Genomic DNA, 72,089 nt, shown 5'->3' with positions numbered 1-72,089 from the left:
GGTTTCAAAGTAGTAGAAGGGGATTTTGATACCCAGCTGTGATTGATTTCAGTAGGGTTTGGGCATCTGTCCATTAAACACTTTTCAAAGTTCCTGCCTGAAGTCAAATCTCCAGATGCGGAGTCACCACAAGAAACTGGGTGGAGGGAGAGGGGGTGGGGACAGACAGACGGGAGAAGGGAAATTTCTGAAATGCAAAATCATTTGCCTGCCTCGGGGAATATAAGAACATGGGGTGATACCTGCCTTGTTAGTCAGCGGGAATATCTGACACCAACCCGTTGGGCTAAAGCAGAGGTCAGCAGCAGTCATGCTCTGGCTACGTTGTCTTTGCGTTGTGGCCTGGTGCATCTTGTCAGGTGAGCAGCGAGGTGCAGCCTCTTGTAAGGTTGGGATTTTTCATGTCTCCCGGGGCTGATGACATCAGTGGGTCGATCCTTTTGTTCTTATGCCAATCTCTGGCAGGTTTACTTTGTAACAGCCCACTTCCAAGGTGTCTTGCACCTTCCTCTGAAAGGTCTGTCGGAGATTAGCTGGCTCACCGGTGTGATGGGATAGGATCATTCCTCTGTGTTTCTTTAACAGGTTCCAAGGCCGCGATCACTTTAACCCAGCCAAGTTCTGTCCGTGCAAAGCCAGGAAGTTCCATCACCCTGGACTGTGTCGTGTCTGGGTATAACATCAATGACCACCATCTCCACTGGGTCCGTCAGGCTCCTGGGAAACGTCTGGTCTGGGTTACAGGCTTCAGAACAGGTTACGCCACCATCACCGCTAATGAATTCAAAGGACGGGTAACGCCATCCACCAGCGGGTCCACTGCCAGGCTAAAGATAGACCGACTGACAGCTGCAGACACGGCCACCTACTACTGTGCACGAGAAACACAGTGCTGGCTTCCCAGCTTCCTCTCCTACAGTAACCTCTAAGGCAAGGGGCTCTTCTCACTGAGCACATCTCTCTCTGCAGGAAATTCAGCCCTCTGCCAAAGCCTGCACATTACAAGAGTCCCAATGCAGCCCTCAGAATAAGACCCTGGGGTTAAATAGGCCATGGGATGAGCCCCTTGCACAAGGGTGAACTTCACCCTCGAAAAATGAATCTTGTGGCCTTACCGGAACATACAGCCTCAGGAGGCACCGTGATCTATTGGCTAGAGCTCTGTGCTAGGGGTCAGGCTAGCTGAGTTCTGACCCATTGCTCTGTGGCGTGGCCTGAGGTAATTCCCATCTACCTACCCGCCCCTTCCCTTTCCCACCCTCAGGGCCTCTTGTCGGTTTTAAATGATAAGCTCTTCTGAGCCAGGCCTGTGGCTCGCTGCGCTTATGGGCCATGCCGGTTTTACCACAAGCAAAAATAGTAATTAGTAGATTCATGTATTTTAAGGCCCGATCATTAGAATCATCTACTCTAGTCACCTGCGTAACGCAGGCCAGAGAACGCAGCCCAGCTATTCCTGCGTCCAGCACCACAGCTTGCGGCTGAGCGACTGCACTGATGTTAGAGAGCGTGGACGGTGATGAATGGATTTTAAGGCCAAAAGGGACCATCGAGTCTGACCACCTGTAGAGCACAGGCCAAAGGACTTCACCCGTTGGCTGTCCTGTTCAATTATATGGTGGCACAGAGAGCTATATGCCTTTCCTGTATAGTCATTAATGAGCACACGGTAGCAGAGCATGTTCTCAGGGATGGACTTCTGAGATTTCAAGGGCTTTCGTCGCTGCAAACCACATGGCCTTTCCATTTCATCCCAAGTCACAGCTGAAATTCTGAACTCTCCCCATTGACTACCATCTTCATAACCAGCACGGTCCAGAAGAAGAGATTTTCACAAATATTATTCTATTTTTGTACTGTAACATTTTGGGAGGATGAATAAAAAGCCTTACGAAATAACACTTTAGTGGATTGCGTAGTGTTGGCTAAGCTTGAGGCCTTCATGCTATATCAAGTTTGGTTAAAGAGAAATTATTCTGATAAGAGGATTTGAAGTTAAAGGGTCAGATGCTATATTGGTGCAAAGCCATAGGCTTCCCTGTAACTACTCTAACATTTCAAATTAAGACAATGCTAGTGTAGGGTGAGATTTTGTTCCCATTACTCATGTCAAAGTCCTGTTTGAACAGGTCCATTGCAGCTAATGCTTCTTACACCTACATTGGTTTACTCTAGAATTTCTTCTGATTGACACCTGGATGAGGAGAGGAGAACTGCCTAACAAATTCCAATAGAAGTACTTCAGATTTATATGAGAATGAGTGACTGGAGAATTAGCCATGATGAGTCAATGGAGTTTCCAGTGAGACTCAGTCCCACTGACCCTCAGTGGAGTTACTCCTGCTTTACACTGAGGTGAATAAGGCCTGGTCTACACTGGGGGGGGAAGGGAAGAGGGGGAGGAGGAATCGATCTGAGTTACGCAACTTCAGCTACATGAATAATGTAGCTGAAATCCACGTACTTAGATCAACTTACCGTGGTGTCTCCACCGAGGTGAGTCCACTGCTGCTGCTCCCCCGTCGACTCCACCTGCACCCCTCGTGGAGCTGGAGTACAGGGGTCCACGGGAGAGCGCTCGGGGGTCGATTTATAGCGTCTAGACTAGATGCGATAAATCTATCCCCGCTGAGTCGATCGCTGCCCGCTGATCTGGTGTGTAGTGTAGACATACCCACAGAAAAGACAGGTTTCAGAGTAGCAGTCGTGTCAGTCTGTATTCGCAAAAAGAAAAGGAGTACTTGTGGCACCTTAGAGGCTAACCATTCATCCGATGAAGTGAGCTGTAGCTCACGAAAGCTTATGCTCAAATAAATTGGTTAGTCTCTAAGGTGCCACAAGTCCTCCTTTCCATAGAAAAGAATAACTCACCTTGACTCCAAAGTATTTAGGGCTCTATTTTTAAAGGGATTCAGGCAATTTTGAAAGCATTTGGAAATGCCACACTGCCTAACCCCTCGAGTTTTAGTTGCTCAGATGCTTCTGAAAATCCCACTAGGCATCTATATACCTTCTGGAAATCTGGATCTTACTCCTGATTTGCAACATGATGAGAGGAGAAGTCCAAGTTACCCCAGGGGACTTATTCCTGACTCACACCTAGCCTCTGTTTGCCAGAAGCTGAGAATGGGTGACAGGGGATGGATCACTTGATGATTACCTGTTCTGTTCTTTCCTTCTGGGGCACCTGGCATTGGCCACTGTCAGAAGACAGGATACTGGGCTAGCTGGACCTTTGGTCTGACCCAATGTGGCCATTCTTGTGAGTGAATGAGAAGAATTGGGCCTGTTACACTTTGTGTAGTCTTAATGGAGTTAAGTCACTGTTCAGTGTATATGAAATCCTTATAATTTACAACACTTTTATGGTGAAACTTTTTTGTTAATTAATTTGTTAATTTGTAAACTAAGACCAAAGTGAACCTTCTGTTTAGAAGCTTCCATGGCTTCCATCATAGTAGTATCTGGTCACTTCACGAGCCATAGCTGGCTGTGGTTTGCGGCTGGAATAGGGAGTTAAGTTAAGAATGAGTGAATTGTGCATGGTCTCTGCTGTTCTGTGTGAACAAGCCACCCTCTTATGCTACAGGGTTTAGAAGAAAATTACCCCGTTGATAGGTTTTTCCGTAACTGACTACTAGGGTCTGTCGTGCACTTTCCTTCCAATAATTTTGCATTGGCCAGTGCTGGCTAGATGGACGGGTCGGATTCATTAGAGTACTCCCTCTGTTCCAGTCACACCTTGAGTATGTGGTGGCGCTGGTAATAGAGATTTACAAAGGAGCCCAAGGGAGTTAGGCACCCAGCTCCCATTGAATTTCATAGGGAGTTGGGGACTTCCCTTCTTTAGGCAGCTTTGGAAACTCCCAGCCTGAAGACAGATCCCCAGTGTCCCACTCCACTGCTCGAACCACACACAAACGGGCGGGTGGAGGGGAGAGAGGACAGACCGATGGGAGAAGGGAAATTTCTGAAATGCAAAATCATTTGCCTACCATAAGCGCTTGGGGTGATACTGTCTTGTAGCTTTGGAGGAAATCACTGGCACCAACCCCCTGCGCTAAAGCAAAGGTCACCAGCAGTCATGCTGTTGTTTCATTGTCTTTGCATTATCTTGTGATGCATCTTCTCAGGTGAGTAGCGAGATACAGCCTCATGTAAGGTCTTGGGGTTTTTTCTTATATACCAGGAACTGATGACATCACTGAGCCATTGGGTTAAGCACCAAACCAATCTGTCAATGAGCAGGGTTAGGAAAAGCTTCTCATGTAGGCTGATTATTTTGTACCTGCCCATTGCAGAATGGCAGAGTCTTGCAGTGTCCTCTGAAATGTGTATTGCAAATAAGGTGAATTCCCTGGTCGGATGTGATATAACAATCTCTCTGTTCTGGTTCTTTGACAGGCTGCGTGGCCGCAGTCACTTTAACCCAGCCGAGTTCTGCCCAGGCAGAGCCAGGCAGTTCCCTCACCCTGGACTGTGTCGTCTCTGGGTATAATACCAATGCCCACCATTTGAGCTGGATCCGACAAGGCCCTGGGAAAAGCCTGGCCTGGCTAGCAGCCCTCCGGACAGGCTACGCCGTCTACGTGGAGGATGAGTTCAAAGGGGGGGGTCACCCCCTCCACCAGAGGCAGTGCCGGGTTCACAGGGAGCCGGGCCCGTGCTGAGAAGGGGCCCCGGCCTGCTCCGCTTGCCCTGAGCCCCACGACCCGGCTGGCTCCCCACCCCACCGCTTGCTCCTCTTGGCCTGCCCGCCGGCTGGCCGAGGGCTCCTCTACACCCCCTGGCCCCACCTCCTGCTCCTCTCTTCCCGCTGGCCAGACCCCAGGGCACCTCTGGCTCCAGGCCTGTGGGGCCCCCCTGTCTCCCCAGAGCTGAGCCTCCTGGCACTGGGGCAGAAGCCTGGCCAGTCTCAGGTGGAGGGGGAACAATGTGGAGGGCTTGGCTGGGCCCCTCCAGGCAAGCGCGTCTGAGGGACCCCGGCCAGGGCAGGTCCTGGCCTGGCTGATCCTGCCCTTCCCGAGGGGCCGGAGCGATTCCCGGCCCTGGGACCAGCCCTGGCTGCGCTGCTGGCTCAGCCCGGCAGACACAGTCGCCTCCCAGCAGGGCCGGTGAGTGCGGCCGGCAGGCAGGGCGTGGGGGACTGGGTCTCTGGGGAGCCTGGGGGGTGCTGAGCTGTGAGGGGGCGGGGAAGACATGTGTGTTTGGTCACTAGGGAGTGGGGGTTCTGTGGGGGGTGCTGAGCAGTTGTGGTGGGGTTGTGGGCAGGAGGGCGCTGGGCAGGGGTAGTGTTGTGAAGGGTGCTGGGCATTTATGGGTGGGTCTGGCGGGGTGCTGGGCACAGTGAGTTGGGGAGGTTGGGCTGGGGGGGGCTGTGTGGCGTGGCATGGGCCCGCCCCCGCGGGGAAGGGGCAAGCTGGTAGCACAGGGCCGGGCAGGTCACTGTGCGTCTGGCAACTTCCGGTTTGTGAATAGTGGCCTCGCACTGGGCTGGGTGGACTGGGGCCGCCCCTGCCATGCCATGCCCCATTGCCCCTGGCTGGCCCCTCGTTCCAGGGACCGACCTCCCTGCACCAGGCTCCACTGCCTCCATGGGAGCCCACAAATATGTTTGGCGCCGGGCTCACAAAAGGTTAATCCGGCCCTGACCAGAGGCGCTGCTGCCAGGCTAAAGATAAACAGTCTCACAGCTGCAGACACGGCTACATACCGCTGTTCCAGAAATACACACGATCGCTGCCTGGCTCCCTCTCCTACAATATCCCCATGGAACTGGCCTCCCATCTCTGTCCTGCATGAACTTTATCCTGGGCATAAGGACAGTAAAAGGCCCTCAGCTTCCATGGAGTCCCATCTCCGTCCTCAGAGCGTGAGTTCCTTGGGGAACAGGCCTTCCTCTGCTGCCTCTCCAAAGGGTTGGATTTTACCCTGAGAGATTTGGGGCTTTGGTCTCTGCAATTTTAACTTGTGTTCTTAAAATCAGATTGTGATCAGAAAGCAGCATGGTCTGCTGGTCAGGCCACTGCAGCGGGAATCAGGAAATTTTGATTCTGCTCCAGGCTTTGCCGCAATGTGAAGAGAATCAAGTGACTTCTCCTGTCTCTGATTCCTTTGTTGGGCTTGTTGGTTTAGACTGAAATCTCTTCAACGCAAGGCCTCGCTCCTGGTGTGTGTACGGGCAGCACCTGACACACTTGAACCCTGATCTTGGTTGGGACCGTTCATGTGGTACTAAAATGCCAATAACAATGACCCATGGATTTCAATGGCAGAAAGGACCACTAGGTGAGGCAATCCTTCCCAGGGGGTCCTGCATGCAGCTGAAATGTTGAACTGGAGCACTCGTGTTTTAAGGAAAATGGAGGACAGAGTCAGAGAGTTCTGAGGCCAGGAAAACCATTCTGAGACCATTGTGCCCCTCTGCGTGACACACAGCAGAGAACCCCACCCCAGTCAATTCTGTAACAAACCCATGACTTTGGTTGGAGCCACAGCGTATCATTTGAGCTACAGTATATCTATCTGATATTGGTGACAATGCTGGACAGGGAGGGAGGTGATCTGGATTCTAATCTTAATCTGCCACCAATTTGCAATGACCAAGAGGGAACACGAATTCCTTGGTGCAGTGGTCTCCAGAGGGCAGCAGAACTTGGGGAAGGAGACAGACACATCTATTGCATAGTGACCACGCAGAAGCAGCAGATGGTCAGGAAGTGAGAGCATGCGGTGCCCTGTACAATGACCGGGAGTTGGTTACGCAGGTAGGGGAATGAGATAGAAGTTACTATACCCGCAACCGGGCAAGTCACGGTAGCAGAGTTTTTGAAGGACAGAGATCTAGCAGCTCTTAGTTCCAGCTGCAGCTCTGGTCATCTGTGAAAACCACAAGGAGTGTCTCTTTCATTTTAAATTCCAGCTGAAAGTCTGTGGTTTCCCCACTGCCTGCTGCTTTCTTATCGAACAGCACCAGACAGGAAAAGATTTTAAGAGCTACTATCCCATTGCTGTATGGTGTACAATTTTAAGGGATGAGATTTGGCATGAAAGGCCCTACCAAAATAAAACTGTCTTGCAATTAATAGCTTTGACGTGTCTTGCTGAGCCTGAGGGGTTTTCATCCTATTTATGCCTGACTTTCAAGAAAACTGGTCCTATTTTTAAAGGTATTTTTAGATACCAAAAAAGTAGGTTAGGTGCCAAACCTTCTTATGCTATTTTGAAAATCCCAGTAGGCACCTACTTTGCATCATCGTGTTCCTAAAGACTGTTTAAAATCTAGCCCAATCCCTTTCCTAGAAAGAGGAAACTGGAAAGAGGCAGATTCTCCGGTGGTGTAATTCATCATAGCCATGCTGACTTCATTAGCACTGCACACAGAAACACGACCTCCTGATCCAGCTCTAAGTCTTTACATTGTTTTTTATGTTTCAAAAGAGGGCAATGCTAGCACGGGGTGAGATTCTGTTCCCATTCCTCATGTCCAGTAGTAATTTACTCTGTGAGTTGCTCCATTGTTCTGGATTCTCCTCTCGGTAACTGTGGCTGAAGACTGGAGACTCTCCTAATTTACACAGGAGTATGTGAAAGAAGAATCAGCCCCATGACACCAGCGGAGTTAGTCCGGCCAACACCATGGTGAATGAGATGAGATCCAGTCTTACTGAGGACAATGAACTTACTTCTGCTTTACGCCAGACTGATTAAGAAAATCCGTACCTTTGACTACAGTGAAATCACTTCTACTTTACACTGAGGTGCAGGGGTGGGACTCTGCCCCAGTGACTCCATTGTTACTATTCACAGAATAAGTGCCTACTCAGTGTTCAGAAGTCCTCATCCTTTAAAGTGAACCAGTGAAACGTTTGTATTTCTAGCCAAAGCTTGACCAACATCAAAAATAACCTTCAGTTTAGGACCTTCCATGGCTCCCACCTGGTAGGATCTGAGCCCCTCACAAACAAGAATGTATTTATCCCTATGACAGCCATGAATGGTAGGAAGCCATTGTTATTTGATGGGGAATGAAGTTAAAGGCTGATGTGCTTGCTCAAAACAGCGGAGACCTTGGACAACCCACTCAGCTTTGCTTTAACTGAATGCGGTTGGGAAGAAAATGCCCCTATGGCTAGGGTATCCCATTGACTCCAGCAGCAACCGATCTTACACCTTCTTCTCAAGCGTTTGGTATTGGCTTCTGTTGCAGAACTGAGCTGGATGGACAGGACTGATCCGTTGGAGCAATTCCTCTGTTCCCATCACACCCTGAGCATGTGGCAGCGCTGGTAATAGAAGCAGAGCTATTCAAGGGAGCCTAAGGGAATTAGGCACATGGCTCCCAATGAGGTTCAAAGGGAGTTGGGTAGCTAACTTCAGCCTGAACACAGATCTCCTGAGTCCCACTCCACTAGTCAATGGGTGGGTGGAGAGTAGGTGGGGAAAGACAGAGGGAGATGCAAAACTTCTGAAAGTGCAGAACCGCTTGGGCCTCCCTCCTTTCCCAAGCACCAAGAACGAGTAACGTACGGCCCTTCTGTACAATGGCTGCTGCATGGCATGAGACAGGGAGACGATAGGGTGTAATGCCTCACATGCTTTCAGGCCAGGGGTAGGACTGGCCAGCCCGAGGCTGTTCTCTACAATGGCCACTCGTGATTCATTAGCAGGCGCAGAGGAATGAGACAGAAACAGCAACATCCATGAATGAGCACATGATGGCAGCCGAGCTCTGTGTGTCTTTTAGTGGCTGTTCTCATTTTCCTCCGCAGCTGCGGTCATGTCTGAAAACCACACGGACTTTCGATTTCAGAGAAAGACACAGCTGAAGGCCTGTCTTCCCCCATTTCTTGCCTATTTCCTCACGGAGTGTCAGACGGGGAGAGATTTTTGCAGGCACTATGCTGTCTTTGTGCTGAAAACAATTTTGGGACTGGAGAGTTTGAATGAAAACCCCTCCAAAATAGAAGTTGAGGGCATTGCACAGCTTTGAAGAGTCTGGCTCAGCATGGGGACCCCTTTCCTCGCTTGTCACCAAGGTTAAAAGGGAAATTCTTGTTCCAGAGGAATCGAAGGGGAAAGCTAAGGGAGCAGATCCTCACTCGGAGTAAACGGGTGTAGTGCCGTTGACTTCAGTACAACTACATTTCTACTCCAGGCGGGTAGAAATTCTGGACTTAAATGTTCATGTTGATTTTACATTTCAAATGGTGACAGTGCTAACTTGGGGTGAGATTCTGTTTACCGTTACTCATATCAAATAGTACTTTACTCCATGAGTAGATCCATTGGTCCAGATTCTCTTCTCACTTACTCCTCGTGGCTGAGAGGAGAATCAGCTTCATTGATTCCAAAAGACACTCCTGATTTACACGAGAATGAGTGACAGGAGAATTAGCCTTGATGAGTCCAATAGAGCTCCTCTTGATTTACAGCAGGATGAAATGAGACTCTGATCCTTTGGCACCCGTGGAATTACTCCTAGTTCAAACTGGGCTGAATAAAATGAGACTCATTCAGACTGACTCCAGTGGAGTTATGGGCAATTGGGAGTGTGGTAAGTGGGAGAAGATTAAGCCACAATCACACAAGTGGAATTACTCCTGATTCACCCAAGTCAATGAGGAAAATCAGGCCAATTAACTCCCTTCTTAGTAGTCTCAAAATGTAAGTTACACTCAGTATATTAGAAGTCTTCATAATGAAAGGAAAAGCTTAGCTACAAAAAAGGTTTACATTAATTAATGACCAAAGCTTTCACTGGAAACAAGCCTGGTTTGACAGACCTCAAAGATAACCTGCTGTTTTGGAACATCCATGCTGTCCATCACTGCAGGATCTCAGCACCTCATAAACATTAATGAATTTATCTTCACAACTCCCATGGGTGGCAGTACATTATGGCTGTCTCCATTTCCTAGACGGAAAACTAAAACAGACTGAGTCAACAGTCCAAGGTCTCTGCTGTTCTGTGGAAACAAGCCTAACGCTAACTGACCGGGATTGGGAAGAAAATTCACCTACAGCGGGCTGTTCCTTGAGTTACAACTAGGGTCTAGCTTCAACCTTTCTTTGAATCTTTTTTATATTGCCCTAGAGGGACTGACCTAACGCCTTAGGGCAACTCCTCTGTTCCTGTCACACCCGAGTATGTGGCAATAGAGGCTGGAGGTTTCAAAGTAGTAGAAAGGGATTTTAGATACCCAGCTGTGATTGAATTTCAGTAGGGTTTGGGCATCTGTCCATTAAACACTTTTCAAAGTTCCTGCCTGAAGTCAAATCTCCAGATGCGGAGTCACCACAAGAAACTGGGTGGAGGGAGAGGGGGTGGGGACAGACAGACGGGAGAAGGGAAATTTCTGAAATGCAAAATCATTTGCCTGCCTCGGGGGATATAAGAACATGGGTGATACCTGCCTTGTTAGTCAGCAGGAATATCTGACACCAACCCGTTGGGCTAAAGCAGAGGTCAGCAGCAGTCATGCTCTGGCTATGTTGTCTTTGCGTTGTGGCCTGGTGCACCTTGTCAGGTGAGCAGCGAGGTGCAGCCTCTTGTAAGGTTGGGATTTTTCATGTCTCCCGGGGCTGATGACATCAGTGGGTCGATCCTTTTGTTCTTACGCCAATCTCTGGCAGGTTTACTTTGTAACAGCCCACTTCCAAGGTGTCTTGCACCTTCCTCTGAAAGGTCTGTCGGAGATTAGCTGGCTCACCGGTGTGATGGGATAGGATCATTCCTCTGTGTTTCTTTAACAGGTTCCGAGGCCACGATCACTTTAACCCAGCCAAGTTCTGTCCGTGCAAAGCCAGGAAGTTCCATCACCCTGGACTGTGTCGTGTCTGGGTATAACATCAATGACCACCATCTCCTCTGGGTCCGTCAGGCTCCTGGGAAACGTCTGGTCTGGGTTACAGGCTTCAGAACAGGTTACGCCACCATCACCGCTAATGAATTCAAAGGACGGGTAACGCCATCCACCAGCGGGTCCACTGCCAGGCTAAAGATAGACCGACTGACAGCTGCAGACACGGCCACCTACTACTGTGCACGAGAAACACAGTGCTGGCTTCCCAGCTTCCTCTCCTACAGTAACCTCTAGGGCAAGGGGCTCCTCTCACTGAGCACATCTCTCTCTTCAGGAAATTCAGCCCTCTGCCAAAGCCTGCACATTACAAGAGTCCCAATGCAGCCCTCAGAATAAGACCCTGGGGTTAAATAGGCCATGGGATGAGCCCCCTGCACAAGGGTGAACTTCACCCTTGAAAAATGAATCTTGTGGCCTTACCGGAACATACAGCCTCAGGAGGCACCGTGACCTATTGGCTAGAGCTCTGTGCTAGGGGTCAGGCTAGCTGAGTTCTGACCCATTGCTCTGTGGCGTGGCCTGAGGTAATTCCTGTCTACCTACCCGCCCCTTCCATTTCCCACCCTCAGGGCCTCTTGTCGGTTTTAAATGGTAAGCTCTTCTGAGCCAGGCCTGTGGCTCGCTGCGCTTATGGGCCATGCCGGTTTTACCACAAGCAAAAATATTAATTAGTACATTCATGTATTTTAAGGCCCGATCATTAGAATCATCTACTCTAGTCACCTGCGTAACGCAGGCCAGAGAACGCAGCCCAGCTATTCCTGCGTCCAGCACCACAGCTTGCGGCTGAGCGATTGCACTGATGTTAGAGAGCGTGGACGGTGATGAATGGATTTTAAGGCCAAAAGGGACCATCGAGTCTGACCACCTGTAGAGCACAGGCCAAAGGACTTCACCCGTGTGGCTGTCCTGTTCAATTATATGTTGGCACAGAGAGCTATTTGCCTTTCCTGTATAGTCATTAATGAGCACACGGTGGCAGAGCATGTTCTCAGGGATGGACTTCTGAGATTTCTAGGGCTCTCATCGCTGCAAACCACATGGCCTTTCCATTTCATCCCAAGTCACAGCTGAAATTCTGAACTCTCCCCATTGACTGCCATCTTCATAACCAGCACGGTCCAGAAGAAGAGATTTTCACAAATATTATTCTATTTTTGTACTGTAACATTTTGGGAGGATGAATAAAAAGACTTACGAAATAACACTTTAGTGAATTGCGTAGTTTTTGGCTCAGCATGAGGCCTTCCCGCTATACCGAGTTTCGGCTAAAGAGAAATTATTCTGATAAGAGTATTTGAAGTTAAAGGGTCAGATGGTAAATTGGTGTAATGCCATAGGCTTCCCTGGAACTACTCTAATATTTAGATCTACAAGTTCAAATAGCCTGTATTAATGTTTTGGTTTTACCTTTCAAATTAAAACAATGCTAGCGTAGGGTGAGATTATGTTCCCGTTACTCGTGTCAAAGTCGTGCTTTACTGCATGAGTAGGTCCATTGGCCCCCCTCACACTTATATTGCTTTACTCTAGAATTTCTCCTGCTTTACGCCTGGATGAGTGAGAGGAGAATCAGCCTAACTGATTCCAAAAGAACTATTCTAGATTTACACTAGAATGTGTGACTGGAGAATTAGCCCTGATGAGTCAATGGAGTTTCCACTGAGACTCAGTCCCATTGACCCTCAATGGAGTTACTCCTCCTTTACACTGAGGTGAATAAGAAAAGAATAACTCACCTTGATTCCAAAGTATTTGGGGCTCTATTTCTAAATGGATTCAGGCAATTCTGAATGCATTTGGAAATGCCACATTGCCTAATGCCCAATGAAATTATTGAGTTTTAGTTGCTCAGATGCTTCTGAAAATCCCACTAGGCATCTATAGACCTCTTAAAAATATGCATCATACTCCTGATTTGCAACAGGATGAGAGAAGTAGCCCAAGTTACACCAGGGATTTACTCCTGACTCACGCCTGTCCTCTGTTTGCCAGAAGCTGGGAATGGGCGACAGGGGATGGGTCACTTGATGATCACCTGTTCTGTTCATTTCCTCTGGGGCACCTGGCATTGGCCACTGTCAGAAGACAGGATACTGGGCTAGCTGGACCTTTGGTCTGACCCAATGTGGCCATTCTTGTGAGTGAATGAGAAGAATTGGGCCTGTTACACTTTGCTTAGTCTTAATGGAGTTAAGTCACTACTCAGTGTATAAGAAATCCTCATAACTTAGAATACTTTTATGGTGAACCTTTTTTGGTTAGTTGTACCATAGATTTTCCAAATTAAAAGTATGGACATTAAGTCCAAAGTGAACTTTCTGTTTAGAATCTCCCATGGCCTCCATCACAGTAGTATCTGATCACTTCACGAGTATTTAATGAATTTATAGGCACAGCAGCCATGAGTGGTAGGAAGCCATTGCATTACTGTGGTTTGCGGCTGGAATAGGGAGTTAAATTAAGAATGAGTGAATTGTGCATGGTCTCTGCTGTCCTGTGTGAACAAGCCACCCTCTTATTCACCAGGGTTTAGAAGAAAATTACCCCATGGATAGGTTTTTCCATAACTGACTACTAGGGTCTGTCTTGCACTTTTCTTCCAAGCCTTTTGTATTGGCCACTGTTGGATAGATCAACAGGTCTGATTCATTAGAGTACTCCCTCTATTCCAGACACAGCCTGAGTATGTGGGGGCACTGGTAATAGAGGTTTTCAAAGGAACCTATGGGAGTTAGGCACCCAGTTCCCATTGAATTTCATAGGGAGTTGGGAACCTCCCTTCTTTAGGCAGCTTTGAAAAATCCCACCCTGAAGACAGATCCCCAGTGTCCCACTCTACTGCTTGAACCACACACAAAAGGGCGGGTGGAGGGGAGAGAGGACAGACTGACGGGAGAAGGGAAATTTCTGAAATGCAAAATCATTTGCCTGCCTCGGAGGATATAAGCACTTGGGGTGATACTGTCTTGTAGCTTTGGAGGAAATCGCTGGCACCAACCCCCTGCGCTAAAGCAAAGGTCACCAGCAGTCATGCTGTTGTTACATTGTCTTTGCATTATCTTGTGGTGCATCTTCTCAGGTGAGCAGCGAGATACAGCCTCATGTAAGGTCTTGGGGTTTTATCTTATAAACCAGGAACTGATGACATCACTGAGTCATTGGTTTAAGAACCGAAGCAATTTGTAAAAGAGCAGGGTTAGGAAAAGCTTTTCATATAGGCTGGTTATTTTGTAATTGCCCACTGCAGTTGCCCCTGAAATGTCTATTGCATCGTTGGATGTGATATAACAATATCTCTGTTCTGGTTCTTTGACAGGTTGCATGGCCACTGTCACTTTTACCTAGCCAGGCTCTGCCCAGGCAAAGCCACAGAGTTCTATTACTCTGGACTGTGTCGTCTCTGGGTATAATATCAATGACCATCATTTGAGCTGGATCCGACAAGCCCCTGGGAAAAGTCTGGTCTGGCTAGCAGCCTTCAGAACAGGTTACACGACCTACATCGCGGATGAGTTCAAAGGACGGGTTACCCCCTCCACCAGCGGGTCTACTGGCAGGCTAAAGATAGACCGTCTCACAACTGCAGACACCGCTACTTACTACTGTGCCAGAAATACCCAGTGGTTGCTGCCTGGCTTCCTCTCCAACAATATCCCTCGTGGAACTGGCCTCTGCTCACTTAACCGGTTTTTCTCTTTGCATGAACTTCACCCCCACCATAAGGACAGTAGAGGGGCCCAGTATCACTGGTCTCCCTCCTCAGTCCTTAGAGTGCGGGTTCCTTGGGGAACAGGCCTTGCTCTGCTGCCTCTCCAATGGGTAGGATTTTACCCTGAGAGATTTAGGGCTTTGGTCTCTGCAATTGCAGTGTCTGTTCTTCAAATCAAATGGTGATCGGGAAGCAGCATGGTCTGCTGGTTTGGCCACCACAGTAGGAATCAGGAGAATTTGTAGATCAGTGTCACAGCCTAGAACAGAACCAATGTGAAGTGAAGCAAGTGACTTCCCCTGTCTCTGGTTCCTTTGTCTGGCTTTTCTGTTTACATGGAAACCTCTTCAGTGCAAAGCCTGTCTCCTGTGGTGGGGATGGGCAGCACCTGACCCACTGGAACCCTGACCTTGTTTGGGACCCTTCAGGTGTTACTAAAATGGCAACAATAATTACCTGTGGATTTGAATGGCAGAAAGGACCATTATGTGTGACCGTCCCACGCAGTGGGTCCTGCATCCAGCTGAAATGTTGAACTGGAGCACTCTAGGGAATATGGAGGACAGAGTCAGAGAGTTCTGAGGCCATTGTGCCCCTCTGCGTGAAACACAGCAGAGAACCCCACCCCAGTCATTTCTGTAACAAACCCATGACTTTGGTTGGAGCCACAGCGTATCATTTGAGCTAAAGTATATCTATCTGATATTGGTGACAATGCTGGACAGGGCGGGAGGTGATCTGGATTCTAATCCTAATGTGCCACCAATTTGCAATGGCCGAGAGGAAACAGGAGTCCCTTGGTGCAGTGGTCTCCAGAGGGCAGCAGAACCTGGGGAAGGAGACAGACACGTCTATTGCGTAGTGACCTCGAGGAAGCAGGAAAGGGTCAGGAAGTGAGAGCATGCGGTGCCCTGGACAATGACCGGGAGTTGGTAACGCAGGTCGGGGAATGAGACAGAAGCTGCTGTACCTACTACTGGGCAAGTCACGGTAGCAGAGTTTTTGAAGGACAGAGATCTAGCAGCTCTTAGTTCCACCTGCAGCCGTGGTCGTCTGTGAAAACCACATGGCTTTTCTCTTTCATTTTAAATTCCAGCTGAAAGTCTGTGGTTTCCCCACTGCCTGCTGCCTTCTTAACTAACCATACCATATGAGAGAGAGATTTTAAGAGTGACTGTCTGATTGTCCTACTGTGTGAAATTTTTAAGGGATAAAAGTTTGAATGAAATACTATCGACATAAAACTGTCTAGCAATTAATAGCTTTGAAGTTTTGCTGAACTTGATGTTCTGGAAGGGCACGACTATCACCAGGCAACCTTAATTGTGCATTTTTTGACATTTAAACCTCTCTAACTAAAGCCTCAGTTACCTCTGCTTTTCTGACCATCAGTTAGCCTTACTTATAAATATTAAGATTTTGTCACAGTTATTTTTAGTAAAGTCACAGACAGGTCACAGGAAATAAACAAAAATTCATGGAGCTCGTGACCTGTCTGTGACTTTACTAAAAGATAACCGGGGGGCAGGGATAGGTAGGGGGAAGGAATGGAGTTCCATGAAGGAGTGACTGAGAGGCTGAGCTTCCCTGCCATGGCAGGGGGGCATAGCCCCGGCTCCAGGGACCCCAGCGGGGGGTGCAGCCACGGGGAGCACACAGCCCCTGTTACAGCGCTGGCCACAGCTGCAACCCTTGCCAAGGTTCACAATGGCACCAATGGTGCCATGGAGCCGGGCCCATGCTGAGAAGGGGCCCCGGCCTGCTCCGCTTGCCCTGCACCCCGAGACCCTGCTGGCTCCCCCTGCCCATCTCTTGCTCCTCTTGGCCTGCCCGCCAGCTCTCTAACTAACTGAGATCTCCTCTCCGCCCCCTGGCCCTTCCACTCCCTGTGTAAGCGGGGGAATAGTCCCGCTATTGTGGGGAACTTTCCTGGCTTCTGCACTACCCTGGTGAAGTGGGCTAGCGAAAGGATCTGAGACCTTGCTCCTGCTTCCTTTACCTAGTGGCCTCCCTGCCCTGGAGGGCTCCCCTTCCCCTCTCCTGTCTGGCAGAGTCCTCGTCACCCCAACAAGGCTGGGCCCAGGAGTCCTGGGGGGCTCAACCCCCAACCCTGCTGCGGTCACCTAGGACAGGGGCTAGGGTGTCCCCAGTCCGGGGTACTCTCTCTGCACTGGGCACTTCTCTGACCCACTGACCATTACATACAAGTTAAAGCAAATGCAAGTTATTTAATCAACAATTAATTTTAAAAAGAATAAGGAAAAATGGGAAAGGTGAAAGGAAACACATCAGCCCACTCTGTGGCAGGGAACATCACAAACAGTGTCTCTGGAGTGTCCGGGCAGTTCACAGTCTGCTCCTGGTAAGTCCCAGGCCCCTGCTCCGGCCCTGGCCGTGCTGCAGGGCTGCTGTGGGTTGGACACTTGCTCTGGTGGTAGCCACAGGCTCTCAGGCTCTAGGTGTTAGGACCCTTCTGCCCAGTGTCGCCCCCGCCCTGGCGGGGTTACGATCCAAGCCTGGCCTGCAGAGCCCCTTGGCTGAGGCGTCTCCCTGTGCGGGGCCTGCTGCCCAGGGTCCCCCTCGCTCTCCCCAGCGGCTCACCGCACCCGGCTCTGGACGGCTCCAGCCCCAGCCCCACCGCTCGGTCTCTGCACGGCTGCTGCTGCTGCCTCCAGCTCCCTGGGCTGCTTCTCTGGCCCCTCTGGCTCTGGCTGCTGCAGCTCTGCTCCCAGGACAGGTCTGCTCTGCAGGCTGCTTCTGTGACTCTGCTCCCAGCACTGACCTGTTCTCTGGGCTGCTTCTCTGGCCCCTCTGGCTCTGGCTGCTGCAGCTCTGCTCCCAGGACAGGGTCTGCTCTGCAGGCTGCTTCTGTGACTCTGCTCCCAGCACTGACCTGTTCTCTGGGCTGCTTCTCTGGCCCCTCTGGCTCTGGCTGCTGCAGCTCTGCTCCCAGGACAGGGTCTGCTCTCTCTGGGCTGCTTCTCTGGCCCCTCTGGCTCTGGCTGCTGCAGCTCCGCTCCCAGGACAGGTCTGCTCTGCAGGCTGCTTCTGTGACTCTGCTCCCAGCACTGACCTGTTCTCTGGGCTGCTTCTCTGGCCCCCTGGCTCTGGCTGCTGCAGCTCCGCTCCCAGGACAGGTCTGCTCTGCAGGCTGCTTCTGTGACTCTGCTCCCAGCACTGACCTGTTCTCTGGGCTGCTTCTCTGGCCCCCTGGCTCTGGCTGCTGCAGCTCTGCTCCCAGGACAGGTCTGCTCTGCAGGCTGCTTCTGTGACTCTGCTCCCAGCACTGACCTGTTCTCTGGGCTGCTTCTCTGGCCCCTCTGGCTCTGGTTGCTGCAGCTCTGCTCCCAGGACAGGTCTGCTCTGCAGGCTGCTTCTGTGACTCTGCTCCCAGCACTGACCTGTTCTCTGGGCTGCTTCTCTGGCCCCTCTGGCTCTGGCTGCTGCAGCTCCGCTCCCAGGACAGGTCTGCTCTCTCTGGGCTGCTTTTCTGGTCCCTCTGGATCTGGCCCAGCTCTGCTCCCCAGCTCAGCTTGGGCCCCTGCTTTCTCCCTAGCTTGGCCCCACTCTGTCTGAGCCAGGCAATTCCAGTTTCCAGGGAGGATGGGACCCCCCTGGCCTGCTGACTCCCTGATCAGCCTTCCTGCCCTGTCAAGCAGGCTGACCTGGAGCATTGGCCTCTCCCCATTGTTCCTGGGGACTATCAGTCTCAGGGTCCTGATTTCCCATAGACCCTTCCCCTTTTAGTACTGGGAGCTAGCCAACCAAAACACCCCCACTGAATGTTAGTAAGGGGGCAACAGTCCCCTTACACCTGCTCCTCTCTGACCCCTGGCCTGACCCCAGGGCACCTCGGGCTCCGGGCTGTCTCTGCTTCCCACCACCTGTGGGTCCCGCCTGTCTCCCCGGAGCCGAGCCGCCTGGGACTGGTGCAGAAGCCTGGCCAGTCTCAGCCACGTGTGTGCGGGGGGAACAATGTGGAGGGCTTGGCTGGGCCCCTCCAGGCAAGTGCGTCTTGAGGGAGCCCGGCCAGGGCAGGTCCTGTCCTGGCTGATCGCACCACTCCCGAGGGGCCGGAGCGATTCCCGGCCCTGGGACCAGCCCTGGCTGTGCTGCTGGCTCTGCCCGGCAGACATAGTCGCCTCCCAGCAGGGCCGGTGCATGCGGCCGGGAGGCAGGGCGTGGGGGACTGGGTCTGTGGGGAGCCTGGGGGGGGTGCTGGGCTGTGAAGGGGCGGGGAGGATGTGTGTGTGTTGGGGCACTAGGGAGTGGGGGTTCTATAGGGGGTACTGGGCAGGGGTGGTGTTGTGCAGGGCGCTGTGCATTTTTGGAGGGGTCTGGGAGGGCACTGGGAATAGTGGCTCCAGCGGGGCTCTGGCCATTGGGGGTGTTGGGCTGGAGACGGGCTGTGTGGTGTGGCATGGGCCCTCCCCCCAGGGAGAAGGGGCATGCTGGTAGCACAGGGCTAGGCAGGCCACTGTGCATCTGGTAACTGCTGGTTTGTAAATAGTGGCCTCGCACAGGGCTGGGTGGAGCGGGACCATCCCTGCCATGCCATGCCCCATTGCCCCTGGCTGGCCCCTCATTCTTGGGACTGACCTCCCCGTGCCAGGCTCCACTGCCTCCATGGGGGCCCACAAAAGACTAATCCGGCCCTGGCATACCCCTGGGAAGCCAACGTGGGAGTGCAGCGACGGGGCTGGGGCTGCAGGGTCCTGGTTCCAGCCAGCCCCAGTTGCAGGGTGCACAGTCCCGCCTCTGCTTCCTGAAACCCTAGAAGTCACGGAGGCCTGGCAAAGTCACGGAATCCGTGGCTGCTAGGACTAAATCATGCCTGGGTGATAATATTGTTATTATTACAGCAGAGATCATTTGAACCCCTCTCCCAGGGTCACACTGAGTCAGTGGGACTAAGATTCCCTAAATTGCTTTTAAAAATGGGACCAGTGCAAAAGTTTTAAAAGCACCTAAGTCATTTGAGATCCTTAGGTGGCTAAATACCTTTAAAAATCTGCTGCTAACTCCCATTGATTTCAACTCCTAATGGGACTTAGGCCAGATTTTTAAAGGCAATTGGGTGCTTAAGTCCCATTTTCAAACTTGACTTGGGCATTTGAAACCTTCAATTCTATTTTTTTTTTCAATTAAAGTTAGGCTCCTAATTGTCTAAAGGGACAGATTTTTTTCAAGTATTTGTGTGCATAAAGGTGCAGATAGGCACCTAATGGGATTTTCACATTGAAATCCTTTTGAAAGTCCCACCAGGCATGTATATGCATCTTCAGATGCCATATTTATTTAAAAATCTGGCCCTAAATCACTTTTAAAATGGAACTTAGGATCCTAAGTCATTTTGATGCATCTGCATATTTTGCCCATGACTCCTTCTTTGACCTCCATTTCATTCCTTGATCTTTGCAAATTATGAATCACAATGTAAAGTTTTTCAGACTCTTTTGAAGCAAACCACCCATCCCTGCCTGAGCATGTCTTTGAAGACATCTCTTACTTTCTCATTCCCGAGGTGATATATGAATGGGTTTAGCAAAGGGGTGACCACTGTGTGAAGAATGGCTGTTGCTTTGTACAACCCTGACGAGTGGATCTTTTGGGGTAATATATACATGAAAATGGAACAGCTGTAGAAGATGGACGCCACTGCAATGTGAGCTGCGCAGGTGGAAAATGCCTTTTGCCGACCGGTGGTGGATGGGATGTGTAAGATGGTGGTGATGATACACACGTAGGTCACTGTTGTTAAGAGCAAAGAGCTAAGCACCACAGTGGAAGTGTATAGGGAGCTCAGCCATTCAATGAGGTGTGTGTCTGTACAAGCCAGTTTCAAAATGGGTCTTATGTCACAGAAGAAATGGTTAATGTCATTGAGGCCACAGAATGGCAAGCAGGACACCAGAATGGTTGGGCAGAGAACTGATATAAAGGCTGCCAACCAAGTGCCAATAATCAACTAGAGAGTCAACTTCCCGTTCATGATGATGGGGTAATGCAACAGCTTACAAATAGCTATGTATCTATCAAAGGACATCACGGCTACCAGGATATACTCTGAGGTCCTAAGGAAGAAATAGAAATAGGTTTGGGTGAAACACCCATTGAAAGAAATAGCTTGATGTGCCGACATAAGATTCATCATTGTTTTGGGAAGGATGGCCGTGGTGAACTATATCTCCGAGATGGACAAGTTGCAGAGAAACCAGTACATTGGAGTGTGGAGGCGGTAATCGCTTCACACCAAGGCTATGATCCCAACGGTCCCCGTAAGCGTCAGCGTGTAGATCACCAAAAGAAGTAGGAAGACCAGGATTTTCAATCTGGAATTGCCTGGAAATCCTACTATGATGAATTCCTTCACTCTGGTTTGGTTCTCAGTTTCTATGGCTTCATTTCTCACTCAGCTGCATAAAGAAGAGAAGGAAGATACAATCATCACAACTTCTTATTTGAAAAAATCCCATTTCAATTATAAAGCAGTAAAAGGGCGTTGTACAACTCTCCCTGAAATTCAATGGGATTTGTGTGCTTCCTTTCTTTGGTGTTGCTTTTCTTAATGTAATAATGATCTGATGGATTAATAATCTTTGATGAAATAATTCCAAATGAGCCTGTTATTTGGCCAAGAGTAATATAGCCCTCTACAGCATATAGAAAGAAGATCCCAGTCAAGAGGGTGTGAAACCATTAAGAGGTAAATGGGGGGGATCCTTACACCCGTGGACGGTGTGAGGCCAGTAGCGGCCCCCGGCATGCCGGGACCGGGTCTTCTTGGAGTCTGATTGCTTGGGAATGCAGTCCAAAGCTGGTGGTAAACTCCATCTAAGGGTAAATACTGGCATGAGACCAACAGTCAACAAGTACCATAAGGGAAAGTTGAAAAGAGGCTTAAAAGTGGCCATTCTTCAACAAAAAAAACTTCAAAAACAGACTTCAACGAGAAACTGCAGAACCGGAATTAATTTGCAAACTTGACACCATCGAATTAGGCCTGAATAAAGACTGGGAGTGGCTGGGTCACTACAAAAAATAATTTTCCCTCTGTTGATACTCAGACCTTCTTGTCAACTGCTGGGAATGGGCCACATCCACCTTGATTGAATTGGCCTCGTTAGCACTGCCCCCCACCTTGGTAAGGCAACTCCTATCTTTTCATGTCCTGTATATTTAAACCTGCCTACTGTATTTTCCACTCCATGCATCTGATGAAGTGGGTCTTAGCCCACACACCTTATGCCCAAATAAATTTGTTAGTTTCTAAGGTGCCCCAAAGACTCCTCGTTGTTTTTACTGATACAGACGAACATGGCTACCCCTCCGAAACCTGTCACCATACTATATAAGGCATTCTCCATTACTAAAGATATTCTCTGGGTAAAGTCCTATTGATACTCCAGTTTATATATAGAAGAAGTGTAATATGATGGCAAAGACAATAACATAGATTTCACACAGTTATTTCCTTTCTTACTCACAGAAGCTTGACTACTGTTTTTTCATCAGCATCTCCAGCCTCAGAGTGTGACACAACTGCTTTTATTATAACTTGGGTCATGAATTCCAAGTCTATAGTCCACGATCCCAGCAATAGTCAAACACCAGTGGGACCAAATGCTCATTAATACATTAATTGGTAAATGCAGACTCAGGGGCAAAAAGAAAGATGGTGAAAGATGGCGGGGGGAGGGAAGAGAGTCCGAAATGTTCACTTTTAAATATCAGAACAATTTTTTCTAAATGGAATTGACAAGACTGCCCAAGCTGCCCAGAGCTCTGGCTGGTCGGCTGGTGAGAAGCCAGACGCCTGGAGGCCCTGACATCCCTGATTCAAGATAGGGGTTTGTGGGCTGCCAGGTTCCCTGCCGTGAAGGAGGGAACCTAGAAGTCCTGAGAGCCCAAGCTTGAGCCAGGACTCCCAGGGTTCCCAGCTCTGCAGCATCCCAAAAGGTGGGCTTTTCAAGAGCACCTAGGCCTTGATTCTCAAAGGGGACGTAGGCATGGCTAACTCCTAGGCACCCTGGTACCCATGGAATTTACAGCTCTGTATTAGACACCCAGCCCCAGATCCTCAAATGTATTAGCTGCCTAAATCCCATTGACATTAATAGGACTTTGAGATATCAGGGCCCTAAAGAGATTTACCTGCTTGACTCCCTGTGCATTGCAGTGGGAGAGTTAGGCACCTGTGAGAGGGATCCGCACCCTAAACCCAAGAGCCAAAATTAGACCAAAGGCGACTACACTATTATATGCCATGGGCAGAGACTAGGAGGGACTGTGGTGCACTCACATGCTTCCGAGGAAGGTGAATAGATCACTGCCAGACTGACTTGGGGGGAGATTTCACACATATGGCGACCAGTTAGACGCTGAGCATGTGAGGAAGAACCATCTTGTATGAGGGAAATACAAGTTCAGGTCCCTACCCAATGAATATTTAATCGTTTACACAAAGTGGAAAAGCTTCAACAAGAGATTGAAACAGCATCAATCCAGAATACCCAATGGGCTTTTCTTTGGGTCATTTACCTAGAGTGTGGAAGACCTGGTTTCAAGTTCCCGCCCCAAATCCAGCAAAGGAGGGATTGGAACTTGGGTCTCCCAGGGAAGTATACTAACTATGCCCACTGGATCGGGGGCCCACAGGTGAGATAGATGATGGGGTGCCTAGTTAGGGAATTCCTGCAGGCCTTGGGTGTAAATGGGGGCACTGAGGAACCTAGCTTTGTCAGGACTGCAGCAGATATTTTTGCATGTCCACCAGTGGAACTCTATCAGTGTTCTAGAGGGTGAACAATTTATGAGTTTACCCTTTATCCGCTTTATACAGGGTAAAACGGATTTATTTAGGGTTTGGACCCCATTGGGAGTTGGCCATCTGAGTATCAAGGACAGGAATACTTCTGTTAGCTGCTTTCAGTTAAGCCTACAGATGTTAGGGGACATGGTTCAGACCTGGGTCTGGGTTTGGATCACAGAAACCCCCTGGGAGCTGCCACCCGATGTGCCAAGACTACTTCTGCTCCTGCTTTCCTGCCCTGGCAGCTTAGGATTTCAGTGCCCTGCCTGGTTTGAGCCAGAAACGCTAGCCACTAGCCACTCAGATGCCCAACTCCCAATGGGGTCGAAACCCTAAATAAATCTGTTTTACCCTATATAAAGCTTATATAGGGTAAACTCATAAATTGTTCGCCCTCTATAACACTGATAGAGAGATATGCACAGCTGTCCCCCCCCCCAAGTATTAATACATACTCTGGGTTAATTAATAAGTAAAAAGCAATTTTATTAAATACAGAAAGTAGGATTTCAGTGGTTCCAAGTAGTAACAGACAGAACAAAGCAAAATAAAATAAAACACACAAGTTTATGTCTAATCAAACTAAACAGAGATAAAAACCTCACCAGTTCCAGTAAGCTCTCTTTCACAGACTAGACTCCTTCTAGTCTGGGTCCAGCAAGCACTCACACCCCCTGTAGTTACTGTCCTTTGTTCCAGTTTCTTTCAGGTATCCTTGGGGGTGGAGAGGCTATCTCCTTAGCCAGCTGAAGACAAAATGGAGGGGTCTCCCATGGGCTTAAACAGACTTTCTCTTGTGGGTGGAGAACCCCTCCTCTCGCCTATGCAAAGTCCAGCTCCAAGATGGAGTTCTGGAGTCACCTGGGCAAGTCACATGTCCATGCATGAGTCACAGTTTCTTACCAGGTAGCAGCCATGGGTCATATGCTATCTTGAACGTCCTCAAGTAGACTTCTTACATGGATTGGAGCCTTCCAAGATCCATTGTAGTTTAAGTCCTTCTTGATTTGCACATTCCTTTCTCAAGAAACTGACCAAATGCTTTACAAAGGTTACTTAAAAATCAAGCCAATACCCAGCCAATATTCATAACTTCGAATACAAAAATGGTACTTGCATACAAATAGGATGAATAGATTCAGTAGATCATAACCTTTACAGAGATATGTTATATGGCATATGTATCATAGAACATATTCCAGTTATGTCATATTTACATTCATAAAGCCTTATGGTGGGCACCGTCACACCCATGATGCCTAAAAGTTGGACATCGGTGCCAATTTTTGTGAATCTGGCACCTAACATCATTTAAATCGAGGAGAGTTCAGCATCTAAGCACTTTTTAAAACCCCACTAGGTGCCGAGCTGCATTTTAGGCCCTTAGCTTTAGAAATCTGACCCTATTTATCTCCCTTAAAGTCACTGGAAAATCCCATTCTCAATTCTTGGTGAATAGCATTTGGTATTAGTCAAAACTCCCCAAAATGCATTTACATAATTACTTAGACAAAACAAGACAATCATCTACAGAAATCATAGAATGCAGTTCCCAGTAGTGTAAACCCTTGTGCAGAGGAGTGCTTTGAGCACATAAATAATCCCAGTGAAAGGACTAGGAGAAGCACAGCCATCAAGTCACTCACATATACAAGTGTTTACAGGAGTTTTCTGCTTTAGATTTTACCTGACTGACACTCAGCCCGAGAATTTAAAATCTGGTGATTGCATGTTCAAATCTGCTTTGGGGTGGGGTTCAAAATCTCAAACTAACAGCACTAATTATGCTATACAAGACAATTTGTAAATTCTAACACTGTATAATATAGTGACTGCACTTACGTTTCTATTAGCATGTAACTAAACTATAATTCTGCTTGGTGAAATCTGTCATTAACGACTAAATTCACACAAATCAATGAGGAACTACCAGCAATGGCTGGAAAAAACGAATGTTTTGTCAAAATTTGAAACACGACTTTGCAGTTTGAAAATGGACTGATTCTGCATGTTTTGAAATTTCCTGCAGCATTTTTTTTTAAGTTTCTTGGGTATTGAAAACCTGAAAACTTCCAAACTCAAATAGCACAATGGAATTTGAATGGTAATTTAACACAGTTTAACCTGAATTGTGTGCCGATAAAAATCATGCTTTTTCATTGCAATGAGAGAACTATTTTTTTTAAATCAACCTAACTCAAATGTGCATAGAGTAATATGTAATTTTTTGGGGGGGAAATTTAAAGACAACAATGTTTTAAAATGTATAGAACAAGACCAAGAAATAAAGGAATTATTTATAGTCTTATTTCTAATATTCCAACCTTAACAATATAGTAATATGAAGAGTACAAAACATTGGTTTATATAATATTTAATACAGATATATAAATCACTAAAGTTTGGATTTTTAGGTAAGCCTAAGGGAGTTAGGCACCAAAGCCCAAGTACCCTTCAAAGGGATGTGCATGTCTAGCCCCCTTAGGCAGTTTAGAAACCTCAACTTTTGTTCATGTTGTGTTTTTATCACCTTCAGGACATGCTGAAAAATATTACAAAGACTACGGGGTAAAAGAAGTGAAAAAGAATAATTGTTCATAAACTTAGTAAATGCAGCTGTAAAAATACATGCAGGGAGCACACTAAAAATGTCATGTTTTATATAACCAACTTTGTACATATTCTAATTTCTATCTACAAATACATTACCCCAGTCTTTGACATTTTAGATCCAAAATGCATTTTTATCATTTTTTTAAAAATAATGATACTAGAAGCTCTGAATTTATTTGAGGCCAAAGTCACAAGTATATCCCTTCAGGTATATAAAATGAAAATCCAAATCAATGGATTAAAAACACTGCTAAAATCTGCAAGATATTATCATGGTGAACACAATCCACAGATCCAAATCTTCAGAAGGTATAAATTAAAATTCCACCTTCATCTGATCCTTAGCCTCGCTCAGAACAATAGGGAAACCTCGCTTATTGTGTTTGGGTTTAAATTTTAGTTCTCACAGCCCAGAGAATCCTACATGTGTAGGAATTTCTTTTTCCTGTTTATCATTTTGCTCAGGGACTCTTTGAACTCTTTGTTTTGGATGGTATAGATGAAAGAGTCTAAAACTGGAACTAGGACTGTGTTGAATAAGGAGACCACCTTGTTTATCTTAAAGGAAGAATGAGTTGAAGGTCTCATATACATAAATATCAGTGCCCCATAAAATATATTAACCACTGCCAGATGAATAGCACAAGTAGAAAAAGCCTTTTTTTGGTCAGTGGAGGAAGGGATCTGGATGATAGTGGATATGATAAAGATGTATGTGTGATGTCAACGTAAAAAGAAATGCACTGCCCTGCAGTATGACAGTTGTTATAAAACCTGTGAAGTCTATGATGGATGTGTCAACACAAGCCAGTTTCAGAAGTGGCCCAAGGTCACAATAGAAATGGTCAACTCGATTGTCCCTGAAGAACGGCAGGATCCACATTGGCAGTGAATGGAAGAAGATGAGCACAATTCCTCCAAGCCAACCCAGCAATGCCAAATGGAGACAGACTCTGCTAGTCATGATGGTGGCATGATGCAATGGTCGGCATATGGCCAAATAGTGGTCGAAAGACATGGACGTCAGGATGACCTACTCCCTTTTGTCCAGGGAGAAATGGAGAAAAACAGATGGTGGTTCTGTCCGAGAGTAGGTTGGCCAGCATCTTTGGGACCACAAGGGTCGTGCTCCAGATCTCCAACAAGGACAGCTTACAGAGGAAGAAATACATCAGAATATGAAGTTTTTGATCAACTCACAACTGTGATGATGAGGCTGTTCCCCACAAGAGGTAAGAGATACATGAATAAAATGACACCAAAAAACACCATCTGCATTCCATGAAGATTGGGAAATCCCAAGAGAATGAACTCTGATCGTTGTACCATTGCCCATATTCTCTCTCTCTCTCTCTCTCTCTCTCTCTCTCTCTCTCTAATGGGAATAAGAAATTAAGAAACATTTTAGATTTTACTACAAAGTATTAGTCTCAATTTAGTTATTTCATAATATTCTTTGCTAATCTTCTCTGATGAATTCCTAGGGATATCCCAACTTTTCTTTTTGGTACAGTTGTAAGGATAAATAAATGCAGTCTACTAGATCCATTCAAACTTGTGATAATTCCACTAATTTTCAATGCATGTGCACCAGAATAAGGGAGAAATTAACTTGTACCCTAATTTGTGCCTTCAAGAGGGCAGCCTTCAATTCCTACAAGAAATATTTTGGTATTTTGTTGTTCTTTGGAGAAAGAAAAATCCTCATCAGGAAAAGAAATATGAAATAAGTAAATGAACAAGGGCTTCACCCTGCTGTCACCCATATCGTTACACTTCCAGGCTCGGACTAGACCCCGGGCTCTAGGACCCCACGAGGTGGGAGGATCCTAGAGTTTGGGCTGCGGCCCAAGCCCGGAAGTCAACACAGCAATGAAACAGCCCAGCAGCCGAGCCCCGCAAGCCCAAGTCGGTTGGCATGCACCAGCCACAGGTGTCTAGTTGCTGAGTAGACAGACCCTTACTCTTTCACATCTTGGGTGGAATCTTGCAACTCTCCCACTTTTAGAAAAGAACCCAGGTAAACTGCCCCATATATACCAACTGTTTGTCAGCATGCAGGTCTGATGGCATCTCAGGAACCTGCGTTTTGGCCCTCGTATTCAAGGGAGCCATGCCTGTTCCGCTGACTTCCCACACGAGTATAAGACTCCGAGTATATTACTGTCACTTGTCAAGGAGTGCCTGAGGAAAAATAGAGCTCAGAGATGGAAGCTGTGTCTAAGCAGAGGTGCTAAAGCTTTTAGAGTGTGATAAGTTTTGAATGATTTGTAAACTGCCCCTTAGTTCAGCTTGGGACCAAGGGGCAGATAAGTGATGTCAGTTTTATGTAGATCAAATCTTAGATTTCCCATGTCAGCAACAAAAAGGGTTATTCCCATCTAAAAGCGATAGAGGCAGATCATTTTACAGTGGGAGTGTTGTGGAACCCCTTAATCAAGCGACCTCCAATTTGCATCACAAACTCTACACCAGATGGCCTAGTGGCATCCCAATTTTCAAGCCATTATCCCTATGCACATGGGTTTTGGAGCTATTGGAATATTAAAGTCAGCTCCTAATTTGGGGTCTGTATCTGATGGACTCTCGGCCTAAATGACCTCAGTCGACACACACTAACCCTGGACCACATTAAATGTTGCAGTTTGCAAAGTAATCTGACTATTTATATGCACTTTAGAGCACTGTGAAGGATTGGCCCTTAAACCAGAAGCTTTGGTCATACACCAAATCTTACAAAAAGAGGACCTGAGCTGAAGTAGGCAGCAAGCACAAGCTGCATTCTCAGAATGCTGCTGCGATCTGGACCCAAAGACAGAAAACACGGGGTTAAACTGGCACGATCTGTCTCTTGGAGCCAGTTACACTGATGCAAGGCTGTCTGAAAACTCTCGAGTAAGCAAAGATGGCCTAGTCCTGATGCCCATGTTCTCCTGCTTGTCAGCCTACTCCCAATAAGGTTACTTTCTCTGGACACCAGCAGAGATCAGCCCTGAGTGCGTTGGTATTGTCTGTGGCAGATCAGAGCCATAATCTGAGCCCAAGATGTGAGCAACAGAGTTACGACAACAGTAGAGTTTTGATGTCACATGGTATATTCTGGGGGCCCATTGATTCGGGAAACCCGCACATAAATTACTGCCAAATATAGACCATTAACCCTACCCAGGACATGGCAATTCTCAGCAGAATCTGAGTAGGCAATTGGAATTCTGAGCACTCAGGACAAAGGGTTATTTAACAGTAAGCGAATCTCAACCATAAATATAGCAGAGCTACTTCTCCGCTGTAAGAGAGTGATGGAAATATCCCCTACAGCAGACAGCATCCTCATCCCCTATATTCATTGCCCAGCTGCCTTTGACTTTTAACCAGTGCCCAGTTTCCCTGGCTGCCTTTGACAATCTGACACACGCTACAGAACAAAACCATTCATGAGTTATCACCAGGAAGATATGTACCAACACATTCCAGGAACTGGGATAAACATCGGAAATTCCAAAAACTATCCTTTGTCTTGCAGAAGGGAACAGAAGTTGGTGAAGAATGTCACCTGATCTAATATAAAAACATTTTCGAAACTGCAATGCTCAGTTCTGTAGAAGTAGAACTGTATTCCACTGAAACTCAACTTCGCTATCCTTCAAAAAACTCAATGTTTTACAAGGTTCAGTGAGTTTAACCATGCCAATCTATAAATCACTGAGCACAAGGATGTTCACCTCTCTTTTCTACTGACCTTTAGAATTAGTATTATATTCATATCAAAAGTAAAGGTTCAGAGATTTCAACCTTTCATACTTCTGTTATCATCCTTTCCTTGAAGTAATCATTTTTGGGTGAAACTAAACTTTTTTATTTGTTTCCAGCATTGTTTTTTTACTAAAATCAAATATAATTTGTGGGGAGTTACTGTTTTGTTTCCGCCTATGTCCCACCGGGAGTCCAGTTTCTCCAACTCCCTACAGTTCCTCTTAACAAGGAGTTGCAAACTAGTGTTGGAGTTTCACTTGCTAATGTCTAACCTAAATCTCCCTTGCTGCAATTTAAGGCCATTACTTCTCCTTATCCACTGAGGACAGGACAAGAACAATTTATCACCCTCCTCTTTATAATAACCCTTTATGTACTTGAAGACTGTTATATCCTATCTCAGTCTTCTCCAGACTAAACAAACAATATTTTTTTTAATCTTTCCTCATAGGTCAGGTTTTCTAGACCTATAATCATTTTTGCTGCTCTCCAGTGGTCTTTCTCCAATTTGTCCATATCTTTCCCAAAGTGTGGTGCCCAGAATCAGACACAATTCTCCAGTGGAAACCTCATTAGTGCTGGGTGGAGTGGAAGAATTGCTGCTCATTTCTTACTTACAACACTTTGGCTAATACATCCCAGTGTAGCGGGGTGGTCACCCGCTCCGGCCCTGAAAGGGTTAAAGCCCGCCTTGGGGGAGGGCTGGGGCTGAGAGAAAAGGCTAGATTGGGAGGGCAGCCACAGCTGGGGCCATGCCCCAGTCAGGCCACAGCGGGCCCAATGAAAGGGCTGTGAGCCAGGAGCTCAGGCAGAAAGAGTCTCTCTCTAGCTTCTGAGAGAGAAGGACCTGCCTGCCTGGGAGCTGAGCAGGGCACCTAGAGTGAGCAGGGCTGGGGGAAGGCCAGAGGATCTGGGGAGCTCCAGCCTGGGAAACCCCCAGGCTGAGGCCTTGCTAAAGGCCAGGAAAGGTACTGGGGCTGCAGAGGGGCAGCCTGGGGTTCGGCAGAGGCAGCTGGTCCTACCCCCTTGCCGATGATGAGTGGTTTACAGACTGCAGTCTGCCCCAGTGAGCGGGGGCTAGATGATGACTGGCAGTAGCCACTGAGGGAAGGTGGGGATAGAGGGGTGGGGGTTCCCCTGGGTGGGGAGACCCAGATTGTGGGTTACTGCTGGGGGCAGAATCCTGACGTAAAGGGGCACCAGGGTCCAGGAGGGTCTCGGGGGCCAGCGGCAGGAGAGACACTGGCCTGCAGAGGGCGCTCCAGGCTGGAAGAGCTAATTCCCCAGGACAACCAGCAGGAGGCGCCACACCAGTGAGTCATCGCCTTGCCACACCCAGAATAATGTTCACTTTTTTTTTGCAACAGTGTTACATTCTTGAGTCATAATTAGTTTGTGATCCACTATAAACCCCCGATCCTTTTCTGTAGTACTCCTTCCTAGGTAGTCATTTCCCATTTGATTATTCCTTCCTAAGTGGAGTACTTTGCATTTGTCCTTATTGAATGGCATTCTGTTTATTTCAGGCCATTTCTCCAGTTTGTCAAGATCATTTTGATTTCAAATCCTGTCCTCCAAAGCACTTGCAACCCCTCCCAGACTGGTGCAATCCACAAACGTTATAAGTGTGCTCTCTATGCCATTATCTAAATAATTGATGAAGACATTGAATAGAACTGGACCCAGGACAGAGCCCTGTGGGACCCCACTCAATATGATGCTCTTCCAGGGTGACTGTGAACTACTGATAACTACTCTCTGAATACGGTTTCCCAACCAGTTGGGCACCCACAATATAGAAGGTTTATTGACGCTATATTCCCCTAGTTTATGAGAAGATCATGTGAGAGAATATCTAAAGCCTCACTATAGTCAAGATATATCATGTCCATTGCTTCCCCTCATGCACAAGGTTTGTTAACCTGGCTAAAAGGCTATTAGGTTGGTTTGGGTTGAGGATCTCATGTACATAAAGATCACTGCTCTGTGAAATATATTGTCCACCATCTGATGAGTCACACAAGTAGAAAATTCCAGTTTTTTGCCACTTGTGGAAGGGAATCTGAATGAAAGTAAACATTATAAAGATGTAAGATGTATTCAGTGTTGTTGTAGCCTTGTTGGTCCCAGGATATCAGAGAGACATGGTGGGTAAGGAAATATTTTTGGACTAACTTTTATGGGACCTGAGGAAGAGCTTTTGTATAGCTCGAAAGCTTGTCTTGCTCACTAACAGAAGTTGGTCCAATTAAAGATATTACTTCACCCGCCTGGTCTCTCTAACAATGTAAGATGTCAATGTGAATGAGTTGCCCTGAAGAATGATGGTTACTCTAAAATTCATGAACTCTATTCTGGAGGTGTCAGACTAGGCCACTTTTAGAATGGGTCCAACACCACAACTGAAATGCTCGGTACTGTTATCCCCAGTTGCTGTAAACCAACGTAGCCCCTTTTCTGATCTACACCCGCTGAAAACCTGGCTCAGAGGTTTACAGTAGGAAAGACTCTCTCAGTGCTTCTGGGGACATTCCACATAGACCAATCCATGCACACTTTTTCCTCACTATAAAAGGGTCAAGTGTATTTCTCTCAGCCCTTCTAAACCCTTTATAGTTACCTGACAAGCAGATTGCTAAGTCTGTGGGTGAGCTTCATGTTTAAAAATCCAGCTGCTTTCCTCACTGGCAAGCCATTTAGATAGAGTATAAGGCTCACACCTATACCACCCCCACAGCCACTCAGCACTCACACAATACCCCAACCACCAAAATGAGACCGGAGTATTACAGCCCACAGGAGACTAGGCTATTATGTGCCATTGAAAGACTCCTGTTGATTTCAATGAGGCTTGACTCAAGCCCTTCATTGCTATTAGTTGCAGTCCAGTAGCACCTCAAGGACCGTACTGAGATCACAGTGCCTTTATACTGGCCACTGTATACACACACAGAGTAAATTACATATGCTCATTTGAAAATCCCAATTTAAGGGACATCTCTAAATCCATGATGGAGCTAGAAATTTAAACCATTTCTTCTGTATCACATCCTACCAGATGACCCTTCCTTCCAATTCTTCCCAATAGAGCTGGATCTAAAAATCTTCTGAAATCAATGGTGAGACCATCATGGACTTCAGTGGACTCAGATCCTTATGTGGAGATTTTCAAAAGCATAAAGGGCATTGCAGTGACCAATTCCCATTATAAGTCAATGGGAGTTGCATGCCCAACTCCTGTCCTGGCCTTTGAAAATCTCTCCTTTGTCATGGCCTTGTCTTCACTGTGAAAATAAGTGTTTTCTCCTAATGGGAAGGATAACTTGGTGTAAGATCCTAGTGGAGACAGGGCACAGGTAGTTTAGCCTTGATGTAGCTCATCAAAGTCAATCCCTCCCTTCCACCTGCTTTTTACCTTAACTAATAATAATGAGATTAAAAACTACATTTACCTTGTCTCCATTGGAACTATGAATGTCAATGTGAAAACACACCTTGTTTGCGGTGAAGGTCAACAGTCTGTGGGAAAACCAGGAAATGATCTAATTTCTTTACCCTCCCAGGAACCATAGACATTCTGATCTAGTCTTTCTCTTGCTCATAGCTTTCCTCAAGGCTGTTTTCACCTCTTTGTTCCTTATGGGATATATGAAGGGGTTCAGCAAGGGGGTTAGGACAGTGTTGAGGACAGACACGGCCTTGTTGAGACTGAGGGAGGAGTGGGCCATGGGCTTCAAATACATTAAGATAACGGCTCTGTACAGTAAGGAGACCACAGTGAGATGGGACGTGCAGGTGGAAAACGCCTTTTGGTGTGCACTGGTGGAGTGGATGTGGAGTATGGTAGTGATGATGTAGGTGTATGACACCACACTGCAGAGGAGGCTGGTTGGTATGATGGTGATGGACCCCGGGTAGCCAAGGAACTCAATGACACTTGTATCTGCACAGGCCAGTTTCAAGAAGGGCCCAATGTCACAGTAAAAATGGTCGACGATGTTCTCGGTACAGAATGGCAACTGCAGGAGCAAAGCAGCCTAGGAGAAGATAACCAAGAAACTCAATGCCCAGGCTCCCAGGGCCAAAAGAAAGCAGACTTTCTTGGTCATGATGGTGCTGTAGTGCAGGGGTTTGCATACAGTGATATAGCGGTCAAAGGACATGGCTAATAGAATCAGGAACTCAGTGAGGCCAGGAAAAAGTGGAAGAATGACTGCACCAGGCAGCAATAAACACAGATGGTCATTCTGTCCACCAGGAACATCTCCAACATTTGGGTACAATGGCAGTGGTGTACCAGATCTCCAGGAAGGAAATTTTGCTCAGGAAGAAAGACATCGGGGCCTGGAGATGCTGGTCAGCCCTCATGATTACAATGATGAGGCTTCCCTGCTAGAATGAGAAGGTATATGAAGAAGATGATGACAAATAAGACCATATGCCGCCTCTGAAGACTTGGGAAGCCCAGCAGGACGAACTCTTTTACGGGTGACCCATTCTCCACACCTATGTTTATAAGAATTAAGAAAAATAGGTTGATTACTTGTCTCGCTTAAGAGACCCGCAGCTGATACACAGGTTTCATAGCCTGGGCTCCAGCCTGAGACTGACCATCTACACAGCAATTTTAGAGCCCTGCAGGATAGCCCCAGGAGCCAGAGTCAGCTGACCCAGGTCTGAGACTCAGTGCTATGGGTCTTTTATCTCAATGTAGACATACAGATGGATGGGTTAGAATTAGATAGAGATCACATAGAGCAATGGCCATAAAGAATACAGAAAAAAAACCAATATCTATCTGTCTGAATGGAGGGATAAATTCACTGGATAACATAGCCACAAAAGCTCCAGTTAGACTTAACTAAAAATTAAGAATATTTTACACTATATTTTTTCTGGAGTTTGTATAGGATGATCCTGAATTCCTTTCTGGTTAAAAGTATAATAATATTTTTCATTTAACTTCATCTCTTCTGATGTTTGTCTTTTCCTATACCAACACGTCCAGGAACAATATTGATCAGGAAAAATATTCGGTCATATGGTATACATTTGAAAAATATAGTTATCATTTTGATGCTATCACAGTGAGGACCACAAAAGGAGGGATAGATAGATAGATAATCATGTTGCTACAATATCACTAAAGCTTTGACTTACCTCCTCCAATGGTCAGTGACTGATTCATAAGGTGAAGCTGGTATCTCCACATTTTTGCAGCAAATGGGGAAAACCCCACAAGATCTGAATCTGATCTATCCACCTTCTTTTATGTCCCATCACTGCTTTATATAAACTATTTTCTTCTAAGGAAGTAGGAATATTATAGTAGGAATTTCAACCCAGTAACACTGGTACTTGGGTGTTCATTGGCAGTGCCGTCACAAGTGCAGTGGATATTATTTTCTTTAACCACAAATCAACAGAAGTAAGTTTGAAAGGGATCAAAATACAGCGGAGCATTTTCTAAATTAAATAGTTCTAATTTCTGTGTTGTGTTGCTAGAAGTTTACAAGGTGTGTTTCTTAATGAAATCCACTCCATTTGCACTCTGAGCCCTGTCATTCTTTATTCTTCTTTTCAAATCGTATTAAGTGCAAGAAAATTTTATGGAAAGATATTGCATGTCGCCATCATTTCTTTCTCAAAATTAGCAGATAGAGAAGATCCTGAAACAAATCCAATCTCTCTAATCTGAGTAAGTGATGTGTTTCATAGATCTGAAACTAGTTGGAGTAGAAGTTAAGACTTGCTTATTATATCCTATTTTAGGGCCTGATCCAAAGTCAATTGAAGTCAACAAAAAGACTCCCATAGATTTCAGAAAGCATTGGATCAAGCCCCACATAATTATTCCCTCACTAGAAATAATTATTGTCTGATGATTTTAAGTTTATGCAGGATTCAATCCCTAGAGTTCCCAAAGCATTACCCTTGGGAAGTACTTCAATAACATTTTAATTGTTAGTCATTCATAAGCAATTAAGTCCACCATTCTCTCGTTGTTTAGAAGTATGTTATGTTCTTATGGTCAGAAGTACATTGATCTTGTTCTGGCCCTCTACATCTGGGAGAATTTCACTCCTACTGTTAACTCTGCTGAACACAAAAGTTATTGCAAACTCCTGTTCACCCTTTAAGGTCTAACCCAAAGCTCTCTGAAGTCAATGAAGAGACTCAGTGTTGAAAACAATTTGTGTATCACCTAAAAGCCCCAGCTAGGTAAGAATCCCATTGTGCTAGTCAAGGAACAAATATTTTTCTCAGTATCTTCACACTTTTATATCCCCTGCTGCTGTATGCGTTGAGTGCTTATGCAAAGTCAGTGTGGGAGCTTCCTCTTTAAAAGTCAATGTCTTTTCTTCTCTGGATTGGTCACATCCAAAAAGCACAGCAGTCACCTGCTTTTACAACGGAGAATACTAGTGCTCTGTTTTCTTGCGGAGAGTAACAAATATGAGGGGTTTTTTTATTTATCTTTGCTTGATGTCCACTTTCCAAGGTAAGGGGAGCATGTAGAGGATGGGAAGGTGGCTGAGGGTTACCAGGATGATGGGGATGAGTCCAGATATGTCAATATTCATTGTACCTTCCCTCTAGGTGGCCAGTCACAGGTTCAGCTGGTCCAGTCTGGGGCAGAAATTAAGAAGCCTGGAGATTCTCTCAAGATATCGTGTAAAACTTCAGGGTTCACGCTCACTAGCTATTACATGAGCTGGCTCCAGCAGACTCCTGGGAAAGGACTGGCGTGGGTTGGAAGAATTGACCCTGAAGATGGTGCTACCATCTACTCCCAGTCCTTTAAAGACAGATTCTCCATCACCACCGATAACTCCATCAGCACCATGTACCTGCAACTCCGCAGCCTGAGAGCAGAAGACACGGCTGTGTATTACTGTGCTAGACACACAGTGAGAGGCAACCCAGACATCACCATGCAAAAACTGAGTGTGAGAGTAGCATTGAATCAGAGGCCTTAGTTGAAATGCTACTGAAAATGAAAAGGTCATTTCAAGCAAAAGCACTAGGGGTCAGTGCAGGATTATCACATATACACCTGTCTGTCCTATTCCACTCTGGTAATCTCTATTCTATTCCTTTCCATTACTGATCCATTCAGGACTTTGTCCCCTCATTTTTAAATATCTCCAGTTATGGGGATATCCACCATTCCTCTTGGGAGAGTATGTAACCCTACAAAACATCTCAATAGTAACCTGAAGACTTTTTTTTTAATTGAAGTGAGCAAGAAGAAATTCAGATATGTGGAGAGAACATAATAGACTAAAGCCATATGATGTGAAAGGCTGCCACAAACTTCCTTCCTAAGAAGAAAATCTTTAATAAGAATCCCTAACTCGTAAACAGCACTTTTCAGCTGTAGATCTCAAATCACTAAACAATGTGTAATATATTTAACCTCTCTGCCCTCCTGTGAGGTGGAGAAGTGTTGCCATCCCCCTTTTACAGGCAGAGAAGCTAAGTGACATGCCCAAAGTCACACATGAAGTCTGTGGGGGAACAGAGAATTGTACCTCTGCCTCCCAAGACCTAGACTAGCACCTGGCCCTAACCACTGGATGATCCTTCCTTTAGGTTGTGTTTTATTACAACCTGTGTGTCCTTAAACAAATAGCTAACAGTGTAGTTCAAGAACGGATCTGCATTTCAATATTTTAAAATGTTCACAATGCCTCAGATTTCCCACTTTTCATCAACAGAACATGCATGGAAGGCCTGAAGGAGACGCAATGTGCAGAACTGTTGGGAGCGGGTTCTGACACTCCTACTCTGATTGAGCAATACCTCATTCCACGGGTGGGTCTGCGAAAGAGAACAGAACTGCTACTGCAGTACAGGTTTCAGAGTAGCAGCCGTGTTAGTCTGTATTCACAAAGAGAAAAGGAGGACTTGTGGCATCTTAGAGACTGACCCATTTATTTGAGCATAAGCTTTCGTCTGATGAAGTGAGCTGTAGCTCACGAATGCTTATGCTCAAATAAATGGGTTAGTCTCTAAGGTGCCACAAGTCCTCCTTTTCCTAGTGCAGTAGAGTGATACTAAACCTGGGATTTTCAAGGAATACCCACTTCAGGTCAATGGACATTGGACGCTGAAGTGAAACAAACAAAGATCATAATCTATCCCTTGGTTTGTCAAGTGTCATCCTTAAAATACTGGTTTCAGAGTAACAGCCGTGTTAGTCTGTATTCGCAAAAAGAAAAGGACTCTGTTCTTTTCCAAGTGCAACAAAGATAAGAATTTCATAGCAGCCTAGGGTATGGGGCTGACCAATTCCCACTCATTGTAATTGGAGTTGGGTGTTCAACTATATTAGGCAGTTTTGACATCTCAGCTAAAAACCACAAATGTAGTAAGATATGAGAAAAAACAACAATGAAACATAAACCCAATAGCCCTAAAACTGCATTAGCAGAGAGACCAAATATTTCAATACCACTTCATCAAAACTCACATTCATGCTTCAAAGGTCAGAATCTTCCACACTTTTACTGACTAAGTAGTACTTTATACTGCAAATATTCCCATTGAGGTGAAAAGCTATATTGTAGTGCTTAGCACAAGAAAGCACTTCCACCAGTGAATGGTGCTGCAACTCAATTTGTGTGTTAAGCTGTTGCCTTGTATGTGGTTATGTTGTCATATTTGAGGTTGCGGTGGGGGTCGTGTGTGAGCAGGAAGTTCAGTCCTGCCTATGTGTGCTGGAGTTGGCAATTACATCGTTCCAATAAATCCTTGTGGTTCTGTAAGGGAACGTTACAATGTACCGCCCAATGTGAGGAATGGTTGGCCCATCGGGGCCCATATACCTCTAAATGGCTGATTCTGCCACCATTGCTATGAATGTTATTGAGACCCCCAGCTACAAGATTGTGCCCACTTCTGGGGTCTGCAGCTCAACGAGTACGTTGAAAAAATGGAAAAGGTTCAGAAAAGAGCCACAAGAATGATTTGGTGTCTGGAAAATGTGCCTTGTATTAAGAGACTGAAGCAGCTCAAGGGATTTAGTTTATCCAGGAAAAGGTTAAGAGGTGAATTCATCATGGGCTACAACTGCCAACATGGGGAAGCTATTTCTGGGGTCGATAATCTAATAGAAAAAGGCCTAATGAGTGCCAGCGAGTGGCAGGTGAAGCTAGACAAATTCAGGTTAGAATTAGGGTACAAAGTTGTAACAGTGAGAGTACTTACCCCTTGGAACCACCTACAATGGCCTGGGGTAGATTCGCCATCGCTTGAAGTCAGAACTAGATGTTTTCTAAATGACTCGGCCCTAAACCAAAAAGAAGTTATGGGCTTCCTGCTGAGATTACTGGGTGAGGTTCTTTGGCCTGGGTTATAGAGGAGGTCACAAGATGATCACTTCTAGCCTTATAATCCATGATTCTGTGAAGTGTATCTTATGCCGTAACTTGTCCTATTGTGCTGGATTGTTACTTAACCCAGTGGTTCTCAAAGCTGGTCTGCAGCTTGTTCAGGGAATGCATGTCCCTTGGCCCACGCCACTTCCCGCAGCCTCCATTGGCCTGGAGCGGCGAACCGCGGCCAGTGGGAGCCGCAATCGGCCAAACCTGTGGACGCGGCAAGTAAACAAACCACCAGGGGCTTTCCCTGAACAAGTGGCAGACCGGCTTTGAGAACCACTGATTTAACCCACTCCCCCAGGCATGTCACTCAGTAAGAGGGAGTGAGAACTCACTTACGACTCCATTTGTGCTTCCAAGACCTTGCATCCAAGAATCTTAATTTCATACCCCTTGAACTCAATTTGAGCCAGCTCAGGTTGGGGAGGAAATGATTTACTGCTATAATATTTCAGCAGAAAAAAGCCCACTCCAACCCCCAGTAAAGTCAAAGGGAGTCCTTCCACTGACCTCAATGGGAGTTTGATCAGTCTTTTTATGCCACAACCTTGGAAGGATAAATGTGAAAAATTTTGATCAAGAAGCCTGTCTCTGAGACACAATGACCTCTGGGGCTATTCCTCTGTGGTAGAAGTCTCATTTCAAGCTCTGCCTAAATTAAGGATCCTACCCTTTGCCCTAAAAGGCACTGCTGAGGGGATGAGTGAATCCACACCACGAGCAAACCGAACAGAATCCAGACCAGTGTCTTGCTACTTTTTATCCCCACCTGCTTCTGAAGGCAATGAGTGTTTATGCAAAGTCAGCTGGGAGCTTCCTGTTTAAAAAGCCAAGCCCTTGTCCGCTCTGTGATAACCACTTTGAAAAAACAGGGCTGTCACCTCTTTTTACAGTGGAGCATATTCGTGCTTGGCTTCACGGCAGAGGATAATTATGAGGCGTTTTTTAATTTACCTTTGCTTGATGGCAGCTTATGCCGGTAATTTGAAAACATGGGGAATTTATAGAAAACTGTGTTAATGGGGATGAATTTCGAATGTCAATATTTATTATCTACCTTCCCTACAGGTGTCCAGTCGGAAATTCAGCTGGTCCAATCTGGTGCAGAAATTAAGAAGCCCGGCGAGTCTGTGAAGCTATCCTGTAAAACCTCAGGGTTCACTTTCACTTCTGTCTACATGCAGTGGGTCAGGCAGGCTCCTGGGAAAGGTCTGCTTTGGCTAGGAAGAATTGACCCTGAAGATGGCTCTACCAGCTATTCCCAGTCATTTAAAGACAGAATCTCCATCACCGCAGATAATTCCATCAGCACTGCGTATCTGCAAGTCAGCAGCCTGAAAACAGAAGACACTGCTGTGTATTACTGCGCTAGACACACACTGCACAGAATCCAGTTCATAGCCATGCAAAAACTCTCAGTGCGAGGGCAGCACTGGATCACAGATTATACCTATGGTACAGCCCTTCCAGGCCACGTCTACTCTATTTCCATTGTAGGGCACTGTAGGGATATCTGCTATACATATTTCTATTCTGTTCTGTTCTATTCACATTCGTATGTGTTCAAGAATTCGTATCTCTAAATTTTACTTGTTCCTAATTATGTGATATGCACCACTTCCCCTGAAATATCCTTGCACTCGAGAAACATACCAACATATCATCGCACAAAGAGAAACATCTCACCAGGAAGAAGATTTTATAAAATTCTACTGAACACGACTAAATGAATGAATGAAAGAAAAACTGAAGGAATATTTCAGGTATGTCCACACTTTGAGCTGTACGTCTGCATTCCAAGCTAGAGGAGACGTATCTTCGCTTGTTCTGACTGAGCTCTTGTGCTAATCATAGAGTGTAGCCACGGAGCAGGATGAGTCATGGGATGCGCTAACCATGCTGAGTACGTACCTATCCAAAACGCAAGGCACATATCTGAGGCAGCTAGTCCCTCCTGCCTCTTGCTTTGCCATGACTACATTCAATTTTAGCATGCTGGTTCAATCAGAGTCTGCCTGTTATATATAGATATATATATAATCATGACGTTTTTATTACACCTCTGGCGTTCAGGGCAGTGACGAAGCTCCTCCACTCCTGTCTGTTTCTGGCAAGTCTTTCAATGGTTCCCCAGCTGTGCCCCAGATTTTTCAGTTTGGCTTCCACAGCTCTTTGCCATCTTGTTTTCGGGCGGCCTCGTTTTCACTTGCCTTCAGGTGTCCGTCTTATTGCTACTCTGGTGATGGAACCAGTTTCCATCTGAAGCACATGGCCAATCCATCTCCAGCCTGTCCATAGATCTTGGTTTGAGATTGTTCTGGGTTGTATGGAATGAAGACAGTTTGGACATGTCATACTTTCTCATTTCCCAGCATTCTGCACTATAAAGTAGTGTTGAAAGTACACAGCTCTGATAAATCTTGAGTTTGTTTTTTGTGTTGTATTTTGATGATTTTCAGACTATATTTAAGCTCCTGAAGGTGTTCCTGGCTTTATTGATTTTCTTCTGTATGTCCTGGCTTGTTCCAGCATCCTGGCTGATGGTGCTGCCCAAGTATGTGAATGTTTCTACATTGGTGAGAACATGATCTATACTGGTGATGGTGAGGCAATATTAAAGATCATGATAGCTGTCTTATTGCGGTTGATTTTCAGTCCAATTTGGGGGCTGAATGCACTGAGTCAAGTTGTTTTTTCTTGTGTATGGTGTTGGGTGTGTGGTAGGAGAGTGACATCTGCGAAGTCCAAGTCATCAATTAGGAATAGCTGAATCCAATTAAATGCTGCCTGAGACCTTTTAAAGCTCCTCCCCTGTTGAGAGAAAGGAGGAGAAAGAGAGAGGGAGGCAAGCTGTCACTAGGCTAGCGGCATCAGCGTCTCCAGGAGGAGAGGCTCTGCTTCTTCCCAGAGGGGAAACAGACAAGCCTGAGCCCCTGCTAGGGGAAGGCCTGACACCCCCAGGCAAACCACAGGAGGATGCCCCGCCCCAGCGAGGAGGCAAGGGAAGGTATCTCCCTTTGTACTGGTGTCTAGTGAAATAGTTCCTTCTGTTTGTTGGAGGATCACCCCTTAGACCTACCCAGAAAATACAGCCCAAGAAACACAGAAGGGGGGAGACAAAGACTGTCCCAGTGCAGCAGACAGGTGTTGGTTTACCCCATATAAAATTATGTATCAACTCATGTCATGAGTCTCAAACAGAATCCATAACTGATAAACTGAAACTTCCCTGAAGGATCTGACCCCCTTCTTAGGAATTGGCCATCCGCTCACTACGTGAGTTTTGGAAATCTTGGCACACATGTGAAAGTCAAGATAAGACTGGTTTCTGCCTTTCTGGAAGGTGTGTTTTAATCAAACACAGGTTACTGGGCTCAATGCAGGAGCAGCTGGATGAAATTCTGTGGCCTGTATAATGCATAGGCTTGGCAGAATTCAGTTTTTTTCTTTTTGATCATATTGAAACAGAGAGGCTAACAGAGGGAGTTTGCCTGGGATCTCCCTGAGAGGAGGTACGCTAAGGGCTGCATTAGGGAGGCTGTGTTGGTGAATATCTGAGTGTCTGTTGTGGGGACAGTTTGACTGTGTGCTTGATTGGTGGTATGAAAAGTGTGAATTGGGAGTGCTTTGTTCCAGGTGAGCCTTGAGTGGGCCTGACTGTTATAAAAAGCCAGTCAGCTGCGAACCAGCTGAGCGGCGAACAGCAGAGCGGCTAACAGAGGGAGTTTGCCTGGGGAGAGCCCACTGCGGCTTACATCTTGCTGGCTTCTCTGAGTGGTTACTACAACTCCTGAGGAAGCTCGTAGAAGGAAGGTAATATGGATGGGGGGTGTTCAACTGTTGTGACCTGCACTGGATGTGCCATGTTTGTCTTTCTTCCACAGGACAGAAGCGACTTTGTCTGTACAAAGTGCAAGCTGGCCTCCATATTGGAAGAGAAGGTTCAAGGTCTGGAGCAACAGGTATCAACCCTGCACTGAATAAGAGAAACTGAAGATTTCCTGGCCAGACGTCAGGATATGGTTCTACGGACACAAGGTTCTGAAGATTCAGAGCAGGCTGCGCAGTGGGGACAGGAGGATGGTGAAGAAATTTGGCAGCATGTGACCTCCAGAAGAAGAAAGGGGAGCGTCCATGTACCAGCAGCGCAGATACAGGTAAGTAACCATTTTCATGCTCTCTCCACAGGTACTAATGTGGAGAGTGGACCAGATGATAGGTCTGAGGGAAGGGAGCAGAAGGAGACTCCGCCGATTGGAAGGCATGAGATGCACTGTCCTCGGGATGGGGGTTCCACAACCACTGCTCCCAAGAGGAGGAGGCGGGTGGTGGTGGTCGGGGACTCTCTCCTCAGGGGGACTGAGTCATCTATCTGCCACCCCGACCGGGAAAACTGAGAAGTCTGCTGCTTGCCAGGAGCTAAGATTCGCGATGTGACGGAGAGACTGCCAAGACTCATCAAGCCCTCGGATCGCTACCCCTTCCTGCTTCTCCACGTAGGCACCAATGATACTGTCAAGAATGACCTTGAGTGGATCACTGCGGACTACGTGGCTCTGGGAAGAAGGATAAAGGAGTTTGAGGTGCAAGTGGTGTTCTCGTCCATCCTCCCCGTGGAAGGAAAAGGCCTGGGTAGGGACTGTCGAATTGTGGAAGTCAACGAATGTCTATGCAGGTGGTGTCGGAGAGAAGGCTTTGGATTCTCTGACCATGGGATGGTGTTCCATGAAGGAGGAGTGCTGGGCAGAGACGGGCTCCACCTAACGAAGAGAGGGAAGATCATCTTCGCAAGAAGGCTGGCTAACCTAGTGAGGAGGGCTTTAAACTAGGTTCACCGGGGGAAGGAGACCAAAGCCCTGAGGTAAGTGGGGAAGTGGGATACCGGGAGGAAGCACGAGCAGGAGCGCGCGAGAGGGCAGGGCTCCTGCCTCATACTGAGAAAGAGGGGTGATCAGCGGGTTATTTCAAGTGCCTATATACAAATGCACAAAGCCTGGGAAACAAGCAGGGAGAACTGAAGGTCCTGGCAAAGTCAGGGAATTATGATGTGATTGGAATAACGAAGACTTGGTGGGATAACTCGCATGACTGGAGTACTGTCATGGATGGATATAAACTGTTCAGGAAGGACAGACAGGGCAGAAAAGGTGGGGGAGTTGCATTGTATGTAAGGGAGCAGTATGACTACTCAGAGCTCCGGTACGAAACTGCAGAAAAACCTGAGAGTCTCTGGATTAAGTTTAGAAGTGTGAGCAACAAGGGTGATGTCGTGGTGGGAGTCTGCTATAGACCACCGGATCAGGGGGATGAGGTGGACGAGACTTTCTTCTGGCAACTAATGGAAGTTACTAGATCGCAGACCCTGGTTCTCATGGGAGACTTCAATCACCCTGTTATCTGCTGGGAGAGCAATGCAGTGGTGCACAGACAATCCAGGAAGTTTTTGGAAAGTGTAGGGGACAATTTCCTGGTGCAAGTGCTGGAGGAACCAACTAGGGGCAGAGCTCTTCTTGACCTGCTGCTCACAAACCGGGAAGAATTAGTAGGGGAAGCAAAAGTGGATGGGAATCTGGGATGCAGTGACCATGAGATGGTTGAGTTCAGGATCCTGACACAAAGAAGAAAGGAGAGCAGCAGAATACGGACCCTGGACTTCAGAAAAGCAGACTTTGACTCCCTCCGGGAACTGATGGGCAGGATCCCCTGGGGGAATAACATGAGGGGGAAAGGAGTCCAGGAGAGCTGGCTGTATTTTAAAGAATCCTTATTGTGGTTACAGGGACAAACCATCCCGATGTGTAGAAAGAATAGTAAATATGGCAGGCGACCAGCTTGGCTTAACAGTGAAATCCTTGCTGATCTTAAACACAAAAAAGAAGCTTACAAGAAGTGGAAGATTGGACAAATGACCAGGGAAGAGTGAAATCAGGAAGGCCAAATCACAGCTGGAGTTGCAGCTAGCAAGAGATGTTAAGAGTAACAAGAAGGGTTTCTTCAGGTATGTTGGCAACAAGAAGAAAGCCAAGGAAAGTGTGGGCCCCTTACTGAATGAGGGAGGCAACCTAGTGACAGAGGATGTGGAAAAAGCTAATGTACTCAATGCTTTTTTTGCCTCTGTCTTCACGAACAAGGTCAGCTCCCAGACTACTGCACTGGGCAGCACAGCATGGGGAGGAGGTGACCAACCCTCTGTGGAGAAAGAAGTGGTTCGGGACTATTTAGAAAAGCTGGACGAGCACAAGTCCATGGGACCGGATGCGCTGCATCCGAGAGTGCTAAAGGAGTTGGCGGATGTGACTGCAGAGCCATTGGCCATTATCTTTGAAAACTCATGGCGATCGGGGGAGGTCCCGGACGACTGGAAAAAGGCTAATGTAGTGCCCATCTTTAAAAAAGGGAAAAAGGAGGATCCTGGGAACTACAGGCCACTCAGCTTCACCTCAGTCCCTGGAAAAATCACGGAGCAGGTCTTCAGGGAAACCACTCAGCCTCACCTCAGTCCCTGGAAAAATCATGGAGCAGGTCCTCAAGGAATCAATTCAGAAGCACTTAGAGGAGAGGAAAGTGATCAGGAACAGTCAGCATGGATTCACCAAGGGCAAGTCATGCCTGACTAATCTAATTGCCTTCTATGTCGAGAACTGGCTCTGTGGATGAGGGGAAAGTGGTGGACGTGTTATTCCTTGACTTTAGCAAAGCTTTTGACATGGTCTCCCACAGTACTCTTGCCAGCAAGTTAAAGAAGTATGGGCTGGATGAATGGACTATAAGCTGGATAGAAAGCTGGCTAGATTGTCAGGCTCAATGGGTAGTGATCAATGGCTCCATGTCTAGCTGGCAGCCGGTATCAAGTGGAGTTCCCCAAGGGTCAGTCCTCAGGCCAGTTTTGTTCAATATCTTCATAAATGATCTGGATAGTGTGGATTGCACCCTCAACAAGTTTGAAGATGACACTAAACTGGGAGGAGTGGTAGATGCGCTGGAGGGTAGGGATAGGATACAGAGGGACCTAGACAAATTAGATGATTGGGCCAAAAGAAATCTGATGAGGTTCAACAAGGACAAGTGCAGAGTCCTGCATTTAGGATGGAAGAATCCCATGCACCGCTACAGACTAGGGACCGAATGGTTCGGCAGCAGTTCTGCAGAAAAGGACCTAGGGGTGACAGTGGACGAGAAGCTGGATATGAGTCAACAGTGTGCCCTTGTTGCCAAGAAGGCCAATGGCATTTTGGGATGTATAAGTAGGAGCATTGCCAGCAGATAGAGGGACGTGATCGTTCCCCTCTATTCGACATTGGTGAGGCCTCATCTGGAGTACTGTGTACAGGTTTGGGCCCCACACTACAAGAAGGATGTGGAAAAAAAACAAGTGTCCTGCTGCTTTTATCCCACTCTGCTTCTGAAGGCGATGAGTGTTTATGCAAAGTCTGTGGGGAGTTTCCTGTTTAAAAAGCCAACCACTTTTCCCCTCTAGAATAACCACATCGAAACGACAAAGCTGCCACCTGCTTTTCCAGCTCAGAATATCGGTGTTTGGTTTGGCAGCAGAGGATAATAAATATGAGGCATATTTTAATTTATCTTTGCTTGGTGGCAGCTCATCCAGGTAATTTGAGAACATGGGAAATTCACAGGATGCTAGGATAATGGTAATAAATCTGCTGTTCCAATATTCATTATATGCCTTCCCTACAGGTGTCCAATCCGAGGTTCAGCTGGTCCAATCTGGGGCAGAAATGAAGAAGCCCGGAGAGTCTGTGAAAATATCCTGTAAAACCTCAGGCTTCACTCTCACTGACTACTATATGCATTGGATCAGGCAGACTCCTGGGAAAGGACTGGTTTGGATTGGAAGAATTGACCCTGAAGATGGTGCTACTAGCTATGCCGAGTCCATGAAAAACAGAGTCACCATCTCGACAGAAAACTCCATCAGCACCATGTATCTGCAACTCCGCAGCCTGAGAGCAGAAGACACGGCTGTGTATTACTGTGCTAGACACACAGTGAGAAGAAACCTAGTTCTAGCCCTGCAAAAACTCTCAGTGTGAAGGCAGCATATGTTGGATCATATTAAAGAAGTTCTGTATTAAAATCACCAATGAGTTTGATTCCCCATAGTTTAAATTCCAGGGTATTACTAATTAAGAGGTCTCTTGGTTTTTGGTGCTGTTTCTCTCCCTCTATGTGTGAAACTTGCAAGCTGCTAATTGCGTTAGTACATTCTAAGACAGAGTCTGTTCTCAAAGCAATTCTTTGTAAGAACAACTATTCACACAGAGAGAGACTCAAAGCAATACTCTGTAACAACAGAAACAGCACCCAGAGACTCCCCGCCCTTTTGTTGTATTAACAATTGTGATTAAAATAGAGATAGAGGATGTACGTGGATGGATGCTTGGTGTGGATAATAACTGAATGATCAGGGAGGTGCCAGCCTAAGAATCCAGTGTCCATCGGCTGAAGAAGGCGTCAAGTGGAAATAACCAGAGGACCCCTGGAGGGCAGACTGGAATCCACCCAACAGCCTCAAGAATGGGAGAACCAAAGAACAAGATAACATCTGGCAGCACGGAGCCGTCAGAAATGTGCCATCTGCTGATTGATTCAGCAACAGCATGATGAAGCAATTCCCATAGACCAGCACAGGAAGAAATTCCTATAAAAATGGACTCTAGAAAGTGAGAACTTTGGGGTCTGATTCTGCAAACCAACTTCCAGGAGCATCAGATGATTATCTGACAAGGCCCTGCTCCCTCCTCGTGTCCAGGCCACCTGGCCAGTGGCTTGGCATGAGCAACTCTAAGGCTGGCAACTATGATAACAACCTTGCAGAACCTGTGTGTGTGTATGTTTGTATGAATGAATGTGTGAATAAATATGAGATTGAATGGAATGTTATCACTATAACTAACTGCTTACTATGATTCTTTCTATATTCACAATAAATGTGGTATTTTGCCTTTTCCCCTTTAATAAGATCCTGCTGGGTTTTATTTTATTGGTATAACACATAGACTGCATGCAATAGACCTGTCTGGCAATGTCTACTCTATATCAACTTGGGGGCAATGTAGGCTTGTCACTTATACAAAATTCTGTTTTATTCTAATTAGTCAGATTCTGATAGATCCAGAACTTTCCTGCTTTCTGTTTCTTTAATTTTGGAGCATCCACCCCTTCCCTTGGAAGTTTAAACTCTAAAAGTTCTTCATAAGTAGAATTCCCTTAATCATATTTAACAAGAGCAAAAACTTGAAGGAATGTCAGAGACAGAGAAATATATTTTTAAAAGTTTTCTACCACCTTCCTTTCTGCCAGAAAATCATTTAAATTAAAGTCTGGCTGTCATCAAAGAAATGAAAATTGCTGCAATTCAAAGCATGGCTGTGGTTCAAACACTCATTGTAAATTATGTAATGGCTTATCTTCATCTCATAAACAGAATCCACGCCTGATATTTTCAGAGGGACCAAAAGGATTTTCATGTCCCCTTCATAGGAACTGGCATCCGAATCGCTAAAGGGCCAGATTTTTGAAAGGTATTTAGGCACCCAGTAGAATGTTCAAAAGTTCCTAGGATCCTAAAACTCATGGATATCAATGGGTGTTGGGCACCTAGACGTTTTTGAAAATTCCACTAGGTGTCTAAATCTACTTAATAGCCAGCCCTAAGGAGATCTTGAATATATGTTAGATTTGGGTGTATGAGAGTAAATGGGACTATTTTACTTGCTTATACATTCGGTCAGGAGCAGATTGGGAGGGAGGGTTATAGAATAGGCATCATTTTGGCTTTTTCCTCTTTTGAGTCAATGGTCAGAGTAGTTGAGTCAGAACAGATTGGGGTAAGTAGCAAGTTAAGGCCAGGTTTTAAAAGATATTTAGGTGTTCTGCACTCAGTGTCACAACGTCCAACTGATTTAGGAGCCTGTCGCATTTTCAAAAGGGATTTAGGGAGTTAGATTCCTATGTGCTTAAATCCCTTTTGAAAGTGAGATTTAGGCTCGTCAATCAGTTAGGCATTGCAACGCTGAAAACAGCAATTCCTAAATTCCTTAAAAAATCTAGGTCTAGGTGCCTAAATCCCATTGATGTCAATGGGAGTTAGGCCCCTAAATACCTTGGAGGATCACAGCCCTAGGCCCTTTGGAAAATCCCCCTAGCTGTTTACGTGCATTTTACTGGCACCTAAATGCCTTTGAAAATCTGCTGCTTACCGCTAGATTATTTAATCTGTAAAAACCCAATCCAAATTCCATTCTAGTCAATGGATTCTCTCCCTTGATCCGAATGGGAAATGGATCGAATCCTTCATGCCTCACCATGGGAAGAAGTGGAAGGATGTGGATAAAGAGGCCTATCTCTGAGACACAACACCTTCCAGGTGTATTGCTGAATCAGGACAGTCTTGTTCCATGTCATACCTGGAATAAGAACCCAACCCATTGCCCTGAAGATATGGCTGGAGGGTTAGAGACTCTGCCATGTGAGCAAGCAGATGAGAATCTGGGCCTAAGTGTTTTGCTACCTTTTATCCCCCTCTGCTTCTGAATGTGTTGAGTGTTTATGCAAAGTCTGTGGGACACTTCCTGTTTAAAAGCCAGCCGCTTTTCCCCTCTGGAATAATCACGTCAAAACAGCGGGGCTGTCACCTGCTTTTACAGTTCATAATATCGGCGTTTGGTTTGGCTGCAGGGGACAGTAAATATGAGGCATGTTTTCATTTATCTTTGCTAGATGGCACTTTGTCCAGGTAAATGGAAAACCTAGAGGATACATGTGATTCTAGGGTATTACAGATAAATCTGGAATGTCAATATTTATGATATACTTTTCCACAGGAGTCCAGTCGGAGGTTCAGCTGGTCCAATCTGGTGCAGAAATTAAGAAGCCTGGCGAGTCTGTGAAGCTAACCTGTAAAACCTCAGGGTTCACTTTCACTTCTGTCTAAATGCATAGGGTCAGACAGACTCCCAGGAAATGTCTTGTTTGGGTAGGAAGAATTGACCCTGCAGATAGTGAAACAAAATATTCCGAGTCCTTTAAAGGGAGGTTCACCATTACCACAGCTAATTCCATCAGCACTGCGTATCTGCAACTCAACAGCCTGAGAATAGAAGAAACCGCTGTGTATTACTGTGCTAGATACACACTGAGAAGAAGCTTATTTAAAGCTGTCATAAATATAAAGGGAAGGGTAAACCCCTTTAAAATCCCTCCTGGCCAGAGGAAAAATCCTCTCACCTGTAAAGGGTTAAGAAGCTAAAGGTAACCTCGCTGGCACCTGACCAAAATGACCAATGAGGAGACAAGATACTTTCAAAAGCTGGAAGGAGGGAGAAAAACAAAGGGTCTGTTTCTGTCTGTATGCTGCTTTTGCTGGGGACAGAACAGGAATGGAGTCTTAGAACTTTTAGTAAGTAATCTAGCTAGGTATGTGTTAGCTTATGATTTCTTTAAATGGCTGAGAAAAGAGCTGTGCTGAATGGAATGACTATTCCTGTCTGTGTGTCTTTTTTGTAACTTAAGGTTTTGCCTAGAGGGATTCTCTATGTTTGAATCTAATTACCCTGTAAGGTATCTACCATCCTGATTTTACAGAGGTGATTCCTTTACTTCTATTAAAAGTCTTCTTGTAAGAAAACTGAATGCTTTTTCATTGTTCTAAGATCCAAGGGTTTGGGTCTGTGGTCACCTATGGATTTTTACCAAACCTTCCCCAGGAAGTGGGGTGCAAGGTTTGGGAGGATTTTGGGGGGAAAGACGTGTCCAAACCACGTTTCCCAGTAAACCCAGATAAAGTTTGGTGGTGGCAGTGGAAATCCAAGGGTAAAATAATTTTGTACCTTGGGGAAGTTTTAACCTAAGCTGGTAAAAGTAAGCTTAGGAGGTTTTCATGCAGGTCCCCACATCTGTACCCTAGAGTTCAAAGTGGGGAAGGAACCTTGATAAAAGCCATGCAAAAACTCTCATTAGAGAGGAAACACAATATTGTAGACTGAACATATGCTACAGCCTTGCCAGGTCACACATCTACTGCTTATCCCCTGTAGGGCAGTGGAGGGTTATCTACTCTACGTCATTCTAGTTTAGTCTATTCTGTTCTTATCTGTTCAGGACGCAGTTCATTTGTTCATAATTATGTGGAATCCATCACTTTCCTTGGAAGATCATTCCACCTTTAAAACATCTCAGAAGTAAGACATTTTTCCTTGAGTACACTGAAAAAGACAGAATGAAAAGATAAATCAATATGAAACTGAGGAAATGTCACAGAAAGATTAACATACTTTTAAAGTTTTCCCACAAAATTCTTTTATGTGAGGAAAATATTTTACTTAAAGTCCGTCCAGCATCAAAGAAAAGAAAATTAGAGTCATTTAAAGATAGCTGTTGCTAGTTTATATTGCTTTAAAATTATAGACTGTCTTGCCTGTCATGATTTTCATAAACAGAATCCACAACTGATATATTGAAAATTCCTAAGGGATCTGCTCCCATTCAGAGGAGTTGGGGATCCAAATTCTTAAGGGAGTTTTGGAAATCTCAGCCCACTGTTGAAAGTCAAGTTACACCTGGATGCCTTTCTGAAAGATGTGTTTTAATCAAAGACAAGGAACTGGGCCGAATGCAGGAGCAACTGGAGGAAATTCTCTGGCCTGTGTTACACAGAAGGTCAGGCTAGATGATCCCAGTGGTCCAACCTGGCCCTGGAAACGATGAATCTAGGCAACAGAAAATATATCTCATGTTGGCTGATCTGGGTGCAGAGGTATGAGACAAGGCTAATCAGCTGCTTATTCCTTCTCCCAGGAGGAGGTGAAAAAGCAGGACTGGGGATTGGCAGAGTTTTGGCTCCACTCCCCTACTCAAAGGTCACTTTAGCTGATGTTAGGGACAGGGAGTTATTTAGTGCAGGTAATTTCCAGCCATAAAGGCCTGATCCAACCCCACTGAAGTAAATGAGAATCTGTCCATAACTGAGCTAAGAGGAATTGGATTACACCCTGGGACAATGAAGGGAGCAAAGGAAGAGGTGTGAATCAGAACCATATCTCTGAGACACAATGCCTCCCAGGGTTAGCCCTGGGCTAGTGCAGATCCTTTCAGGGTTGTGCCTAAAATAAAAGCAAAGGAGTACTTGTGGCACCTTAGAGACTAACAAATTTATTTGAGCATAAGCTTTCCACTCTATGCATCCGATGAAGTGAACTGTAGCTCACGAAAGCTGATGCTCAAATAAATTGGTTAGTCTCTAAGGTGCCACAAGTCCTCCTTTTCTTTTTGCGAATACAGACTAACACGGCTGCTAATCTGAAACCTAAAATAAAAGCCTAACTAATTGTCCTCAAAGGCACCACTGGGGGGGGGGGGGCTGAGCGACTCCCCCACATGAGCATGATGATCAGAAACTGGGCCCAAGTGTCTTGCTGCTTTTTATCCCCCTCTGCTTCTGAAGGCGATGAGTGTTTATGCAAAGTCTGTGGGGAGTTTCCTGTTTAAAAAGCCAACCTCTTTTCCCCTCTACAATAACCACATCAAAACGACAAAGCTGCCACCTGCTTTTCCAGCTCAGAATATCGGTGTTTGGTTTGGCAGCAGAGGATAATAAATATGAGGCATATTTTAATTTATCTTTGCTTAATGGCAGCTCATCCAGGTAATTTGAGAACATGGGGGATTCAGAGGATGCTGGAATAATGGGGATAAATCCGTTGTTCCAATATTCATTATATGACTTCCCTACAGGTGTCCAGTCGGAGGTTCAGCTGGTCCAATCTGGGGCAGAAATGAAGAAGCCCGGAGAGTCTGTGAAAATATCCTGTAAAACCTCAGGCTTCACTCTCACCGACTACTATATGTATTGGATCAGGCAGACTCCTGGGAAAGGACTGGTTTGGATTGGAAGAATTGACCCTGAAGATGGTGCTACTAGCTATGCCGAGTCCATGAAAAACAGAGTCACCATCTCGACAGAAAACTCCATCAGCACCGTGTATCTGCAACTCCGCAGCCTGAGAGCGGACGACACGGCTGTGTATTACTGTGCTAGACACACAGCGAGAGACACCTAGTTCTAGCCCTGCAAAAACTCTCGGCGTGAGGGAAGCACTACTTCAAATACATCTGACATATGAAAATCTAGTTGGGTCATGTCTATTCCATCCCCACTAGGGTGCAGCGTAGGCTCATCCCATAGACACAGGTACATTTTAGTTGGGTTTATATTAATTCACGGGCTTGTCCCATCGTTTGATTGTTTTTGAATAATGATTAAGAAATTTAGGATTACAAGCATTGCAAGGGAATACCAAGAAGGCAATTATACACGTATTCAATGACTAACAAACAGGAATACGGACTATGTCTCTGTATTCTATGTATAGGAAGAGACAGCTTTAGAGAAGAGAGAAAAAGTGAAAAATCTGAAGTTATTCCAGGAATTAGAGAAGAGAAAGAGAGAATTTTGTTTAAAGTCACGTGGGAAGAATTCAGATACAATAGAGAGAAAGAGGGGTGCATGGGGATAGATAGATAGATAGATTTGATTAATTTACTAGAAATTGGGTGTCCAAATCCCCTTTCGCAGCTTTGAAAATCTCAGCCGAAGCGTACATCTCCCCTTACGGCAGCGTGCGGCAGACTCACACCGCAGGGCCAGCTAGCAGAGGTTTAAGCAGCCGTGTAGATGGTGAGGCCCAGCTTTGGCGGGCAGAGAAGAAGAAAGTGCCCCCACGTCTTCGCCCCCAGGGCATATACCCTACGCAGGCTCTCCGCACACCCGGGCAGTGCCGTCCACCTCTACACTGCGACTGGTAGTGTAGTGTCCCGCTGCCTCCCCACCGCCAGGGCCTGACACTGTGGTGTGGCAAATCTAGACACAGCCGGCCTTGTACTGCGGCAGGTCGCTACACACGCAGTGCCTGTCCCCCACGGGCCGCCCTCAGTGTAGACGTCACCTGAACGTCTGCGAAAGCTGCCTGCTAAAACAGCCACCCACTAGATGCCTGGTTTTAGAGCTGATGATAGTCCTTGTTTCAAACCTCAGTGACCTTCCTAGAGGGGTATTACCATGAAAGGGCAACTGCTCCCTCCAGGAAGCGTAGCTGGAGTGCTGTGCAGGTACCAGAAGATGCATAATGGGCTTGTGAGTCTAGCAAGCTGCGAGCAAACCTAGGACTTGTGTCTACCCCCACCCGCCAATTAAAAACAAATAAACAAAAATCATGACTGAGCAATCTAATGGGGGCCACCAGGAAGGTTTCAGTAGCTTCCTCACAATAACGCTGGCGATTTCACTGAAAAATACACCCAAGTTACTGACATAAATATAGTTCCAAGGATGAAATTCCCCTTGACATATAGGGCCAGCACAAGGTCTATGAAATACTTAATCCTTTGAGGTAGATGGAGCTGTTCCACTTTGTGTGAATAATCAAATATTCATTGGGACAGAGAGAAAAAGACTGACTCTAAAGTCTGGTAGGTTTGGCAGTCACCTGGAATTTGGGAACTCCAGCTTCAAGTCCCTGATCTGAATTAAGATCTTCCATATTGCAGGTAAGTACCCTAATCACCAGGCTAATAGCTATTCTGTAAGAACATTTGAACATAAGAATGGCCATACTGGGTCAGACCAAAGGTCCCTCTAACCGAGTATGACAGTGGCCAATCCCAGGTGCCTCAGAGGGAATGAACAGAACAGGTAATCATCAAGTGATCCATCCCCTGCCACTCACTTCCAGACTCTGGGAAACAGAGTCTAGGGACACCATCCCTGCCCATCTTGGCTAATAGCCATTGATGGACCTATCCTCCATGAATTTATCTAGTTCTTTTTTGAACTCTGTTATAGTCTTGACCTTCACAACATCCTCTGGCAAGGAGTTCCACAGGTTGACTGTGCGTTGTGTGAAGAAATACTTCCTTTTGTTTGTTTTACACCTGCTGCCTATTAATTTCATTTGGTGACCCCTAGTTCTTGTGTTATGAGAAGGAGTAAATAGCACTTCCTTATTTACTTTCTCCACACCACTCATGATTTTATAGACCTCAGTCATATCCCTCCTTAGTTGTTTCTTTTCCAAGCTGAAAAGTGTGGGCTTGCTTTCAGAAATTCCAGCCTGGACATGCGCTGAGTCTGTTTGACTGCACTCCTGAAGGTCATGGGGTTGAGTCTCGCTTGATCTCATAGTGAAAGGCCACGTCTGGTTTACCCATCTACAAAAGGGTACCTCATCCATTCGATTAGGGCATTCAAAGGCAGGTCGACATGACGCTGGCCCCATCACTCCCCTGTGTACTGTTAGCTATGAAACTGATGTGCCTTAAATGAGTGAGCCATTGGCTTGGGAGAACTTCTGATGTCAGAAACCTTCCTGGGAAAGTTTCATAGGAACAAATGTGTTTTCACAGAATATTTTGGTTTTGATGAATTGACATTCCCCAATAAAAAAAAAATGTTTAATTGAAAAATTCCTGACCAGCTCTCATGTTTATCCCATTCTAGTGGTTAGTCATCCTAAGACGATAACAGCTCTCAGGTAAGGCAGTAGCAAAAGCTCAGGCTTTTAGCATTGCGGGTTCAACTCTTGCTGATGACTGTGATACACAGGCCTTGTGCTGCCCCTCTGAGCTGTACGGTTCTTTGTCTCACTTAAATCCTCAGCACTGGCTGTGTAGGGGGATGCATTGGTTTGATTAATATTTGCTGGCCCTCTGCAGAGCAAGTCAATCTTATTCTGGTATTTATAACTTGGGTATCTCCTGGTCACCTCATGTAGGCTGGGATTTTCAAAGCAGCCTAAGAGATTTATGCATGCTAATCCCTCTGAATTAATGTGCTTGATTCCCTTAGGCTTCTTTGAAAATTCCATTCCTAGCAACTAGGGTTTTTCCCACCATAGAAAAGCAGCCAGGCTTCAGGAAACCCATTTGCTTGCTCACCGCATTCCAGAGGCTGCCTTCACCTTCGTGTTCCTTATCGTGTAAATGAAAGGGTTCAGCAAGGGGGTGAAGACAGTATTTAGCACTGACACCACTTCGCAGAGAGTGAGCGAGGAATGCACACTGGGCCTCAGGTACACAAACATAACAGCCCGGTAGAGTATCCAGACTACAGTCAGCTGGGAAGCGCAGGTAGAAAATACCTTCTGGCACCCTGTTGCGGAGGGGATGTGGAGGATGGTGGATATTATACAGATGTAGGATACCATGGTGAACATCAAGGAACCGAGAATAGCTGTGATCGCAGCCAGGAAACCCAGCAACTCAATGAGGCGGGTATCAGTGAAGGTTATTTTTAAGATCAGCCCAATGTCACAGCAGAAATAGTTAATAATGTTGGAGTCACATGTGGGCAGCTGGAAGACCAGAATAGTTTGGAATAATATAGCCATGAAGCCCCCGAACCAAGCCCCTATGGACAGCTGGAGGCAGATCCTGGTGGTCATGATTGTGGCGTATAGCAAGAGTTTGCATATGGCCAAATAGTGGTTGAAGGACATCACAGCCAGGATGAAGAACTCCGTGCTGCCCATGAAGAAATGGAAGAAAGCCTGAATGAGGCAGCAATACACGCAAATTTTTGTCTCAACTTCTACAAAGGTCTCCAGCATTTTGGGCACCGTGGTGGTGTACCAGATCTCCAGGAATGAGAGGTTGCTCAGAAAAAAGTACATTGGGGTGTACAGCTTGTGACTGGTCCTCACGATCATCACCATAAGCTCATCCAAACTGACCACTCTCAAAGTTTAAATCCAAGTTAAACCAGAACATCCGGGGGGGGGGGGGGAGGGTAGGAAAAAACAAGGGGAAATAGGCTACCTTGCATAATGGTTTAACTTGGATTTAAACTTTGAGAGTGGTCAGTTTGGATGAGCTATTGCCAGCAGGAAAGTGAGTTTGTGTGTGTATGGAGGTGGGGGGGGGGTGAGAAGGCCTGGATTTGTGCTGGGGGTGGCCCACCTTGATTATCATGCGCATTGTGGGGAGAGTGGTCACTTTGGATGAGCTATTGCCAGCGGGATAGTGAGTTTGTGTGTGTGGTTTTTGGGAGGGGGGTGGGGGGGTGAGAGAACCTGGATTTGTGCAGGAAATGGCCCAACTTGATTGTCATGCACATTGTGTGGAGAGTTGTCACTTTGGATGGGCTATCACCAGCAGGAGAGTGAATTTGTGTGGGGGGGTGGAGGGCGAGAAAACCTGGATTTGTGCTGGAAATGGCCCAACTTGATGATCACTTTAGATAAGCTATTACCAGCAGGACAGTGGGGTGGGAGGAGGTATTGTTTCATATTCTCTGTGTGTATATAAAGTCTGCTGCAGTTTCCACGGTATGCATCCGATGAAGTGAGCTGTAGCTCACGAAAGCTCATGCTCAAATAAATTGGTTAGTCTCTAAGGTGCCACAAGTACTCCTTTTCTTTTTAAGGAGGTGAAAGTGGCCTTCAGGAATGCAGTGGGGGGGGGGGGAGGTGGAAGAGAGTGGGAGGGTTCCCTGAAGCCTGACTGCTTTTGTCTGGTGAAAAATACCTAGTTGCTAGGGCTGGATTTTTCAAAGAAGCCTAAGGGAGTAAAACACCTTAATTCAAAGAGGTTAGTGTGCATAAATCTCTTAGGCTGCTTTGGAAACCTTGGCCTAGATAAGGTGACCAGGAGATGCCCAAATTATAAATACCAGAGTAAGATTCCCCAAGTGTCCTTTAGCTCAGGGGAGAAGCACTCACCTGGGATGTAACAGACCCATGTTAAAATCTGCTTTGGAAGAGAGATTTGAACTTAAGTCTTCCTCTTCCTGGGTAACCACAGGACAATGGCGTACTGCCTGATGGGGGTAGGGTGTTCTTAATATTTCCTGTTGAAGCTCTTCCAATTTATATAACAAATTAAACAGCCATTGGTGCAGGGACTTGAACTTAAGTCTACAACATCCTAAGTGCTCGCCTAACCACAAAAGGTGTGTCATAAATTCATGGAGGATAGGTCCATCAATGGCTATTAGCCAAGATGGGCAGGGATGGTGTCCCTAGACTCTGTTTAAAGGGAAGGGTAACCACCTTTCTGTATACAGTGCTATAAAATCCCTCCTGGCCAGAGGCAAAGTCCTTTTACCTGTAAAGGGTTAAGAAGCTCAGGTAACCTGGCTGGCACCTGACCCAAAATGACCAATGAGGGGACAAGATACTTTCAAATCTGGAGGGGGAGGGAAAGGCTTTTGTCTGTCTGTGTGATACCTTTGCCGGGAACAGATCAAGGATGCAAGCCCTCCAACTCTTGAAAAGTTAGTAAGTAATCTAGCTAGAAAATGTGTTAGGTTTTCTTTGTTTTGGCTTGTGAAATTTGCTGTGCTGGAGGAAATGTGTATTCCTGTTTTTTGTGTCTTTTTGTAACTTAAGGTTTTGCCTGGAGGGATTCTCTATGCTTTTAATCTGATTACCCTGTAAGATTATCTTGCATTCTGCAATTCTTACAGAGTTGTTCTCTTATCTTTTTTTGTTCTTCTGTTTTTTAAGAATCTGATTGGGTTTTTTGGGTCTTAAAAATCCAAGGCTGGTCTCTGCTCATCTTGTTTATTCTCAAGCCTCCCCAGGAAAGGGGGTGTAAAGTCTTGGGGAGAGGGGTAATTTTGGGGAAATAAGAACTCCAAGTGGTCCTTTCCCTGATTGTTTGTTAAATCACTTGGTGGTGGCAGCGTTTAACTAATCCAAGGGCAAAGACTTTGTGCCTTGGGGAAGTTTTAACCTAAACTGTATCTAGTAATTCCTCCATTCAGCCCACAATTTGTGATTAAGTAGAGGATATCTTGAAGAAAGAACTTTAAACTCAATGTAAAGGCTTCATGTAACAGAATATACACCATATCCCTACGTACATTATCCCAATGGTTAATAATTCTCACCCTTAAAAATGTGCACCTTACTTCCTGTTTGAATTTGTCTATCTTCAGTTTCTGCTAGGCTAAGAAGTCATCAATGGTAAGAAATCTCTTCCCCATGTAGGCAATTGAACCCATGATCAAGTCATCTCGGAACCTTTTCTTCAATAAGCTAAATAGATTGAATTTCACTGCTATATTCTATAGTTCACCTTGCTAAATTCTTCTTTTATACCCCTTTGCTACCATCCTGACATGAGAAATGCAGTAGCTGAATACTGATTGAAACAAACCTTACAGTGATTGACTCAAGGAGGTCATTCTACCTAGCTTAAAAAAAGAGACGTTTAAGGGATGATTTGATTACAGTCTGAACACCTATTTTGGGAGAAAATGGGCTCATCCACCTAGCAGAGACAGGTATAACAAGACCCACTGGATGAAGGTAGAAGCTAGAGGAATTTGAGACTGGAAACACAGTGTAAATTTTTAAGACTGAAGATAATTAACAGTTGGAAGAACTTACTGAGGGTTGTGGTGGAGTCTGCTCTAGGAATTTTTTCTGGGAAGTTCCATGGCCTGTATCATACAGAAGGACAGACCAGATAATCTCAATGGTACTTTCTGGCCTTCTAAGCTATGAATTTATGAACCATGGAACAAAGCATAGGAATAGCCATACCATGCTCTTATATCTTTACCTTTCCAGACTGGCCGAGCAATGGATGCTCTCATTCAGAAATGAAACAGAAAATACGACTCTCTTTCTCTGAGTTTCTCTCTGTCTCTGTTGCTCTCTCAGCATCTCTCCTTTTCTGTGCATCTGAAGAAAAGTCTTTGCTTTCACCCACTCTATAAATAAGCTTTTGAAAGTGCTATGATTTCATCTGAAGACTCACAACACCAATGGGAAATTACCAGAGGCAAGAAATCTCCTAGGACAACGTGAGATGCATGCTCAAACTGAACACAGAAATGGTCATCTTTAAGGCTAAGTTTTTCAAAAAGCTTAAGGGAGTGAGGTGCAGAGCTCATATGATCTTTCCATGGGATTTAGGTGCTCAAATCTCTTAGGAATCTTTGAAATCCTACCATAAACAGATAAGGCAGAACTGGATGATTCGTTCAGCTTTTTTGAGTTTCACATATTTTGATATTTTTTCAGTTATAGTTTCCATCAAAGTTTGGATTGATGCTGTGAAAGGAAATGGAAACTATCACTCTTAACCACTCATAAAGTTCTTTACCCCTTTTGAAAACCTTTCTATTGATCATGTTCTAAGATAAAGATTGTAGGTAGAATGGCAAGGTGGTGTTTGTTTGAGAGTGTAACTGTGTCTTTCAGTCAGCTAGCACTTTAAAATGAAAAATAGTTTCATGTGGAACCAAAAATGAGTGAAAAAAGGTTTGGTGAAGGCAAAATATAAAAATAGGCGGGCTTACTTTTGGTTCAAGGACAAAATTGAAATGTACTGTTTTTAACTGTGACTGTTAAAATGTTTTGTATTTTTTTTAATAAGAGTGAAGGATATTTTGAAACGAATTGTTGCTTTGCACTCAAACCCTGAAAGATTTCATGTGGAAAATGCTGCAATGAAACCTTTTGATTTTTTTCCAAAAAACATTGGCTAATACACTTAAATGAAACCAACATGAATTTTCAAAACCTACAAGTTTGTTCTCCATGTTCATAGAAGCAGGACAAGAAGCAATGGGCTTAATCTGCAGTGAGGGAGATTTAGATTAGATTTTAGGAAAAAATTCTGACGGCAAGTGTAGTTCCGCATGAAAATAGGTTTCTGAAGGAAGGTTGTGGAATCCCCATCATTAGAGGCTTCATAACTGGTTGGACAAATATCCAAGTGGGATGGTCTGTTCCTTTGTGCCCCAGCACAGGCAGCTGGGTTATATGACCTCCCGATGTTCCTTCAAGCCCCACATGTCTTGGTTTTTATTAACATGAGGGTGAAACGCTAGGTTGTGATGTGCTGCAAAAAGCAGGTTTCGGGGCCTAGAATGGGGTACTTTCCTCTCTGAATCAGCACTGGCCCCAGTACCCATGAACATCGCCAAGACACACTGTGCTTCAGGGAGCAGCATGCCTGACTCAATAGACGATGCTATTTTCTTTGGGTCTACGCGGCTCTCGATGCCCCTGAGTGGTGCTGGGAAGTGCTGGAGAGCAGGGGCCTCTTCGTCTCGCAAGAGAAAATGACTTCAGGAAGGTTCACCCTTCAAAGTATTTTCTGATACCCGGGGGGGAGTGGTCAGAGAATATTTCACTTTAAACAGCAAAAGCAAAGTCTACACCCAATTTGCTTTTATTTCATCTCCTGCTTTTGAGGGGTTAATTATTTCTGTAAAGGGGAAAGTTTTTTTCTCTCTCAATACTTATGGCTAGAGGTGAAATAGAAAAGCACTGTAAAAATTAGTGTCTGAAATGCTTAGACAATCTGGTTCCATGGCAATGGGGGAGGGGAGAGAGAGACTCTGGTTGGAAATCGAGAATTACATTTCATGGTTTGAAAATGTGTTTTCCTTCCGCATCAGAATGAAACAGTGACTCTGTTCAAGGGTAGTATTCATCAATTCTAGAGAGAGATTTGCTCTTCCCCAAGAGCCCAACAGTTAGGATCATGTCCTCGTACACGGGAGATGCGGGTTCCAAATAGTTCCACTATTTGGCCTGATTTGAAGCTGGGAGTTGAACTGGAGTCTTCCACGGCCCATGCATGTCCCTGACCAGCAGGATCTGCAGTTGAAGAATCTGTCGATTTCTTCCATACCCAAGAAACCTCCATTTCCTGACTAAAATTCTACATCCACTGAGAGAAATGATGCAAGACTGAAATCTGACCTGAGATAGGAGACTTGTGAGTGTTTTCCTCTACAGATCGGGGTATTGGATTGGTGAGCAAGGCTTGGACTCAGGAAGCCTGACTGCAAACCCTAGCTCAGCTGCCGGCTTTTTTTCAGACCTTGGGCCATTCGTTACATCTATCCTTTGCCTCAGTTCTCTAGCTGTGTGAACACATATGGACAATGCTTTTCTAGGATCTTGTGAAGGGCTCAGAAACTACAGTGATGCAGACAAAATTAGAGCCTGACATAGATATGGTACCCGAGTCCTGAAGGAAGCTCGCTCTGCTACTATCAATGATTTGTTTGTGCTATGATGTGCATTGATCTCAATTGTCAGACAGCTTAGCACTTTGAAGAAAGACTTAATTATTCTAATTATTTTCATGAAAAACAGAATGCACTGATCGTTTATTTAGAGAGCATACAGATGGAGAAAGAATCATTACACATAATTGGGCTAAACATTAGCAGATTGACTCATGCCCATTCATTATCTTTTGCCTGCTTTGATTGTGTCTATCCAGAAGCATGTCATAGTTTGGGGAAAACTTTGCTGAGCTCTGACTAAAGGCTTCTCTCAGGGCAAGCCTCACAGTCTTGTTTCTGAGCCTGTAGATGCAGGGGTTGAGGAAAGGGTACAGTACAGTGTTCAGCAGAGCCACCCCTTTGTTAAGATCCAAAGAGGAATTGCCTGAATAAAGGGTGTACAAAACAATGCAACTTCCATAGACAACTACTAAAGCTGTAAGATGAGAGGCACGGGTTGCAAAACCTTTCTGTCTGCCTGTGGCCATTGGGAGTCGCGGAATAGAGAAGAAGATGATTACATAAGACAACATGGTTAAACATAATGAACTCAGGACTCCACTTGAGATCAAAGAAAGGACATGACCAGTAGGAGACAGAACTCTGTTGCACCCAAGGTGAAATAGAAGAAGGTCTGGGCCATGCAGCCGTGGAATTAAATGGTTTTGCTGACTGACAGAAGGTTCAGTATCAGCTTAGGGCTCGTGACTGAGGTGAACCAGATTTCCAAGAAGGACAAATTGGCGATGAAAACGTACATGGGAGAGTGGAGTCAGCAGTCCACCCACACTATGAAAATGATGACCACATTCCCCATTACTGTGATCAGGTAGGTGAGGAGAAGAACCAGGAAGAGCAAATTTTCAGTTTCTCACCAAGGCCTGAAAATCCCAGTAGGATGAACACAGACACAGCCGTTTCATTCCTTTCCTCCACGTCCAGCGTCAGCCTTGTCTGTGGAAAAAGTAACAGTGAAAATAATAGCATGCCATTTTCACAGATTCTTGGATATTAAAACTTGATGGAAGCTTGTAATCTTCTGACTCTGTCCCTAGCATATGACATAGGATTTTGACTAATAACTCTTCCATTAATCTCCTAACTTGTTTCTACAACCAGCTGCTCCCTGGGAACACCCTTTTTCAACACCAGCGTCCCAGATTTGGTACCACAGCCCTTTTACACCTTACTGTTCCTCTCCTGACCCTTGCAGGTAAATAAAGGATGTGGTTTTTTTCATAATTCCATTTCAAGTTCCCTGCAGGTCATTTCAAATCCCACTGACAAACTGTGTCTCTGAGTTCTGTGTTTGAAAAACCGGTAAACTTGTATTTAACCTGATCAAACAGAAATCTAGACATAGAATTCGGTCACCTTCTATTTTCACACCACTAGTGAAGCCAGATTTTACCAGCGTGTGGCAGCGATTCCCTTCTTGATCAGGGTCCAGCTCCCTGAATAATTTCTTTGATCCAGCTGCCCCTGTCCTCTGGAGACAACTGATAACCCTTTAAATAAACAAAAAAATTCCAAGCCAGGCATCCAGGAGCCCAAGCCTCTGAGTCTGAGCATGCAGCAGTTTAGATTCTTTTGGAGATTTTTTTTTTTTTTTTTACAACATACTCATCACAGTGGTCTCTTCTGGCCCTGGGTTATGGTGGAGTCTCCATCACTGACCATTTTTAAATCAAGATTGAATGTGTTTATCTAAAAGATCTGCTCTAGGGAATTTTACCAGGAATTTCTATGGCCTGTGTTCTAAAGGAGACCAGCCTAGATGATCACAATGTTCTCTTCTAGCCCTTTAATCTACGAATTTACGAACCATAGGACAAGCATAGGAATAGCCATACCATAGTTTCATATCTTTAACTTTCCAGATGGCCGAGCAATGGATGCTGTCATTTAGAAAAGCAAAAGAAAACACCTCTCTCTCTCTTTCTCTGAAAATCTCTCTCTCTGTCTCTGTTGCTCTCTTAGAATCTCTCCTTCTCTGTGCAGCTGGAGAAAGTCTTTGCCTTCATCCACTCTATACATAAGGTTTTGAAAGTGCGATGTTTTCATCTGAGGTCTTGCAACAACAGTAGGAAATTACCAGAGGCAAGCAATCTCCTAGGACAACCTGACATGCGTGATCAAATTGAACACAAAAATGGTCATCTTTAAGATTTTTTAGAAGCCTAAAGCAGTTAGATGCAGAGCTCCCATGATCTTTCCATGGGATTTAGGTGCTCACATCCCTTAGGGATCTTTGAAAATCATGCTATGAACTGTCAAGGCAGAACTGGGTGATGAATTCAGCTTTTTGGAATTTCCCAGCTTTTCACCTTTTTCATGATTATTTCCATCAAAGTTTGGAATCATGCTGTGAAAGGTTTCAGAGTAACAGCCGTGTTAGTCTGTATTCGCAAAAAGAAAAGGAGTACTTGTGGCACCTTAGAGACTAACCAATTTATTTGAGCATGAGCTTTCGTGAGCTACAGCTCACTTCATCGGATGCATACCGTGGAAACTGCAGCAGACTTTATATACACACAGAGACCATGAAACAATACCTCCTCCCACCCCACTGTCCTGCTGGTAATAGCTTATCTAAAGTGATCATCAAGATGGGCCATTTCCAGCACAAATCCAGGTTTTCTCACCCTCCGCCCCCCCCCCCTCCCCACACACACAAACTCACTCTCCCGCTGGTAATAGCCCATCCAAAGTGACAACTCTCTTCACAATGTGTATGATAAACAAGGTGGGCCATTTCCTGCACAAATCCAGGTTCTCTCACCCCCTCACCCTCCTCCAAAAACCACACACACAAACTCACTCTCCTGCTGGTAATAGCTCATCCAAAGTGACCACTCTCCCTACAATGTGCATGGTAATCCAGGTGAGCCATTTCCAGCACAAATCCAGGCTTTCTCCCCCCACCCTTTTTTTTTTCCCCGGACACACACACACACACACAAACTCACTCTCCTGCTGGCAATAGCTCATCCAAACTGACCACTCTCCAAGTTTAAATCCAAGTTAAACCAGAACATCTGGGGGTGGGGGGGTAGGAAAAAACAAGGGGAAATAGGCTACCTTGCATAATGACTTAGCCACTCCCAGTCTCTATTTAAGCCTAAATTAATAGTATCCAATTTGCAAATGAATTCCAATTCAGCAGTTTCTCGCTGGAGTCTGGATTTGAAGTTTTTTTTGTTTTAAGATAGCGACCTTCATGTCTGTGATTGCGTGACCAGAGAGATTGAAGTGTTCTCCGACTGGTTTATGAATGTTATAATTCTTGACATCTGATTTGTGTCCATTTATTCTTTTACGTAGAGACTGTCCAGTTTGACCAATGTACATGGCAGAGGGGCATTGCTGGCACATGATGGCATATATCACATTGGTGGATGTGCAGGTGAACGAGCCTCTGATAGTGTGGCTGATGTTATTAGGCCCTGTGATGGTGTCCCCTGAATAGATATGTGGGCACAGTTGGCAACGGGCTTTGTTGCAAAGATTTGTTTCCAAATGCAAACAGATGGACATCGTACCAAAAGGACTGAAGGTAAAAAATCCATTACAATCTACATACCACACAGACTATGCTGACAGCTTGTGCCACACGCTCTCAAAGAAACTGCGGAATCACCTGATCAACATCCTCTACAGCAATCAGGGAAAGATTAAGAATGAGCTCTCAAAAATGGATACTCTCATAAAAAACCAACCTTCCACACAAACTTCCTCGTGGCTGGATTTTACTAAAACTAGACAAGCCATTTACAACGCACACTTTGCTTCTCTACAAAAGAAAAAGGACACTAAACTTTCTAAACTACTACATGCTACAAGGGGCCACAGCAATGGTTCCCTCAACCCACCCAGCAATATTGTTAACCTATCCAACTATACTCTCAGCCCAGCAGAAGCAGCTGTCCTATCTCGGGGCCTCTCCTTCTGCCCCTCCACCCCCACGAACATGATACAGTTCTATGGTGACCTAGAATACTATTTTCGACGTCTCCGACTCAAGGAATATTTCCAAAATACCTCTGAACAACATACTAATCCACAAAGGTCTCCCTACCAACACTACAAAAAGAAGGATTCTAGGTGGACTCCTCCTGAAGGTCGAGACAGCAGACTGGACTTCTACATAGAGTGCTTCCGCCAACGTGCACGGGCTGAAATTGTGGAAAAGCAGCATCACTTGCCCCATAACCTCAGCCGTGCAGAATGCAATGCCATCCACAACCTCAGAAACAACTCTGACATCATAATCCAAAAGGCTGACAAAGGAGGTGCTGTTGTCATCATGAATAGGTCGGAATATGAACAAGAGGCTGCTCGGCAGCTCTCCAACACCACTTTCTACAAGCCATTACCCTATGATCCCACTGAGAGTTACCAAAAGCAACTACAGCATTTGCTCAAGAAACTTCCTGAAAAAGCACAAGATCAAATCCGCACAGACACACCCCTGGAACGCCGACCTGGGATATTCTATCTACTACCTAAGATCCATAAACCTGGAAATCCTGGGCGCCCCATCATCTCAGGCATTGGCACCCTGACAGCAGGATTGTCTGGCTATGGAGACTCCCTCCTCAGGCCCTACGCTACCAGCACTCCCAGCTAACTTCGAGACACCACCGACTTCCTGAGGAAACTTCAATCCATCGGTGACCTTCCTGATAACACCATCCTGGCCACTATGGATGTAGAAGCCCTCTACACCAACATTCCACACAAAGATGGACTACAGGCCGTCAGGAACACTATCCCCGATAATGTCACGGCTAACCTGGTGGCTGAACTTTGTGACTTTGTCCTTACCCATAACTATTTTACATTTGGGGACAATGTATACCTTCAGATCAGCGGCACTGCTATGGGTACCCGCATGGCCCCACAGTATGCCAACATTTTTATGGCTGATTTAGAACAACGCTTCCTCAGCTCTCGTCCCCTAAAGCCCCTACTCTACTTGAGCTATATTGATGACATCTTCATCATCTGGACCCATGGAAAAGAAACCCTTGAGGAATTCCACCATGATTTCAACAACTTCCATCCCACCATCAACCTCAGCCTGGTCCAGTCCACACAAGAGATCCACTTCCTGGACACTACAGTGCTAATAAACAATGGTCACATAAACACCACCCTATACCGGAAACCTACTGACCGCTATTCCTACCTGCATGCCTCCAGCTTTCACCCTGACTGCACCACACGATCCATCGTCTACAGCCAAGCTCTGCGATACAACCGCATTTGCTCCAACCCCTCAGACAGAGACAAACACCTACAAGATCTCTGTCAAGCTTTCTTACAACTACAATACCCACCTGCGGAAGTGAAGAAACAGATTGATAGAGCCAGAGGAGTTCCCAGAAGTCACCTACTACAGGACAGGCCTAACAAAGAAAAGAACAGAATGCCACTAGCCATCACCTTCAGCCCCCAACTAAAACCCCTCCAACGCATTATTAAGGATCTACAACCTATCCTGAAGGATGACCCAACACTCTCACAAATCTTGGGAGACAGGCCAGTCCTTGCCTACAGACAACCCCGCAACCTGAAGCAAATACTCACCAACAACCACATACCACACAACAGAACCACTAACCCAGGAACTTATCCTTGCAACAAAGCCCATTGCCAACTGTGCCCACATATCCCGTTGCCAACTGTGCCCACATGATTCCACATATCAGGAAATGGCCCACCTTGTTTATCATACACATTGTGAAGAGAGTTGTCACTTTGGATGGGCTATTACCAGCAGGAGAGTGAGTTTGTGTGTGTGTGTGTGGGGGGGGGGGGGGCAGAGGGTGAGAAAACCTGGATTTGTGCTGGAAATGGCCCAACTTGATGATCACTTTAGATAAGCTATTACCAGCAGAACAGTGGGGTGGGAGGAGGTATTGTTTCATGATCTCTGTGTGTATAATGTCTGCTGCAGTTTCCACGGGATGCATCTGATGAAGTGAGCTGTAGCTCACGAAAGCTTATGCTCAAATAAATTTGTTAGTCTCTAAGGTGCCATAAGTACTCCTTTTCTTTATGCTGTGAAAGGAAACTGAAAAATATTACTCTTCATCTTGCGTGAAGTTCTTTGCCCTTTTTGAAAATCTTGCTATTGATCATGTTCTAAAATAAACAGAGTGTAGGTGGAATGGCAATGTAGTGTTTATTTGGGAGTGTAATTGTGTGAATAATGACTTTTTCAGACAGCTGGCAATTGAAAAAAAAATCAAATCAAATGTTTCAATTTGAAACTAATGAATAAACAGTTCGGTGAATACTAAAGATAAAAACCCCACACGTTTATTTTGGGTGAAATGATAAAATTGAAATGTTTAACTTTTAATATTGACCCTATTAAAATGTTTTCTATTTTTTTTTAAACAAAAGAAAAGGGAATTTTGAAAGGGAAAAGGTTGCCTTGCACTGAAAAACAAACATTTCATGTGGAAAATGCTGCAATAAAACCTTTTGTGTTTCTTTTTTTCAAAAAAAACTACACGACTATTACACTTCACTGAAACCAGCATGAATTTGTAAAACCTGAACATGTTGCTAAATCACCGTTTTAGACCAAAAAGAGTTTCAGCCACAAAAGTCATCCACTTCTATTTATGAGCATCTGTATTTGTGTTGCATAATTTCCAGCATGATTTTCTTGGTATTGAGATGGGCCAGAATGACATACACTTTAGCAAATCAAACGGCAAGTTAGAATATTGTTCTAATTGAGGTCTGCTACCAGTATTAGAATCATAGAATATCAGGGTTGGAAGGGACCTCAGGAGGTCATCTAGTCCAACCCCCTGCTCAAAGCAGGACCAATCCCCAATTTTTGCCCCAGATCCCTAAATGGCCCCCTCAAGGATTGAACTCACAACCCTGGGTTTAGCAGGCCCATGTTCAAACCACTGAGCTATCCCTTCCCCCCTATTAGTTTAGAGGCCAAGAACAGAGAATAGATTTTCATCCAAACATGCACAAAAAGACTAAGGAAGTTAGGTGCAGTCTCCCAGAGTACTGGAAAAGGGCAACTATCATATTTCTTTAAAAAAGAGAATGAAGCAAACCCATAGAATTGTAGACCAGTCAGCCTAAGTTCGACGCATACACCGAGATGACACTAGTGTAAAAAAAAGTAACCAGCATGGATTTATCAAGAACATATCTTGTCAAACCAACTTAATTTCCTTCTCTGACAGGTTTAGTGGTCCTGTAGATAGAGGAGAAGCAGTAGACAGGAAATCTCTAGATTGTAGTAAGGCTTTTGACACAGCCCCATATGACATTATCATAAGCAACCTAAGGAAATGGGGTTGAGATGAAATTATTGTAAGATACATGCAGAAGTGGTTGAATGACCTTATACAAAAAGGAGTAGTTATCCATGATTCACTGACAGACTGGGAGGGAGTATCTAGGGAGTCCTGAAGGGGTCAGCCCTGGGGCTGGTACAGTTAATTAATTTCACTGACTTGTATAATGGAGTAGAAAGTGTGTCTGTAAAATTTGCACATGGCACCAAGCTTTGATGTTTTGCAAGTACTTTGGAGGACAGGATTAGAATTCAAAATGACCTAGACAAATGAGAAAATTGGTCTGAATTCAACAAGATGAAATTCAATGAAGACTAGTGCAAAGTACTTCCTTTAGGAAGGAAAAATCAAATGCACAATTACGAAATGGGTAATAACTGGCTAGGGGATAGAAGTGTTAAAAAGTATCGGGCTAATAGTGAATCACAAACCGGATATGAGTCAATAATGTGATGCAGTTGCTAAAAAGGATATCATCATTCTAGGGTGTAATAACGGGAATGTTGTATCTAAGAAATGGGAGGTATTGTCCCACTCTAATTGCACTGGTGAGGCCTCAGCTGGAGTACTGTGTCCAGTTCTGGCCACCACATGTTAGGAGAGAGGTGGATAAAATGGAAACAGTCCAGAGGAGAGCAACAAAAGTGATAAAAGGTTGAGAAATCCTAACCTATGAGGGGAGACATTTTAAAATGGGTATGCTTTGTCTTGAGAAAAGGAGAGTGGGGTGCACCTTATAACAGTCTTCCAATCTGTTAAGGGCTGTTATGAAAAGGACCATGATGAATTCTTCTTTATGTCTCCTAAAGGTAGGACAAGAAGTAATGGGCTTAATTTTCAGAAAGGGTGATACAGGTGAGGTATTAGGAAAAACATTTCAATTACAATGGTAGTTAAATTCTAGAATTGGCTTCCAAGGGTGGGTCTGGAATCCCTGTCACTGGAGGTTTTAAAGAACAGTTGGACCAACGCCTGTGACGGATGGCCTAGGTTTATGTGGCTCTGCCTCAGCGCTGGGAGCTGGACTAGACAACCTCTCAAGGTCCCTTCCAGGCCTACACTTCTAGGATTCTACAAGTGTCAGGGGATAGTTTTAGGTTGTGCTGTGCTGCAAAGAACAGGGAGCAGGACTCAGGAGAGGTTGCTTCCCTCTCCGATTCAGCACAGATCCCAATCCCAAGAACATCACTATGGGGCAATTTGCTTCAGGGAGCTGTGTGCTTCACTCAGTAGAGGATATTATTTTATGTCAGTGAATTCTGACCCCCATGCCTAGTGTGACTCTAGGAGGCAATGGGGGCTGAAGAGGGACATTTCCACCCGAACAAGAAAGAAGGATTTCCACAAGATTCATCAGACAAAATGTGTCCTGTAGGAGTGAGGGGAGAACATTTAATTTTAAGCAGCAAAACCAAGCCAATGCCTAAGGTGTTTTTATTTCAGTGCTTCCTTTTTGGGGATTAATTATTTGTGTTCTATCTTTAAGTGTGAAAATATTTTTTTCTCACAGAATTTATTACTACTGGTGAATCAGAAAAGCAATGTAAAATTTTGAGTCTGAAATGTTTAGTTAACCTGGTACAATGGCAATGAAAAGGTGGGAGGGGAGATGGTGGGAAATGTGTTCTCATTCTGCATCAGAATAAAACCTAGACATTTGGACATGAATTATGAAAGAGTTTCTCTGTTCAGGGTAGTGTTATTAGTCAATTCTAGAGACAAACCAGCTCTGACCCTAGAGGCCTATGGTTTGGATAATGTCTTGGAACATGGGAGATACAGATTCCAAACACTATATGGCCTGATTTGAAACTGGGAGTTGACCCGGTGTCTTTCATATCCCAGGAATGTCTGCGAACCAGCAGGAACTGCAGCTGAAGAATCTCTCTCTGGCAATTCATTCTGTATCTGAGAAACCTCTATACTGTGACTAACCTTCTGCAGCTACTGATGGAAATGATGAAGGTCTGAAATCTGACATTCGAGATATGAGGCTACTGAATATTTCTCCATACATCCTGTGGTCTTAGTCCATTGGATCTTTGAGCAATCTTGGACTCGGGAAACCTGACTTTAAATCCTAGCACAGCCACAGATTTCTTGTCTGACCTTGGGCAATTCATTTATTCTAACCATTGGCTAAGTTCCCTATCAATAAAAGTTAAAGATAATGTTTTCCTACCATGCCAGGGTGCTGTGAAGTCCTCAGAAACCATAGTCATGAAGAGAAAAAAGTGCCTAACAGATATTTGGTACCCAAGTCCTACTGAAAGTGGTGTGGCCTGAAGGAAACTTGCTCTGCTACTATCCATGCGGTGTTTGTTCTGTGGATAATTGCACATTGATCTCAAGTGGGTGACAGTTCAGCACTTTAAAGGAAGGTTTAATTATTCTAATTATTTTCTTGAATAATAGAATTAACTGAACATTTATTTATAGAAAATACATGTGAAGGAAGGAGTATTACACAAAATTGGACTTCAGATTAGTGGATTGATTCACACCCTTGCATTATCTTTCTGTTGCTTTTCTTGTATCTATTTGGAAGCATGTCACAG

The 72,089-nt window shown here is 45.5% G+C and overlaps 2 protein-coding genes across 2 annotated transcripts in view; both read right to left on the bottom strand.

Annotated features, from left to right (window-relative positions):
* Positions 1-33,306: 33,306 nt before the first annotated feature.
* Positions 33,307-56,864, bottom strand: LOC311529946 (olfactory receptor 6X1-like; the record flags this gene model as incomplete). Its single annotated transcript, XM_084646234.1, is given in 5 exon segments — positions 33,307-33,792; positions 33,796-33,950; positions 33,953-34,030; positions 34,033-34,147; positions 56,118-56,864. Coding segments are annotated over 5 exon segments (1,581 nt in total).
* A 15,219-nt stretch (positions 56,865-72,083) lies between these two features.
* The window catches only part of LOC311529945 (olfactory receptor 226-like), a gene marked incomplete at both ends in the record, with an annotated part of 954 nt that continues 948 nt past the window's right edge, over positions 72,084-72,089 (bottom strand). Inside the window, one exon of the mRNA XM_084646233.1 lies at positions 72,084-72,089. This exon is cut by the window's right edge and continues 948 nt beyond it. Within this exon, the coding sequence (XP_084502359.1) occupies positions 72,084-72,089 (6 nt within the window).

Source organism: Lepidochelys olivacea (assembly GCF_965140295.1).
Source record: "Lepidochelys olivacea isolate rLepOli2 genome assembly, chromosome: 13".
Classification (NCBI taxonomy): domain Eukaryota; kingdom Metazoa; phylum Chordata; order Testudines; family Cheloniidae; genus Lepidochelys; species Lepidochelys olivacea.
Note: the sequence above shows the minus strand (reverse complement) of the source record. Positions and strands in the feature narration are given on the sequence as shown.